The sequence below is a fragment of the Leiobunum rupestre genome, chromosome 6, assembly GCF_980474605.1.
Source record: "Leiobunum rupestre chromosome 6, qqLeiRupe1.1.hap1, whole genome shotgun sequence".
In the NCBI taxonomy this organism is placed as follows: Eukaryota; Metazoa; Arthropoda; class Arachnida; order Opiliones; family Sclerosomatidae; genus Leiobunum; species Leiobunum rupestre.
In genome coordinates, this window is record NC_143389.1 from 39,920,617 (window position 1) to 39,992,705 (window position 72,089).

The 72,089-nt window shown below is 36.4% G+C and overlaps 2 protein-coding genes, 3 long non-coding RNA genes and 1 pseudogene across 31 annotated transcripts; 3 read left to right on the plus strand and 3 right to left on the minus strand.

Moving 5' to 3' along the window:
• Positions 1 to 3,536: 3,536 nt before the first annotated feature.
• LOC149940922 (uncharacterized) lies at positions 3,537 to 33,220 on the minus strand. 15 transcript variants are annotated; one of them, XR_016481135.1, is made up of 14 exons: positions 32,978 to 33,220; positions 32,425 to 32,740; positions 32,146 to 32,339; positions 16,959 to 17,034; positions 8,230 to 8,319; positions 8,124 to 8,160; positions 7,725 to 7,862; positions 7,149 to 7,285; positions 6,922 to 7,092; positions 6,330 to 6,384; positions 5,805 to 6,228; positions 5,553 to 5,722; positions 5,157 to 5,455; positions 3,537 to 5,062 (listed from the first exon to the last, which is right to left on the minus strand). XR_016481135.1 is itself a non-coding variant. In XM_090177323.1 (8 exons), the coding sequence occupies exons 3-8, from the start codon at positions 32,215 to 32,217 to the stop codon at positions 7,280 to 7,282; spliced, it is 351 nt and encodes a 116-aa protein (XP_090033449.1). In that variant the 5' UTR covers positions 32,218 to 32,339; positions 32,425 to 32,740; positions 32,978 to 33,219; the 3' UTR covers positions 7,175 to 7,279. The 15 variants fall into 15 exon arrangements, 8 of the variants coding, with proteins under 8 accessions (XP_090033449.1, XP_090033442.1, XP_090033443.1 ...); XR_016481134.1 differs by having other exon boundaries at positions 3,537 to 5,059; positions 6,298 to 6,384; XR_016481133.1 differs by having other exon boundaries at positions 6,298 to 6,384.
• A 16,657-nt stretch (positions 33,221 to 49,877) lies between these two features.
• LOC149940923 (speckle-type POZ protein pseudogene) lies at positions 49,878 to 50,863 on the plus strand (annotated as a pseudogene).
• Positions 50,864 to 57,491: 6,628 nt separating this feature from the next.
• LOC149940924 (uncharacterized) lies at positions 57,492 to 59,428 on the plus strand. Of its 7 annotated transcripts, XR_016481243.1 has the most exons (8): positions 57,492 to 57,581; positions 57,652 to 57,800; positions 57,867 to 57,970; positions 58,050 to 58,238; positions 58,325 to 58,447; positions 58,553 to 58,756; positions 58,817 to 59,075; positions 59,227 to 59,428. It is a non-coding gene; the product is annotated as an uncharacterized LOC149940924 (long non-coding RNA). The 7 variants fall into 7 exon arrangements; XR_016481244.1 differs by having other exon boundaries at positions 57,652 to 57,804; positions 58,817 to 59,428; XR_016481241.1 differs by having other exon boundaries at positions 58,817 to 59,428.
• A 1,357-nt stretch (positions 59,429 to 60,785) lies between these two features.
• Positions 60,786 to 63,299, plus strand: LOC149940925 (uncharacterized). 4 transcript variants are annotated; one of them, XR_016481327.1, is made up of 8 exons: positions 60,786 to 60,881; positions 60,951 to 61,069; positions 61,200 to 61,795; positions 61,864 to 61,974; positions 62,056 to 62,100; positions 62,169 to 62,228; positions 62,379 to 62,570; positions 62,639 to 63,299. It is a non-coding gene; the product is annotated as an uncharacterized LOC149940925 (long non-coding RNA). The 4 variants fall into 4 exon arrangements; XR_016481328.1 differs by having other exon boundaries at positions 61,697 to 61,795; XR_016481329.1 differs by having other exon boundaries at positions 60,951 to 61,039; positions 61,697 to 61,795.
• On the minus strand, positions 62,825 to 64,685 carry LOC149940926 (uncharacterized). 4 transcript variants are annotated; one of them, XR_016481324.1, is made up of 6 exons: positions 64,443 to 64,685; positions 64,281 to 64,372; positions 64,145 to 64,189; positions 63,845 to 64,033; positions 63,649 to 63,784; positions 62,825 to 63,586 (listed from the first exon to the last, which is right to left on the minus strand). XR_016481324.1 is itself a non-coding variant. In XM_090178832.1 (5 exons), exons 3-5 carry the CDS (start codon positions 64,181 to 64,183, stop codon positions 63,707 to 63,709), a joined length of 306 nt encoding a protein of 101 aa, XP_090034958.1. In that variant the 5' UTR covers positions 64,184 to 64,189; positions 64,285 to 64,372; positions 64,443 to 64,685; the 3' UTR covers positions 62,825 to 63,706. The 4 variants fall into 4 exon arrangements, 2 of the variants coding, with proteins under 2 accessions (XP_090034958.1, XP_090034957.1); XM_090178832.1 differs by having other exon boundaries at positions 62,825 to 63,784; positions 64,285 to 64,372; XM_090178831.1 differs by having other exon boundaries at positions 62,825 to 63,784.
• A 1,061-nt stretch (positions 64,686 to 65,746) lies between these two features.
• Positions 65,747 to 66,884, minus strand: LOC149940927 (uncharacterized). Its single transcript, XR_016481344.1, has 3 exons — positions 66,593 to 66,884; positions 66,351 to 66,521; positions 65,747 to 66,282 (listed from the first exon to the last, which is right to left on the minus strand). It is a non-coding gene; the product is annotated as an uncharacterized LOC149940927 (long non-coding RNA).
• Between the last annotated feature and the right edge of the window lie 5,205 nt (positions 66,885 to 72,089).

A 72,089-nucleotide genomic window follows, 5' to 3' on the forward strand; every position in this document is an offset into this window, starting at 1 on the left:
GCTATTTGCGCGACGGCCACCATAAGCCAGAAACCATTAGTTAAAAAATAATAATAATAATATTAATAATAATAATAATAATAACTTGCAAGGTGACTGGGGAAATGAAACGAAAATTTATAGAGAAAATAGAAAATTTTAACTTGAATTATAAGAAAATATTTAGGATACAGAATGCGTAAAAAAAGGAAGAAAATATAAAAAAAAGGCCAAATAAAGAACCAGTAAAAAAAAAAAGGTGGAAAACGTTAGATTTTAACCTTTTTATTAATCCTAGTAATTTTGGGAGTCACACTATTGGGCTACTAAACGTATGTATTTAAACTATAAGAAACATTTCTTTTACTCCTGAAGTAGAAAAACATATGTATATTCCGTTTATAGAGACGTCGTAAAGCCCATATTCCGAGGGGCTAACCACTCTTAGAACGTCTGTACACCGGATTACACTTACGAGTTAGATTACCACTGCCAAAGATTACGCGTAATCCCATTAGTACAGTCAAAGGTACGGCTCTGTACACCGATTACGCGGAGTGATCAGCCCCTCGCCATATTCTTGCCCATTTTATAGCCAAATAATAAATAAAACAAAAATAGAATAGAAAATCTCGGAATGAGAAAACCAAAAACCCAAAAGTTAAAATTGCGATTATAAAAAGAGTCCCCCCCCCCTCCCTCCCTCCCTCCCTCCTTCTCTTAAGTCCTTACAGACGCAACTTTTAAAGAAAAGAAATACATTTTTTTATGACCACTTCAAGAAAATTAAAAATAATTAGGGAATTATTTTGAATTGAATATGATATGTTTATTTCACTTTTAATACAATTATATTTACAAATATATTTAGGTTTTCATTAAAATACAATTTTTAAGAAAACGAACTAAAGTAATTACGTAATAACATTAACCCAATTATAATAATAACCGCTCACTACGCCTTGGCGGTCAGGGAAGAACTGAACCAGCGATTTCCACGCGGATGGATAAGGAGAGGAGGTTCAGCCTAACGGCCTCCGAGATCACCCGACCTAACTCCGCTGGACCTTTTAGATTCTGACATTGATTTGGTGGCAAGGATCTAAGCCGCTACCGAACAGATTCGGAAGACACCGGGAGTATTTCAACACGCGATTCACTCCTTCGACGCGGTCGTCTTGGTATTAGAGTTGAAGGAAGATAATTCAAACATTTATTGTAAAACTTGTACAAAATACACATTTTCATACTTTGTTCTTACGAGTTTAATAAAAACATTGCACATTTATCATTTAAATATTTCAAATAACTCTAATGATGAGAAGGATAATGAGGTCAACAAGTGTTTTAATTAATAATCATCTAAGCTAATACCCAAGTTACCACTACAGGCGTAAGTCATCTAGCGACTTATAGGGCCTTTTAACCAGTGGCTGAGTTAAATTGCGTAGGAGGTTGGCGGCCAGCCCTTCATGCCACGCGAGCCAACAGTTAGCCAACCATACACTTACTATTACCGCTAACCTCAACAAGTTTTTATGGGGAGGGGAAACCGAAGATCTCTGGGGAAAACCCCTTTTAACCAGTGGGGGAGAGAACTTGCAAACTCTACGTAGATGGAGTGGTTCCGGATTTTTCACCCAATGCCACTAGCTGGGATTAAACCCGGCTCCACCCCATTCAGGCAAATGGAAAATTTTAAAACAATGAAACCTTCAACTTCTTAAACTTAAGAGTTTCCATGACAATAGGAACGAATTGAGTGATTTTTTTTAATCGTGACAATGAGTTTGGCAATAAAGAAGTCATTAATATTGCTTTGCTCCTTCAACATTAAGTTTCATATTAAAATACTTCTATAAAATGAACGGGTTTTAAATATTAGATAATTAAAAAGAGACAATTTCAATATAACCCTACAACATGGGATCTTTGAGTGGGTACTCGGACTCTGACAGTACCCGAGTCCTTCACCAAGGCCTAAATATTACTCGAAATGGACTCGAAACATAAATAAATCCCGACGAGTCCATTATTTATCTCGCTCACAAATTGGCAAAATTAACTGGAAATTCCATTCACTCTGCTCTGACCGACAGATTATTTTTTTAATTTAATCACGTACGTAATTATATAATTCTATAAAATGGAACGGGGTTCGTACAAAATTTCCGGGATTAAATTACCTGACATATCCAGGTCTTCCCCCTGACCAAATTGGCAAATTTTTGTAGAATAAATTAACGGTTTGAGGTGTGAAGATCTTGAAAACTATTTTCTTTCAAAAAAAATTATTTGCCTGATTTTCTTTGGGGGGTCATTTTAAATTTCCGTACTTTTTTGGGGGGGGGGGGGGGGACCTTCTTCAAATGCCTTGGACTTTTCCCTGTCATTTTGGAATGATTTCCAAATTCCCCGACCTTTCGGAAACCTTTTAAAATTCCCTGACCTTTTGGAAACATTTTCGAATTTCCTGACTTTGGCAGGTTTTCCAGGTCGTGTGCGAACCCTGTGCCTGTATTGAGTTTGGCAATAACGAACTCATTAATAGCGTTGTCCATTTGATTGCTCGAGATGTACGGTAAAGTTTGCTTTGGTCTTTCAACATTAAGTTTCATATTAAAATGAAATGGTAAACAATAATATATAATTAAAAAAAAAAGAGACACTTTCAAAATAACCCTACAACATTGGATCTTTGAGTGGGTACTCGGACTCTGACAGTACCCGAGTCCTTCACCAAGGCCTAAATATTACTCGAAATGGACTCGAAACAGAAATAAATCCCGACGAGTCCATTATTAACTCGCTCACAAATTGGCAAAATTAACTGGAAATTCCATTCACTCTGCTCTGACCGACAGATTATTTTTTTAATTTAATCACGTACGTAATTTAGGAAGTATATAATTCTATAAAATGGAACGGGGTTCGTACATAATTTCCGGGATTAAATTACCTGACATATCCAGGTCTCCCCCCCCCCCTGACCAAATTGGCAAATTGTTGTAGAATAAATTAACGGTTTGAGGTGCGAAAATCTTGAAAACTATTTTCTATCAAAAAAAATTATTTGCCTGATTTTTTTTTGGGGGGGGGGGGGGAGGGTCATTTTAAATTTCCGTACTTTTTGGGGGGGGGGGCATCTTCAAATGCCTTGGACTTTTCCCTGTCATTTTGGAATGATTTCCAAATTCCCTGACCTTTTGGAAACATTTTCAAATTTGGTGACTTTGGCAGGTTTTCCAGGTCGTGTACGAACCCTGTATCTGCCTGTATTGAGTTTGGCAATAACGAACTCATTAATAGCGTTTTCCATTTGATTGCTCGAGATGTACGGTAAAGTTTGCTTTGGTCTTTCAACATTAAGTTTCATATTAAAATAAAATGGTTAAAAATAATATATAATTAAAAAAAAAGAGACACTTTCAAAATAACCCCATATAAACCGTACATGGAATCTCCGAATGGGTTCAAGAATCATTTGTAACAATTTTTTATAATTAAAATAAATTTTGAGTGTTCAAAAGTTCAAACCAAAGTAAAATTGGTATTAATTAAATAAATAAATAATAGCTTTATTAGGATCACCACCTCAGTTTCTCACTGATTTACAGTTGGGTCCTCTACTTTAAAGTGAATATAACCTGCAAAGAAATCTTTATGGAAGACCCCTTAAATTTTTCAAATTACCCTGTACAGTGGCGCCAAACATTTAAAAAGGCCAAGTTAAGAGCGGCCGGAGCTGCAAAAGTTGCTGTTCCACACCAAATACCCGAGGTTAAATTCCCCTTTAAGTTAATAATAAAATAAGTAACTGTCTTTTGGCATTTCGGCTGAGAATCCTAGGCCTAGGCTTAGCGGGAGCAAATGTCCACACTTTCCCTTTTTTTTTTAAATTTCAAATTGGGTGTCACTTGCTATTAACTGTAGTTATGCCTACACTTTTTTTTCATAGGTGTGCGTTTAGTTCCCAGGGAGTTACTGAACACTTCAAAATCATTCAATCTATCGAATATGAGATAGGAAATCCCATAAGTTATAAAAAAAAATTAGATTCAATTTTGCCTAATATTACAAATGGTACTATTTTTTTGAGAGCGTACTATAGTTTAATTGTAAACATATTTCTAAGAATCAACTTCGATACTAAACCTAAGCGTACATTACAAAAACTCATTCCTACTGAATTTTTTTTGTGAAATACTGATAACTTTTTTAAATTATATTATACCGATAATTATATTTGAAACTGTGGTTAACATATTTATCGAAAATGGTTTGGAGACACAAGAGGCTGAAGATGCAAAATATCGACTTATTCGAAGTTCAATTCACCACACAAATCACCACACGCCGACATATTTTTTAATTTTCATTCTTCTTGCTCCAAAATCCTTCGAGATATTATTATTTGGGAAATAATGCATGATAAGACTTTGATATCGGAAGAACTTATCTATTTTATGGCGGCAGCGTTGGCATTTCCAGGTACGAATGTGTCGAATGAATCGTTGCGCGCGAAAAAGAGTTTGATCGAGGAGTTCTTTCGAGTCTTCCGCCGAAGGAGACGTCGAACGCTTGGGAAAATTGCTGCAAAAAGCCGGTGATGACGAAACCCGATTTTGGCTCCTTAACAATGTGGACCGTAATAGGGACCATTATTCAGCTCTAGATTTCGCGGTAGTTAACGATAGAGTAACTTCGCTGATATTTCTTTTAGAAAGTGAATCGCTGGTAAATCTACAAGTCAAACACAGGCACTTGCCTCCACTATTGACAGCCATACGAGCCGGCAATTTTGAGTGCTTACACGCGGCCATACACATTGCAACAATCGAAGGAACATCCCACGCAGTCCAGACACTTCTTGACCCCGGTGCTAATTTCAAGTCTCAGATACTCCGACAATCCATTTCGAATAATCACTAATTAATCACTGCCAACGAAACTACCGACATCTTTGACGAATGGTGTCCACACTCGAGCCATTAAATAAGTTTTAAAGAATGCAGCAAGAGAAAGCGGGAAAGTACCACCAGCAAGTTATCGAGAGAGAGAGCCCAAGATGTTCTAAAAGCTACTAAAGAACCGGCAAATACCAGAATAAAAAAAAACAGTTATTAGAAATTTCCTCCGAAGTATTATTATTTTAACACTATACTATGGCTAATTACCATAATCGAAGACGCTCCTGGGAGAAGACGAATTGGTTGCAATGGGGTGAAAATCATTCTTAAGTCCGCTTGTGGTGGTGTTTACCATTGAGGATAAAATTGAACGTCGTTGAAAGGTGGTGCGACGTACCGATTCTGGATCAAGAGCTAGTATTTATTTGCCAGTATCCGATGACAGCGTCAAGCTTTGAAAACATTATGGCATCTTCTAGTTGTCCAAGAGTTTAGTCGACTGCTGGCAACTGGAATAGTTCTCTCTATCTCTCTTGATGTATTTGTTTAGCTCAATCAAGTCAGTTCTGTAGAAGAAAACAATTGGGGTTTTTTTTAATAAAAAAAAAGTCTTATTTTTCATTCGACTACATTTTACTTATTCCCAAATATGTGGATATGCACCTAAGGTATCATTGGTCTGGGGGAGATGGCAAGGAAGCTCGAAAGTGTGAGGTTTTCCCGCAAATAAGGGTAGCAGATCGTCGCACGTTCATAGATGTTGATCGCAGACTAAGAGAAAGCGGGCAAGTAATTGAGAGAGAGAGAGAGAGCCCAAGACGTTCCAGAAGTTACTAAAGAACAGGTACAAACAGATCAAAAAACAGTTATTAGAATTTTCATTTACATTGTTATTTTAACACTATAGCTAATTACCATTATATAGAAGGTGCTCCTTGGTTGCAATGGTGTGTAAATCATTCTTTAGTCTGCTTAAGAATAAAATTTAAATAACTACAGAGTAATGTTTAAGCTTTGAACCAAAACATTATGTAAGGGGATTGGGATTTTATTTTGGTATTCTGGGGGGGGGGGGGGGGGTGAGAATAAGCAGTTTGGGCACAATTAAACGTGACAACTTGAAAAGGTTGAACTGTGGACGAGGTGAACCAGTTGCGTGGTCAGCCAGATCTGTCATTTTTTTTAAACCCCTGCAATTTGTTTCTCTGGGGTCTTTTTACCACCATATTTTAAATACCCATCTTCAATGTAATTAATTTCGTCCGGGGCTTCCCAATAACAAATGTTTTTTCCTGAGTATTGAACATCATCTATATTGCCCTTCTAGGTTAAGCCTTGCCTAAAAAAAAAAAATTACTACCGCCATTATGATTACTGGAAGAAGAATAATTAATTAATAATTTATTACATTTGAGATTAGAAACATTGAAGAAAATTTACTTCAAACGTTATTCAAATCCTCTTATTTACAGCTTTGGAATTTCTTTATGAGATTCTGAAAAAAATGAAGCGAATGAATATCCATACATCAACCCACATTTGCATACGTACAAATATATTCAAGGTATTTCATCGGCCACTGATATAAAAAAAACAATTCATGCATAGGTATTCACATTTACACAAATATCCAAAATAATTTCTCAGGGTTCGCACGAAATTTTTGGATTTAAATCCCTGACTTATCCAGGTTATCCCTGACTCCTTTTTAGCAATATCCCTGATTTCATGGGTAAAAGTACAAAGTGGAACAATTTTTTTTTAATATCATTAACTTAATTATATTTTACAACAAACATGCTGAGAGCATCTCTCTCCTCTCTGGGGAAAAAGTGCCAGACATGACGCCCCAAAAGAGAAGATACCCAATGATATGATGTTATTTAAATTCCTGACTCCCCCCCCCCACCCCTAATTTTAAAAATCCCTGACTTATCCACTCATACATAAACATATTCATAAACGCATACACGCATCCAATCACACTTACGTACGTGCATGCATTAATATATTCGAATTAAGAACTACTTACTCTCTACTCTGGTCAAATTCTTTGTCTCTTTCGGTTTTATTCCCATTCCCCTTCTTGCTGAATGTTAAGCCATCGAATGATATAAAAATGTCATTTCTGGTTTACTACTCTCCATTATACTGCGGAAACAGTAAAACCTTCACCACAGAAACGGCTTTTTCGTCAGAACACCTTAAAAATAATTAAATATATGTAAAACCAATTTGCAAATTTCTACATAAACTCACCTAGTGGTATAGAAACTCGCATTTCAATCATTTAAACGAATCTGATCTATCAAATGCTTATAACCGGTGTTATGATGGATAACGCCCCTTAAGAAATGAAGGTATCTCCAAAACTGCCTACGTTAGTTTTCTCAAACCTTGTTTTCAAGGAAGAAAAAGCTACTGGAAATTAAGAAACTGGCAAAACAATGATGAAAAAAAATTATTTGTCAATTATATAATTAAATAATTTAATTACAAGAACCAACGTGATTAAATTTTAAAAAAATGTGTCAGTCAGATATTTGACTGGAGCAGTGTGAATAGAATTGCCAGTCAAATGGCCAATTTGCGAGCGTACTTAAAAAAATTAAAATGAAATGCAAGTCTTTAAGGGAATGGTAATATGATTGTACCTCTAGCATGATTTTTTTCAATTTAATTAATACCAATTTTACTGTGGTTTGAACTTTTGAACACTCAAATTTATTTTAACTATAAAAAAAATTATTACAAATGATTCTTGAACCATATATTATTGTTAACTAATTTATTATAATATGAAACTTAATGTTGAAAGAACAAAGTACACTTTACCGTGCCTCTCCGTACAATATTAATGAGTTCGCTATTGCCAAACTCAATACAGCTAGGGTTCGCACACGACCTGGAAAACATGCCGAAGTCAGGAAATTCGAAAATGTTTCCAAAAGGTCGGGGAATTTTAAAAGGTTTCTGAAAAGTCAGGGAATTTTAAAAGGTTTCCGAAAGGTCGGGGAATTTGGAAATCATTCCAAAATGACAGGGAAAAGTCCAAGTCATTTTAAAATGGTCCCCAAAAGTAAGGTAATTTAAAATGACCCCCCAAAAAAAATTAGGCAAATAAATTTTTGAAAGAAACTATTTTTCACACCTCAAAACCATTCATTTATTCTACAAAAACGGTCACTATTTCTTTTTTTTAGGGAATCATTAAATATAATACTCTAAGCATACCTTCTGCTTTCCTTTGCAATATTCAGGTATTCCGAGGCTATAATACATAAAAATTAATTCGTTTCCTTAAAAATGCAGCATTTCAAACCTATTTAACCTATAGTACCTTTCATATTTTTCCCGTTATCAGACACCTTGGACGTCATATTAAGTTTTACCGGATACTTCGTTGTTTTATTTTCAGTGCTATTTCTCACTGAAATATAGAAAAATAAAGAACTTTATAAAGATTTATAAGAGTAAAATATCAACTATTTTAATCTCATCGGACTTTTGAGTTAAAATATAGAGTATTATAGGAAATTTCGTGAAATTATAGGAGAAAAAAAAAGGAGAGGAGTTGGCTCTTTAAAAAAATACGGTATAACGATAGGTCCTGATATTTAAAATTAAAGTTTGGTGGTAAATATAGATATATAGAGTTGTTGTAATTCATTATGAATGGAAACAAGAGGCGTAGAAACGCGAAAAACCCCAAAACAGCTATTGTGGAATCAATTTCTGACCCACTTAAACGGAAAAGTAGACCCGAAGATGACCCCACGACCAAATACGTGGACATATTTTCTATCGTAAACGATAAAGGCCAAGACGGCGATGGCCTGGGGAATATTGATTACATCGAGCCTAATTTAAATGGAAAAAACATATCGCCACCGATCGATGTATTAAAATTGGCAGGGGGTACGCTTATAAAACCACAAATTCGAAATAAAGATTTGAACGCTAAATTTGGCGATAACGGCGATGTCCCCAAGCAAATATCGTATAACATACGAGCGTATCTGGACGTGTTATTCGGGTCTTTAATGATAGAAGCTTCCAATTCGAAAAACAGCGTTAGAGCGATCCCTAATGTTGTTTCTAATATTTTAAAATATAATAACATTTATTTTAAAAAGGTTAGTATGTCGAACACATGGATGGAGTTACCAGAACCATTGTGGTACGAACACGATATAGCTAATAGCTGGTTACATATATATCTTAACGAGGCAATGTTCGACAGTTTCTGTTTAAAAAATTTCGAACGACCGGTGGTTATCGCATCGGGAACTGTCCCTATAGAAAATTATAACCCATTCGAACAACATCCGAATATACCACCTATAGATTCGGCCATGATAAATTGCGGTATAATTTGTGACCACGTCGCCCAACATATTATATCGGACGTATTGAGCGACGAAGTTAAACCGGAGGCAGCAGACATACACGAAAAATATACCGAAATTGGAACGACTCTACATTCAATGTTTAACATAACAATCATACAATCGGCGCTTAAGAAAAACGAGTGTTCAAATTATTGTACCATACTAAACAGTGGCAATGGCCAAGGTGGTGGACAAAGCACGTTCAATAACCGATCCCATTCGATAGATCATACTATCGATTTGACAAATTACTCCGTCGCAAACCAAAATAGTACAATGCAATATGGTTTATTAAATTAGTAAAGTTCCCAATTTCATTATATTATACTTGGATGAATCACTAAAAAAATTAACTAGTAGTCGATTTCAAGCTTCGTATATTTTAACTAATTCAACTTCTGTATCAAGTTTACCATATAGCGATAACGAATAATGAAGATTGTCACTGTGTATTATAATTTCAACTGTGATAAAGTGACAAGTTAACTAGAATTAACTTGAGCGTTCCTATTCAAAATTTGAAATATTTGATTACAAAATTAATAAAATACTTTATAAAATATTAAAAGGTTTCGTTATTTAAACAAAAAACACCTAAAAAAACGTTATTTACACTATAAATGAATAGGTTAAAAATAAAATCAATTTAAATAAAAAAAAACATGATTTAAATCGAAAAAATAGATTTATTTGGTTTTTTGAAAAAAAATCAAAAAATTTGGCAACCCTGAGTCTGTTTGACACATTGGTACTATGTCGTTTCTGGTTGAGATGGATATTCAGAGAGGGCAACGTTACTTTCACTAGCATTGCCTTCCAAGTCTGTTACTGATGTCGGAATGTCAACTGTTTTTGACGCGGTGTCCGTCAAATATTGATCGAAATAAGTTGTGTTTACTGCCTGGAATTCTGGTACTGATTCGCTGATTGAAATATTTCTTCACCTTCTGGTTGGTAATCATTCGCGACGGACAACGCGTGTGTTCCAGAATATTGGTCAGCGGGGATGAAATTTCAAAATCAATAAAATTAATCTAGGTCCTACAATAAGCCTCCGAAATTTAAGCTTCACCTTTTTTTTTTCTTAAATACCTCGTAAAATCGAGATACTACAGAATTAAAACGACTTAAAACTGTCTAACGAACTAATAATAAAGACAGACCGAAATAAAATTAAAATGAGAATAAATACGGACCCACGATGTAACTAATTATAAAGACCGGCCGAACTAAAATAAAAATGAGAAATAAAAAACGGGACCCACGATGTAACGTCTTTCCCGCCAGCTAAATCGTCCTAGGAAATATTGGATGAAATTTCAAAATCAATAAAATTAATCTGGGTCCTACAATAAGCCTCCGAAATTTAAGCTTCACCTTTTTTTTTTCTTAAATACCTCGTAAAATCGAGATACTACAGAATTAAAACGACTTAAAACTGTCTAACGAACTAATAATAAAGACAGACCGAAATAAAATTAAAATGAGAATAAATACGGACCCACGATGTAACTAATTATAAAGACCGGCCGAACTAAAATAAAAATGAGAAATAAAAAACGGGACCCACGATGTAACGTCTTTCCCGCCAGCTAAATCGTCCTAGGAAATATTGGATGAAATTTCAAAATCAATAAAATTAATCTGGGTCCTACAATAAGCCTCCGAAATTTAAGCTTCACCTTTTTTTTTTCTTAAATACCTCGTAAAATCGAGATACTACAGAATTAAAACGACTTAAAACTGTCTAACGAACTAATAATAAAGACAGACCGAAATAAAATTAAAATGAGAATAAATACGGACCCACGATGTAACTAATTATAAAGACCGGCCGAACTAAAATAAAAATGAGAAATAAAAAACGGGACCCACGATGTAACGTCTTTCCCGCCAGCTAAATCGTCCTAGGAAATATTGGATGAAATTTCAAAATCAATAAAATTAATCTGGGTCCTACAATAAGCCTCCGAAATTTAAGCTTCACCTTTTTTTTTTCTTAAATACCTCGTAAAATCGAACGAAAGTCGTTTCAACTATCCTTATAAATCCGAGAGGTTGCAAATTTGCAAATTCGAAAATATTTCTAAGTCTCGTTGGAAAGAAATTTCCAAAAGCCGAATATTCGACTATGTCCGGAACGAAAGTCGTTTAAACTATCCTTATAAATCCGAGAGGTTGCAAATTTGCAAATTCGAAAATATTTCTAAGTCTCGTTGGAAAGAAATTTCAAAAAGCCGAATATTCGACTATGTCCGGAACGAAAGTCGTTTAAACTATCCTTATAAATCCGAGAGGTTGCAAATTTGCAAATTCGAAAATATTTCTAAGTCTCGTTGGAAAGAAATTTCAAAAAGCCGAATATTCGACTATGTCCGGAACGAAAGTCGTTTAAACTATCCTTATAAATCCGAGAGGTTACAAATTTGCAAATTCGAAAATATTTCTAAGTCTCGTTGGAAAGAAATTTCAAAAAGCCGAATATTCGACTAATTCCGGAACGAAAGTCGTTTAAACTATCCTTATAAATCCGAGAGGTTGCAAATTTGCAAATTCGAAAATATTTCTAAGTCTCGTTGGAAAGAAATTTCATAAAGCCGAATATTCGACTATGTCCGGAACGAAAGTCGTTTAAACTATCCTTATAAATCCGAGAGGTTGCAAATTTGCAAATTCGAAAATATTTCTAAGTCTCGTTGGAAAGAAATTTCAAAAAGCCGAATATTCGACTATGTCCGGAACGAAAGTCGTTTAAACTATCCTTATAAATCCGAGAGGTTGCAAATTTGCAAATTCGAAAATATTTCTAAGTCTCGTTGGAAAGAAATTTCAAAAAGCCGAATATTCGACTAATTCCGGAACGAAAGTCGTTTAAACTATCCTTATAAATCCGAGAGGTTACAAATTTGCAAATTCGAAAATATTTCTAAGTCTCGTTGGAAAGAAATTTCAAAAAGCCGAATATTCGACTAATTCCGGAACGAAAGTCGTTTAAACTATCCTTATAAATCCGAGAGGTTGCAAATTTGCAAATTCGAAAATATTTCTAAGTCTCGTTGGAAAGAAATTTCATAAAGCCGAATATTCGACTATGTCCGGAACGAAAGTCGTTTAAACTATCCTTATAAATCCGAGAGGTTGCAAATTTGCAAATTCGAAAATATTTCTAAGTCTCGTTGGAAAGAAATTTCATAAAGCCGAATATTCGACTATGTCCGGAACGAAAGTCGTTTAAACTATCCTTATAAATCCGAGAGGTTGCAAATTTGCAAATTCGAAAATATTTCTAAGTCTCGTTGGAAAGAAATTTCAAAAAGCCGAATATTCGACTATGTCCGGAACGAAAGTCGTTTAAACTATCCTTATAAATCTGAGAGGTTACAAATTTGCAAATTCGAAAATATTTCTAAGTCTCGTTGGAAAGAAATTTCAAAAAGCCGAATATTCGACTAATTCCGGAACGAAAGTCGTTTAAACTATCCTTATAAATCCGAGAGGTTGCAAATTTGCAAATTCGAAAATATTTCTAAGTCTCGTTGGAAAGAAATTTCAAAAAGCCGAATATTCGACTATGTCCGGAACGAAAGTCGTTTAAACTATCCTTATAAATCCGAGAGGTTGCAAATTTGCAAATTCGAAAATATTTCTAAGTCTCGTTGGAAAGAAATTTCAAAAAGCCGAATATTCGACTATGTCCGGAACGAAAGTCGTTTAAACTATCCTTATAAATCCGAGAGGTTACAAATTTGCAAATTCGAAAATATTTCTAAGTCTCGTTGGAAAGAAATTTCAAAAAGCCGAATATTCGACTAATTCCGGAACGAAAGTCGTTTAAACTATCCTTATAAATCCGAGAGGTTGCAAATTTGCAAATTCGAAAATATTTCTAAGTCTCGTTGGAAAGAAATTTCAAAAAGCCGAATATTCGACTATGTCCGGAACGAAAGTCGTTTAAACTATCCTTATAAATCCGAGAGGTTGCAAATTTGCAAATTCGAAAATATTTCTAAGTCTCGTTGGAAAGAAATTTCAAAAAGCCGAATATTCGACTAATTCCGGAACGAAAGTCGTTTAAACTATCCTTATAAATCCGAGAGGTTACAAATTTGCAAATTCGAAAATATTTCTAAGTCTCGTTGGAAAGAAATTTCAAAAAGCCGAATATTCGACTAATTCCGGAACGAAAGTCGTTTAAACTATCCTTATAAATCCGAGAGGTTGCAAATTTGCAAATTCGAAAATATTTCTAAGTCTCGTTGGAAAGAAATTTCATAAAGCCGAATATTCGACTATGTCCGGAACGAAAGTCGTTTAAACTATCCTTATAAATCCGAGAGGTTACAAATTTGCAAATTCGAAAATATTTCTAAGTCTCGTTGGAAAGAAATTTCATAAAGCCGAATATTCGACTATGTCCGGAACGAAAGTCGTTTAAACTATCCTTATAAATCCGAGAGGTTACAAATTTGCAAATTCGAAAATATTTCTAAGTCTCGTTGGAAAGAAATTTCATAAAGCCGAATATTCGACTATGTCCGGAACGAAAGTCGTTTAAACTATCCTTATAAATCCGAGAGGTTGCAAATTTGCAAATTCGAAAATATTTCTAAGTCTCGTTGGAAAGAAATTTCAAAAAGCCGAATATTCGACTAATTCCGGAACGAAAGTCGTTTAAACTATCCTTATAAATCCGAGAGGTTGCAAATTTGCAAATTCGAAAATATTTCTAAGTCTCGTTGGAAAGAAATTTCAAAAAGCCGAATATTCGACTATGTCCGGAACGAAAGTCGTTTAAACTATCCTTATAAATCCGAGAGGTTGCAAATTTGCAAATTCGAAAATATTTCTAAGTCTCGTTGGAAAGAAATTTCAAAAAGCCGAATATTCGACTATGTCCGGAACGAAAGTCGTTTAAACTATCCTTATAAATCCGAGAGGTTACAAATTTGCAAATTCGAAAATATTTCTAAGTCTCGTTGGAAAGAAATTTCAAAAAGCCGAATATTCGACTAATTCCGGAACGAAAGTCGTTTAAACTATCCTTATAAATCCGAGAGGTTGCAAATTTGCAAATTCGAAAATATTTCTAAGTCTCGTTGGAAAGAAATTTCAAAAAGCCGAATATTCGACTATGTCCGGAACGAAAGTCGTTTAAACTATCCTTATAAATCCGAGAGGTTGCAAATTTGCAAATTCGAAAATATTTCTAAGTCTCGTTGGAAAGAAATTTCAAAAAGCCGAATATTCGACTAATTCCGGAACGAAAGTCGTTTAAACTATCCTTATAAATCCGAGAGGTTACAAATTTGCAAATTCGAAAATATTTCTAAGTCTCGTTGGAAAGAAATTTCAAAAAGCCGAATATTCGACTAATTCCGGAACGAAAGTCGTTTAAACTATCCTTATAAATCCGAGAGGTTGCAAATTTGCAAATTCGAAAATATTTCTAAGTCTCGTTGGAAAGAAATTTCATAAAGCCGAATATTCGACTATGTCCGGAACGAAAGTCGTTTAAACTATCCTTATAAATCCGAGAGGTTACAAATTTGCAAATTCGAAAATATTTCTAAGTCTCGTTGGAAAGAAATTTCATAAAGCCGAATATTCGACTATGTCCGGAACGAAAGTCGTTTAAACTATCCTTATAAATCCGAGAGGTTACAAATTTGCAAATTCGAAAATATTTCTAAGTCTCGTTGGAAAGAAATTTCATAAAGCCGAATATTCGACTATGTCCGGAACGAAAGTCGTTTAAACTATCCTTATAAATCCGAGAGGTTACAAATTTGCAAATTCGAAAATATTTCTAAGTCTCGTTGGAAAGAAATTTCAAAAAGCCGAATATTCGACTAATTCCGGAACGAAAGTCGTTTAAACTATCCTTATAAATCCGAGAGGTTACAAATTTGCAAATTCGAAAATATTTCTAAGTCTCGTTGGAAAGAAATTTCAAAAAGCCGAATATTCGACTAATTCCGGAACGAAAGTCGTTTAAACTATCCTTATAAATCCGAGAGGTTGCAAATTTGCAAATTCGAAAATATTTCTAAGTCTCGTTGGAAAGAAATTTCAAAAAGCCGAATATTCGACTATGTCCGGAACGAAAGTCGTTTAAACTATCCTTATAAATCCGAGAGGTTGCAAATTTGCAAATTCGAAAATATTTCTAAGTCTCGTTGGAAAGAAATTTCAAAAAGCCGAATATTCGACTATGTCCGGAACGAAAGTCGTTTAAACTATCCTTATAAATCCGAGAGGTTGCAAATTTGCAAATTCGAAAATACCCGGTAAAACACGATAAGCTAAAATCCGTAAATCTAGTTCGTTTCCCAGCTAAGCAACTAAGTTATACTTACATTTTCTAGTTGAATCGCTGTATTGTAGTTCGAAATGAATTGATTGAAATGAAAGCTCTATTCAATGGGAGTATTCTTCGCACTTTCCTAGGAAAGTTGTGACACGCCTTCTTGAGATTTCATTGGGCGCGAAATCACATGTCGCAATACGTCCCTGTTGACGAAATGCGCCATCTGATTTCACGCCCAATGAAGAACGTGGAAAGGAAGAAGGCGTGTCGCAACTTTCCAATGAAAGTCCGCGGAATACCGCCGATCATCATGTCTGATTTCTACCCCCATCACCTTCCCACTCACAATTCCAACCCATGATCATCACCGTGGGAAAAGCTGGCGGATGTTTAACTTTATTAATTTTTCTAGTTCAATAACAACGCTTTTTCGGCTAGACTTTAATAGGCGCTTTAATAAAACATCCTTCCGACAAGTGAGGATTGTTTATAGGATTGGAGGATGTTTGGCTTGGTTTGTGAAATTTTTCCATTTCAGACACAACACCTCGGAATATAAATTCATATGCGAGTCATTCCGTGTGAAATCGACCACACGGAAAAATGCCTAATTTTTAATTTTAATAATATTTTTTCTACAAATACATTAGGTTAAGACAGCGGTTCCCAAAAGGTGTTCCGCGGAATTACCCTGGGGTTCCGAGAATTCGCAGCCCGGCCATCTTTGTTTGCGTCAAGAGTCTTTAAAGATAATTAAAAAAAATTAGTTGGGGCAAAACAAAATTGGGAACCGCTGGGTTAAGAAACTAAGTTTCTCAAACTTTGAGTCTCGACAAAATTTGTTTTTTCGAAATATAATTTTTATCCAAAAATTGAAATTTTTGGCTTTTCAATACGAAATTTTGAATATATTCAAATATATTTTGAACCAATTCACCGAAATTAATGAAACTGCACATTTTTAGGCATAAAAGAAGTGCTGAACCTGAATCTGAAACCTAAATTTAAAATATTTTTGTTTTTAATATTTGAATATTCGGGGGGGGTCATGGTTGGTCGCGATTTGCGACGCGTACTCCACCTTCAAATAATCTGATTTTTTTATATTTTTCTTATAATGGGGTAAGAAGTCTTTTAAAAATATAATTGGAAGGTATTATTTTTTAAACGCGAGAAAAAAATAAAAACGTGTTTTTAAAAAAAAATCAATTTTATCGATATTTGAATATTCGCGGGTCACGGTTGGCCGTGATTTACGACTTGAACACCACCTTCGAAAAAAAATATATTCTGTTTACCTTACCAGTTTATAAAAATAATTTATATTAATATATCAAATTCTTAAAACCTGGTGAATTGACAACGTCATACCGCTGGCCAAGAAGAAAAGACTTATGTTGGATTCCAGATTGCAACATTCTTTGTCACGTAGAATGTCCAACAACTCCTAACAGAAAGAAAATCAAGTTTGAAAAAAAAAGATTTAAATAAAGTGGGAAAGCTATTTTCAAAATACGATCCACATAACGTTGTTTAAAATATAACTATCACTTTCTTACTTAAGTAATTTAACTTTATTTCTTTTTAAAAATTGTCTTAGTGGGCTTTCAATTATTATTAACTTCACATTTACCATAAATTGTTCTAGAGTTTGTTGGCTTACTTTAATATTTTAAAAGGTGTTCATGTTGCAACACGAGGTGAATTATTGAAACCTGTATATTCATAAACCAAAAATGTACTTTTATAAACTGCTTAGGTAAACAGAAAGAGTAAATTTACTTTAAAAAAGGTGTCGACGTAAAATTGAATTTTTGTAATTTTTTTTAAAGGTCCTAACTTTTCCTAGACCTTTTGGGCCTATTTTTTAAATTCCACGACCTTCTCCTGACTTCTTAGCCTTTTTTCTTAAAGTTCTCAACTTTTTCCTGGTTTTTGTTTATCACTCCGACAAAAAAAGATATTTGGGTAGTGCATGCTTGTTTTTTTTTTTCATGGTCTTGCATTGAAAAATATGCCTATTACCAGGATTTTACTCCTGCTATTACTGAACGAATCGACATTATTTGTTTGTTTTTGCGTATGCTGAACAACTGTTCAATTGAAACTTTTTTGCCTTCCGCCTACCGGTTAAATCGTTGCCTACGTTATAATAAAGGCCCGTGCGCGGGTGATATTTTTATTTCTTTTCTGGTATTTTACTTCGCCAAATAAATCCGCTAGGTTTGCTCGTAGCTGGACCGTTGCCTAGGAAACGGATCCCCATAGATTGAATGTAACAAATGTGGCGATGTACCGGGGAGTGGACTGCTCGCTGAGCTAGGATGTAATTAACGTTTCAACATCAATAAAGAAATTTTATTTACCAAGAAATATGAAAAAAAGAAAGGTAATAACTTCTTATATTTCATAAATATAAATTTTTTCAACAACAATAGTTTTACTTATTGGTTATAAATGTATATAAAGTTCAGCCTAACAGTGATCACAGATAAATCTATTCCATATTGACTAGTAGATTTCATTGTCGTGATAACTAACTAATTAATTATTTGTGTTGTAGGTGAAACATAAAAATGGTTGTCTATTCTATACTTAACTGTAATGAAAGTGAAAGGCAAAGAAGCAGGAAACGCAAGAGTCAAGGTGAAACCACTTATTTGTAATTGCGGGGATGTAAACCTACCCAAATTACTGTTAGAAAAGTTTTTAAGGCCTTTACTATATAATTACGCAAGAGATGTGAGTGATACATTGCACATTAAGAAACCTTTGAACTACGTACCATTATCAAGAAAGGTACATAAAGTTTAACCGCTACTAATATTGAATCAACAATGTATTTTCCTATTATTTAACAGTGTACATTAAAAACCCTTCAAAAGTTAAAAAATGTATTATTTATTTACCCTCATACACAATAATTTTATTAATGTCCCCAGTTTCCATACAAAATCCAAAATAAACTTTATGGAAATCCCTAACCACGTCCAACTTTCTGCGCCATCTCTCGTGATAAAGTAGAAAATAAACAAGACGTCGCGTCTTTAAAAAATACCCCCCTTGTTGGGGAGCGCGCACGGGCCTTTGCAACGGTTAAATAAAATATTTTTTTTTCAAAACCGTGAAATCTCATCAGATTGTTCTGAAATTTAAATTTAAAAATTTCTGGATTAAATAGTTTTTCAGAAAATTACCTGGGCCGATCAAATCGGAAAAACCCCCTGTACAATAGAAACATGGCTACACCGGTTAAGAATTTAATTGGTACTTGAAAAAATAGGAATTTATAGGAGTATATTGAAATTATAGGAATTTATAGGAACTCTGGGAGCCCAACCGTTGAGGGCATAGAAATCTCATAGGTAACTAGAATGCTGCCGTGTAACTCGCAAATGGACCAAACGCCGTGGCAGACGATAGCCAGATCTCAGCCAATCAGAGCTCAAAGAGTGGTTCTGCCAAGAATTTTATGTCACCAGAGAGAATGACGTCACCTCGCTCCCGCGATAGTAGCGGAACCAAGGAGGTTAAAATAGGAACAATTTTGAGAAAATAGGAAATTATATGAGCATATTGAAAATATAGGAATTTATAGGAACTCTGGGAGCGCCGCATTTTCGTAGCGCCAGAGAGCTACTAACCCCTGGAAGTAGGCTGCAACCAGCGCAAAACCAAGCAAATCGGCGTTTGACAAGTCGGCGCGTTAGAACGATACATTTAATAACTAAGCGGAAACTATACAATCATGGAAATAATACACCTAGCTTTATTACTTATAGTTGGGCTTATAATATTAATTTTGATCGTTTTGAAAAAGGTCCGAAATATAAAGACGCCCATACCAGATATTAAATTTCCAGGCTCACAAAGCGAAATAATTAAACAAGATTGCAATCTGGCGATGGTATACAGCGTAGAAGACACGCAATGCGACATGATTTGTAAAAATACGAGTCCTTTTATAACTCACAATGGCGCGTGTGTAAATCTATTGGCTTTCAACAGAGAAACAGTTGAAAATAACTGCGACCCTAAAAAAGGCGTTTTGGCGTATTTATTGGGTAACCCGCAATTTGGGAAAACTAAGATGATATGTCTTAGTATAGATTTGGGGATCCAACCGGATAATCCAGATGGGCAAAATAATATTTGTGTCGAGGGATCTATCGATATAGATTATATAAAATCATTTCCTCAAGTCGAAAATTGTACATGCGCAAATAATCAAATACTTTCGATATTACCAAATACAAGCGCGGTACGAAAACGTGGACTATGTGTAAAAAATCAACTGTATGACGTATTTAAGCATAACCATTTAATATTTGATCCAACTGACGTATAATTTGGGTAGTGCAGGCATGTTTTTTTTCCATGAGCTTACATCTTATCGAACAATCCGGCCAAGGCCATCATATTAGTTGCCCATCGATGGGGTTAGAATAATTTTTCTCTAGGCCTTGGCGCGTGCCAAAAGGGTTAAACATATAGCGTCAGACGTAAACTTCTTTATTTGCATTCTAAGTTTGAGCTCCGTATCTCAAATTCCATAGGAACTACGAAGAAAATTCGCGTACGCTCTCTAACCCTTGGCGCGGGTTAAAAGAGTTAAACGTAGGCATTATGTTCCAAAACGCCCAAAAAAAACGGCAAAAATTCCCCATCGAATATCTTAAAAATATTTTTGCATATTATGAATCAGTGTAAAATCAGATTGCACCCACATAAAGTTTCAATTCACCGCGAACCCCCTAAAACCGTTTCTTTCTTTCCCTGTAGTTTCTTTTACAACAAGTCCGAATTGAGGGTTGCCAATTATCTTATTCGGAGTATTTCTCCTTTTTGTGTTATATTTTTAGAAATAGCTTCAAGTTATGTGTGATACATGCCTGGCGTCTCGGTGGCGCCAGGCTTGACATAATTGCATACCTTGATTTTTTGGGGACCAAACCAGGATGTTCGCGGCTTTTGGCCAGATCTGGTTTGGGACCCCCTTTATTCCACAAGGTCGAAGACACTCTCTAAGTTGTCCCGGGTCGGCCTTTAAAAAATGCGAAGTTGCTGTGGTGAGAATCAGTGAAGCCGCGAGATTCTCGACCGCGAAGTGCGGGTACCGTTACGGTCTCGCGGAACTAGAGAAGTTCTCGGTCAGCAATTTTTCCCACGTAGGCACTACAATTTGGTGCCCCTCTTGCCCACCAATTTTTAATATATTTACTTTGACCATAAGTAACATAATCAACATAAGTATGACACTACCTATTTACCTAATGCGTTTTTTAAATAATGGTCTGTTTCGCCATTGTAAATTATTACGCGACTAAAGACTAATAACTCTCGGCTTATTCCTCTTATTCTTTGCAAATCGCCGAGTGATACAGCCAAGGCCCATTCAAAATTGAAATGCTTTCAAAAATGTAAATAATGCTAACTATGTATGAAAATATTTATGCATTATTATATAAGGAGATAAAAATAACTATTATAAACATTAGCTAGTTATTTTCGAATTTCAAACATGCGTTTTCGCTGGTAACCATCTGAAACTACACTACTACTATAACTAACAACGTTACTTTGTCAACAGGGTCAGTACAGAAATTTCTGGTGGTTGTAGGGGATGAGCTGAGAAATAAGCAGGTTTTTGTCGCGTTTCTCTGCGACGAGTTTAAAGAGCGCTTCAAAGTTTAACCTACTACCCCCTGGAAGTAGGCTGCTGTAAGCACGCACCCACGAAGCAGGAAAAAAACTATTTCGGGGCTTATTACCTACCAATTCGAAACTATCACGAGATTAAACGGCATCGCTAGTCATTAGGGTGGACTCAAAATATTGTTTAATAGATCCAGATTGGCTCTTAATTAGAGTATCTTCCATTTTGCTTTTTCTCCGCTTTTGGAAACCAAATGGGGTTTTTCTCAAACTCATTTTAAACTAGGTTGTATCAACCGAGGTCTCAAAATTAATTTAATCTTACACTATTTTGCAATCTTTATATATGATTCAACTATGATCGCGAGTTCTAAATTGCTGCTTTATCGTACGAAAACAGACTGGAAAATGAAGATATATGAAAAATTGAAAATGGTAAAGGATTTTTGAAATAGGCTCTACAAACCTAAAAAACTGACTTAACAAAGAGAAAGTGAGTCACCCTTTTTTTTCTTTGAAATAATACACATCTCTGCCACTGACGGTCATTTCAAAATAGTCGTCAAAATATAGCGAAGAGAACTATATACAAGCCTTAAATCTAGTCACAAGATAGCTTGTTGTTTGTTTATTTTTCTTTCTGTCGCAACTGTGCGATTTCAAGTTTCGTCTAGCCACGCGTGTAACTCCCCCTCAGCCGGAGGAGAAGTGACGGCCGCGTAAGGCACCCGTTGCGTTTTTGCTGACGCGCTTACCCCCTGGTATTATACAATGGGTATTATCCTTTTTAAATGGAGTGCATTTAAATATGGAAAAGCTGAAACTATGATATCAAATACAAATGGCGTTTATCCAAAATATTCCCTATGCACGTGCCAAAGGTTTAATCTTAGTGCTGATGTATTCTGTAACTACCGGAACCCAAAACCACCAAGCAGCCGGTAATGAGAAGTTCGGTAAGGCGCCTTGAACCCAATTGTTTCCAGTTATTTTTCCACTAGTTTTTTTTTAAACGGTGAAGCGATAAACGCAATAACAAATACCAAATGAACAGGCGAAGAAGAAAAGAAAACGAGAAACAGTTACCTAGTAGTGGCGACAAAGGCTCATTTCCTGCTCTTTAGGGTTCAAATCACGCGAAGCAGTATCGGTTAACTTAAATAAGACCGCGCGCAACGAGAGAGTAAAGAGAGAGACCAATCAGAGTACTAGAAAACCTCTTATTTCCGGCACGGAACGAGAGAGAAGAGGCGCTTTCTCATCGAAGCCGTGTATGGACAAAAGTAATAAATAAGTGTGGCGCTTAATTATCGAAGAAGCGGAAAGGCCAGCGCTTTGGTTTAATTGCTCAGACATATTACCATATGTAACATAATTACTCATAAGTATGCCACTGTACCTTTATTTTACTGGGACTCACCTGAAGAGGTGTTCGAAACGATGGAGCTCATTTGCATTTTTTGAATTGGTGGGCAATTATAGACTGATATAGTATGAATAACAAGATATTTATTTATTTATTTATTTATTTTTTAATTTAGAAAGTAAATAAAAAAGTTTAACCATGCATTTTTCATCTTCATTACAAATATTAGGTATATCGTTTACATTAAGCGTATCTACAAGTTAAGACATTTTACACTTTCTATGGGATTTTAACATACACTTCTTAAATGTGGGTGTATGGCCAGAAGTAATAAATAAGTGTGAGCCTAGTGGGTGATGGAGATTATTGAAGCCGTGTATGTCCAGAAGTGATAAACACTAAAAGCACTATGTATGTAGCGCTATAAGCACCATAAATAGAATATAAGCATGACACTCCCTATTATCATAACACTACATTCTTTCAAGATAAGACTGGTTCGACAAAGACCATATAAATAAAAGAACCCAAGAAGTAATTGACTTGAATTTACGATTATATTAGTTATTTCCGTATTTGGTGCTAATAAAAGAACTTTCCACGTAGGATGGTAGTTCCTTCTCAGCATTCTCATTTAAAAGAAAAAGGCGCCCAATATTATTTAAATCACCCGAAAAGTTATTTGTGCTTATTTTTTAAAATTCCTTAACTTTTTCCTGGTTTTTGTTTATCGCTCCGACAAAAAAAAAGATATTTTGGGTAGTGCAGGCTTGTTTTTTTTTCATGGTCTTAAATCTAATTGTAAAATATGCCTATTACTGAACGAATCGACATTATTTGTATGTTTTTGCTTATGCTGAACAACTTTTCAATTGAAACAATTTTTGAAAACCGTGAAATCTCATCGGATTGATCTGAAATTTAAATTTAAACATACCCTACAAAAAATCGTTTTTCAGAAAAATGCCTGGACCGATGAGTAGGGGTGAGTTGAGAAGTATACCTGTTTTTCCCCCATTTTCCAACGATGAGTTAAAAGAGCGCCAGAGAGCTTCCAAGTGTGGCCTACTAGCCCCTGGAAGTAGGCTGCAATCAGCGCAAAACCAAGCAGCCAGGGAAACGCGAACATTAAGGTTTGGGTTCATGTGATATGTAAAAAAGGACTTTGTAAACAAATCGAGCTAACCAGCGTACAAAAGCAAACTTAAACAGTATTTAAAGTCCCCACTGCTTGGTATTGCGTTTGTCGCAGCCTACTTCCAGGGGCTAGTAGGCCACACTTGGAAGCTCTCTGGCGCTCTTTTAACTCACCGTTGGAAAATGGGAAAACAGGCATACCTTCTCCACTCACCCCCGACAACACCCTGTATGCGCTCTCTCGTGGCATATAACTCGCATATAAAGTATAGTGAACGCATTTAAAATCCACGACCTTCTCCTAACTTCTTAGCTTATTTTTAAAAGTCCTTAACTTTTACCCTTATTTTTGTTTATCGCTCGGGCAAAAAAAAAAGATATTTTGGGTAGTGCGGATTTGTTTCTTTTTTCCTGATCTGATATCGAAATAGCGCTCAGAATCGGAGGGCGTTTTCCTTATGAAAATGATGAGAAAATCGAGTCAAATAAAAGCAAATTTCCATCCGCGTGTTTTGACCCGATAAATTGCACTTGGGAGTTGCGAGTATAGCTATTTCTATGTATAAAATATAGTTTCATAAAAACCAAAACGTTTTTTGTTTCGGCCTAGGAGCGTGCAAAATTTCAAATTCGAGGTCAAAATGTGTTTTCATGAGGAAAACGCCTCCAACATGGGGAGTATAGCAGTCTGATAACTTCGGTTCATGGAGTTGTTTATTTAAATGTAGCCGGAATACTCGGAATTCTTCAGTTTAAAATAAAATGGGAAATTACCGAATCAACCCCCCCCCCCCCAGCCCCTACGAGAGCTACGATCAGTAAGTTAATCATAAAAAAAATATTTATATTTGAGGCGCTTTAGCCCTTTCGATATCTTTAAATTGTGTATGATCGGTATACGAATTCCCAAGAGTGTGGTGTCTATACCAATGTTGTACCATTAAAACTATTCGTAGTAAATGTTGAAACCGAATACTTTGTTGAACGGTCAATTTTCCAATAACCGATTCAGGGTTTTTATCACATTGCGCGCTAATTTTTTCAGGTTCCTCAATTACTGATAATACACTTTTAAATATATCGAAATCTTTTACAAATTTAACTTTATTATCTGGTACTTCGATGGGTTGATTAATATATAAAGCCAATAGAGGTATTGATATGAAAATGGCGTCCTTAAAAGTACATATCGGTTCCGGCAGCGTGACATTCGTTTTAACTAGAGTATAAGTTTGAAGACCCGTGATGAGACTGATCATATCGCAAACGATCAAGACGTGGTAATCCGAAAAGTACAGACTCGTATACGGATTATAAAAGCGTTTTGTCATTTCGATGACGCTCTCCCACGAATCTAACGATAAACTCATTTTATAATTAAATGTTTTACGGGTCCTTGTAGCGGAATTTTACGGTCGGTACTATTTTTAAGTATAAATTGGGTAGAACCACTGTAATTAGAAAGAGGGGCGTTGACAAATCTGCATAATTTAATATAATCTGAAGCGCTTGGTACCGTAATAGGATGGCCGAAAGGGAAATAACGCCACTCATTCATGTATTCGCTATAAACGCGAGCTACGGGTCGTTTGGCGATATTACAAAATCCACTTCCCAGCAAGGAATCAACGAGCTCTATAGCCTCATTTAAAGATACGTTACGAATTAACTCTTCTGATAGATCAACAGTGACTAAACCGGTATTAACTATCTCTAAAACCGATTCTTTGGGCGACGTTTTAAATAAATGGGTAAATAAAATGGTCCGAACAACTGATGATACATCCGTTTCGGTGTATCTTAGTTTTTCATCAGACCTAGCTTCTTTGGTAAAATAGAAACCATTTATTAATTGACATAAACAATTGTCGGATTCAATTATGTTTTGATCATTAGTGCACGGTTGAGGAGGCTTAAAATCAGACAACGTGTATATGAATCGGGCGCTATTAGATTGAACGTTAAACATCGCCCAATGTCTGGAATCATTTATATTTCCGATAATTTTCCACTGCCGGAGCCGCGAAAAGAAATATTACCCAATTTGGGGTGTAAAATAAAACGATACGCTAATGGAGGCAAGGTAGACTCTATAAGACGCGAAATTGAATCTATATTTAAGCGCGGATACACTCACGTGGTAAATATGCCGGGACCTTTAGACGAGATAGCCTATAACGCGAGATGCTTCTATATAATACCCGTAGACGAAAGATTTATAAAATATGTCGCCGAAATTTGTAGCAGATCAATCTCTCCAAAAACATTTTGAGAGGGCGAATTAAAAAATTAAACGGAATGACAACTAGCTTATTTTCAACCTTAATTCGACCCAGTCACTTCCCAAATTGTTTTCACCGAATCACCGCTTTTTTTAGACCACTGCTCAAAACACCCTTATGGTGTTGGTTAAAACCACCTCTAAATTATACCATAATAAATAGACTAATAAATTATTAAAAATAAATAACTTACGAGCTTAATTACTCAGTCTATCATTTACACAAGGAATTAAAAGCCTTAATTGTCACGTCCCTGATGTGGAACAACGATCACTACTAAGGGAACCAGAAATACTTATAATAATATAGAAAAATAAAATGAAATCGTTGACACTAAATCTTAAAATTTACAAAAACTAACCCTAAATAAAATACCCTTGTAAGTCTTAGATGGGGAGATTTATTTCTGGGGACTCGAAAGATACATAATTGAGAGTTGCTTTTGAAGTTAAAATAAAAGTAATCGTAAATTTAATGTTAAAATTTCGACTGGATAAAAAAGTAAGTTAGTTATGTTTTGCATTTCCCAGGGCTCCCAGCGATTTTTTTGTAAATATTATAGGAATTATAGGAAATTTCATAGAAAATATAGGAATTTATAGGAACATTATTAGCCAAAAAATAGAAATTTATAGGACCATTGTAGCTAAAAATGGGAATTTATAGGAACATTTTAGCTAAAAATAGGAATTTATACGAACAATTTTGAAAAAAAATAGGAAATTATAGGTGTATATTGAAATTATAGGAATTTCTGGATATAGCTATAGAAAAAACTAGAACATTTCGAGAAAATAGGAATTTATAGGAACAATTTTGAGAAAATAGTGCTGCGAGGACGCAAAAAATAAGACCGCCTCCTTTTTTCCTCCCCCCCCCCCCCCCCCTAGCGTGACGGCGTTAGGGCCTCAACATGTCCGTCGATAGTCTCGACATATTCATTCTTAAAATCTAGGTCGAGCTTAGGCTATAAAATCTCAATGTAGAGAATTTTTACCAGGATAAATCTAAAATCATGGCGAGTGGTGATTTCTATCTAGAACCTGTAGTTCCTTTGCCGCGATCGTTAAAATTTCTCTCTCTTCGAGTAGTAAGAACTTTTAATCTTTTTAAAAAACAAAATATTTGTACAAAATTAGAAGAATATTGTTTACATAGTGTATTTCTAGAGTCAAAAATTTTAATCGAGCCATATGGTTCAATTATTTTTAAATGCCCATTTTTTAAATATTCGTTTAAATTAAACCCCACCTTATTTATTGCGCCCTATGATTCACGAATTGAGCAAACACAAACATTTTGTTCATTTTCTGTTCATGATAAAAGTTTTAAATGTGGCCATCCAGGAATTGTGTATGATGAACTATTATTCCATACTAAATCGATGTTATACGGCTGGTTTAGCTACGAAATTCTACATTTATCAAGCAAATATATGCACATCTTTTGCAATGCTAACCAAATTTCGTGGTGGAATCAACATAATTTAAAACAGTTTCAGTCTGAACTACATTTACTAGACCAAATCCAACATGTTGGCTCTGTCCAACATAAAGTACGATCTGTTTTAATCAATGCGGACATTCTCGAGATGTATTCATCAGAGGCAATTAAGATCAAAAATAGTGTATTTGTTCGCTCAATGATGGAGCAGCAAGAGAAAATCAAAGAATTGTTGTGGTAAATATTTTTCAATACATTTATTTAAATAGATTAATTAATATTTAAAAATTCTAGCCCGAATTTCAAACCAGATACATCGTTTTGTACCGAAGCAGAAAAATATCTTCTACGGATTGATGTAATTATAATTATTTTTAATTATACACTTATAATATTTTTAATTTTGTGTTTTTTATTTTTTAGCCTTTAAATTATTTATATCCTTTTTGTTAATTCTTTATTGTTTGTTAAGTTAATTTGTTAGTTTTATTTAACGTATAATATTTCTTGTATTGTTTATTATTTAAAAAAAATTGTTTGTATAGAATATAACAATTATTAAACAATATAATATCTAATTTATTTACTATTAAATTTTATTATTTTTAATAAACAAGTTTAGCATTGTTTAAGAATAAAAAAAATGTGTAACCAGAAGTAAATGATCAGTAGTAATTGGGGGGAGGGGGTCATACACGAGCGCTGATATCTCGGTCCGAGCTTGCCCGATCGTGTCCAAACTTGTTTGGGTGATAGACCGAGGCTTATTGGGTGTGATCAGGGGTCAAGCATCGAGGTCAAAGGTCATATTCAAGGTCAAATTTGAGATAAAAAACAAAAAATATTTTATTGACTTTTCTTAAGGACAAAACTGGTTTTTAATTTTTTCTTCTTAACTTTTGGTCGTACGTTGTAAGCATCGCGTATTACTCCGACAAGTATCACACTTATTTGTAACTTTTGGTCATACGTTGTAAGCACCGCGTATTACTCCGATAAGTGTCACACTTATTTGTAACTTTTGGTCATACGTTGTAAGCATCGCGTATTACTCCGATAAGTGTCACACTTATTTGTAATATTTGGTCATACGTTGTAAGCATCGCGTATTACTCCGATAAGTGAATATATAAAAATAAAATTAAATCATTGTCAATAAATCTTAAAATTAAAAAAAAACTAACACTAAATAAAATACCCATCCTCACCCCTTCTAACGTGAATAAAGAAAAAAGAACTCAGAATTATAAGATTTTCACCAAGAATTGATCTATTTATATTATAGAGAGGATGTTTATATTCCGTCGATTTTCACCTTGGCTCCCTTGCAGCTCTAGGATAAGATATAAAATGAGCATCAAAAAAGAGGTAAGCTACAATACATGGGATTGTCCAGGCGGTCATTCAAGTTGTCAGAGATGTCAATCAGTTGTCACTCGTCAAAAAATTAAGTACAGGATAAGAGGGGTGGAAATTCGCTCTGGTCTCGGTCTTTAAAATTCAATCAATTCCAGGCGGCGCGTTATTGGCTCCCTAAAAATTACATCCTCTTGATGCAGTTGCGGTAATATACGTATATCCGCGTGAGTGACGCGTTAAATAAGAACGCCTCCTTTTTAATGATGCGACGTGACTTACAGTATATAAACATTATCTCTATACAGGGTGTTAACTGGAAAATGAACCAGTGCGAATATCTCAAAACGTTTTGTAGCTAAGATTTTAACCTGGTCTCTATCGCAATTCATTTTAGGGTTTACTTATCTTTGATCTCGACTTCCTATTTAGAAAATCAGATTCGGTTAAAGCTAGTTAGCCATAAAATGTGACGCGAAACACTTTTCTAATTGGAACCAATTTCGTAAGTCCTATGTTTTTCAAGGTAAGTTTCGAATTACCTCGAAGACATGGTTCAAGGTCATTAAAATTTTCATAGTCGGTTAACCCCCCCCCCCCCCCTCAGCGCTCTATTTCAAAATCTTAGCTAAAACACGTTGTGAGATATACGCTCTGGTTCATTTTTCAGTTAACACCCTGTTTATAAATAGATCAATTCTTGATTTCCCATTTGGATAAAAAGAACTAAACAATAGGAAATCAAACCTTAAACCATCCCACCCTACTAATAAAGAAATGAAATTAGGGCTTAACTCAAACAGGCCTATTCTCAAAACAAACAGATAAACAAGAAAAGAAAATCGTTTATTTAAAACAAAAATTGCTTTTGTAAACAAAAGAATGGAATTTCACCCTACAGCTGAAACTCTGAAAACATGGAGCATGTCTTCAATCCAAAAAAATTGATATTATATATTAACTATTTTCTGCTTTAAATAACTCGACTAAGTACACTAACATTAATAATAATTACATTTTCAAATCACCCAATTACCCTTATCTAATTTTAAGCACAACTAGCCTAGATTTAAAAACGTTTTTTTTTTAAACTAAAATGAGTCTACTTAGATACATTATCATCTTACGTTTTATTAAGGGGTCTATTCATTTTGTTCATATACAGGGTGTTTTAAAGGGTATTGCAAAAATTTGAAGGAGTTGTAGGGTGGTGCGTTGAGAAATATGCCCGTATCAAGAATGTATTTATTTATACTCAGGGAGAATGAATATGTCGAGATTATTTTTAGCGTTTCTCCAATTCCACCCGTTGGGGCCCCCGGTATGCTCCTCCGCTTTAATAAAATCAAATAATACTGCAATCTCATTAGTTGTTAAAAATTACGTTTTTCGACGCGATTAACGCTGCTGCGAGGACGCAAAAAAATAAGACCGCCTCCTTCCCCCCCCCCCCCCCCTTAGCGTGACGGGGTTAGGGGCTCAACGTGTCCGTCGATAGTCTCGACATATTCATTCTCCCCGAGTATAAATAATTACATTCTTGCCTGTATTTTTCCAATTTAAACTCATCTTAGGAGAAAGGGGAAAAATACAAGCATTTGGGACTTTGAGAGTTGATTATGAGTTACAATATTATATTAAAATAAGAGGTATTTAAGACTTCACTTTGGTATCATATGGGGAGACTAATTTTTGGGAACTTGAAAGAGGCTTATTTGAGATTTGATTATGAATTACAATATTATATTAAAATAAGAGTCCTTTAAGCTAGTCTCATATTTGAAGACGTATATTTTGGGAATTAAAAAAAAAAAAAGATTCCACTATGAGTTACAATATTATATTAAAACAAGTCATTTAAGACTTCACTTAAGTCTTATAAGGGAGATTCATTTCTGGGGACTCTAAAGATACATAATTGAGAATTGTTTTTGAAGTTAAAAAAAGTAATCGTAAATTTAATGTTAAACTTTCGACTGGACCCTCTTATCCAGTTCTTTTTGTAGTGTTATCTAAAAATGAGGGGATTTTTTTGACAATAGGTACTTTTGTTTTTTGGTTTGATATTTGTCAAGGATTACAGTAATGCAAAAAGTTTTAACCGCAATTTATTATTTAAAAAGATATGATCAATGTAAAATTGTTACTTGCCAGCAATTTATACAAGGGAACATTCATATTTCGAGATTTGTGTACGTGTTGGATGAGGTAGGACTGATGACGAGGACGATTCTTTAAATTCCTAGATTTTAATACTTTTCTGATAACGTAGGACTGATGACGAAAAAGAAAAAGACTGAAATGCAAAACAGTACTAACTTTTAAGGGTTGGGAATTTTGCCCGCATTTCAACGCAATTTAGGCTTTTTTTTAACCATAATATGTCATATTATATGTCTTCTGTGTGATGTTGACTTATATAACGTCTAATGTATTCTAAGTATTGGCGCGCGGCGCCTCCCCAATCCATACTAAAAAAAGCTAGGGGGCCATCTATAACGCAACCTAGAGGACAGCACCAAGCCTGACACATCAAGTATCGTCAACCCGATATTAATCCAACTAACCTAATAATATAAATAACTTAACCGAACCTATTTTCCCGCCAAAACCCCTAAAATGCGTTGAAATACGGCGAAAATACCTAAAATAAAAAAGGAGGTTAGTAATGTTTTGCATTTCCACATTCTTTCTTTTTCGTCATCGGCCCCACGTTATCCAAATTGCAATAAAATCTAGGAATTTAAAGAATCGTCCTAGGGATAATACTCATTCAAAAAACTCACCCCATTTTAAAAGTTTTAAATTCCAACTTAATCGCTTTACCAACCCCACCCCAACATCCTATAGTTCTCTTATTGATTAAATTTTGGTCTCCTTCTAATCCTCTGCGTAATGTAGCGAATAGATCTCAGTAAAACTTGTGGATGTGAAAAGTAATAAGTGTCACACTTATGTAACAATATCGTACACTAATGGCTATAAACTATATGAGATGTCAACTACGAGCTGACATTTTCGTTTTTCCCATGTTAGTCTATTCTTTGTCTGTTATTTATATACACATCTCTCGAGGAATCTACTATGGTTCTTACAAAAACATTACCACATGAATAACTTATATTTCTCCTATTATTAAAAGCTATAGCCTTAATTAAGTTCTCGTATTTCATCTGAGATATTTTTCAAATATGCACCCATTTATAGGTCCCACGCGTAGTTTACATTTCTGGTAAAAATCTTAGAACTTAGTTGATACTCAGGTCTATGTTTCTAAGAAAATTAACCAGCATAAATATTAAAAATGAAAAACCATTACCTCTGGTATCCAGGACGTCGTTTTGCCTTTCGAATCTCTGCTTGCTTTGGCATTGGGAATCACAACTTTCATCACAGTTAAGTCACTTTGGTTTTGCGGGTATTAGGCTGTCCCCATGACCCCGTCGCAAGAGACACCACCGATTGTTTCCATTGTCTAACCGAACATAATCTTGTATTCATAGCCTTTCATTGCTTGGTTTTGAAATTACGCACATGGAAGATAAAGCTGTTGTTAAAATAAACACTACATTAAGATTGAAGACAACGGTAAACGAACCAATGGAATGTTTCCTCCTTTTGGTGGATTCACACACGCAGCAATCTCTATATGAAATGTCAACGTGCATGATCTTGGGCCAGGATTTCAATCGTCAAACTGAACGTAATCTTGGTATGCATGGCGTTTTATTGCTTGGTTTTGAAAAATTACATAAATGGAAGATAAAACTGTGGTTATAATAAACACTACATTAAGAGTTAAGACAACGATAAACAAAACCAATGGCATGTTTCCTCCTATCGATTAGATGACGCCCACAGCAATCTCTGCCTTATACATAGGGCAGACTAGGCAAAGTGACTAGGTCCTCGGCCTACGAAAATTTTAGGAGACATTAGGGCCTACTATTCCATATGGATGGGCCTACGAAGGTCTGAAAAGTCGCTAAATGAGAGATTATTGCCTAAGGCCTACGGAAAGTTCAATTCCATATTAAAAGGGTCTGCTAAATTCCGGAAAGTCGTTAAATGATAAATTTTTACCTAAGGCCTACTGAAAGACTAAAACGGCCCTGTTTCCAGCCCCAATATTTAAATATGTTTTGGCTTACTTGGTCCTCAATTTCCAATAGGCAGGCTGTTCCTCGACTTGCATCTTATCTCACGTTCGATAGAAATCACTGTAAAATGAAAATTCATAATTATGGATTATGGTTTTTCACCTTTGGAAAGTATTCCGCCTCCAGGCTCCAAACAAATTTGAAATAACGAAGTAAATAGGGCGTTGTCTGCGGAGATTCGGAGAAAGTGTTTAGTTTCACTTTGGCATTGGCAAGTAATGCGACACTCGTCACCACGGCCAACTTTGATCTAGCGCTATACACTCTTTTTTCGCGCTATTTTCCTGGCCGCGTCCATGTTTTGTTTTCCCCTTGCAGCCCCATCCCCCATTACGGGAGCCACAAAGAGTGGATGCTAGCAAGGTGGAATCCCCGCTGAGGGCAGAGGCAATAACCGACGACCGGGAGGCAAGTATAAGAGGGGGTAAAATAATAAAGGCGCGAAAAAGAGTGAATAGCTGCCAACCCAGTCGTTGAAGTTTCTATTTAAACCGCGGAGGATTAAGGGAAGGGGAGTTGTATTGAGGCGCCTCTTATGGCTGCATCCGTAGTCAGTTTTTTCTTTAATTTTTACAAAAATGGTAGGGACGAAAACTATATTTATGTCTGCTCCAATCGGCAAAACTGACAACAGAGAAAGAACCTAAAAGGTTTTCCTCTTACGGCCAACTTAGTTACACTTTGTCAAAAAGGGAAATTATATTTCATGGTAGATTATTTAAAAAAAAATTAAATACCCTTAAATTTCCCATGAAATGTTCGAAATACCCTCATTTTCCCCATTACCCTCAGTCTCGAAAAAAAAATCCCTCTCGAGGTCAATTTTACGCGAAAAAGGGTAAAATACCCTCAAAGTGGAAGCATTGCGCCGAACCTCAGGGCTCAGGCTTCCTATTTCATAATGTAGATGGGGTTCCTTTCTTTCCAAAAAATATTTTGTTTCGTTTTTTTTAGTTCGGGAGAATTTAAAATAAAATAGCAAAGAAATGTGTCCGATAAAAGGGGCGTCCGATAATAGGGGGGACTGACCCCACATATTACTTAAAAATCCTTGATCCTACATTGAGACTCATTGGCGACTATAAAGTAAGACTCCCATTTTTGGTAAGGGACACTTTCCCACCCTCATGCGCGGATATTTATTTAAAAAGAAACAATTGAAAGAAATATCATCATGCAATTATGCATTTTTTTATTACAGAAGTTTTATCCTCTTACAGTTCTTTATTTTGGAATCTGATAAAACGGAATTACGGGCGAACGATACTACTCGTTTGTGATGACATACTTTATGCTTTCTACAATACACTACGCTTCTAGAACAATCGTAACACTGAGAACAAACTAAACATTCTCTGGGTGATTTTAAACACTCCACGCAATTGGTATCTTCATTTCCCATCATCACGTATAAATCCGACCACGGGACGCGTTTAACGCAATAACTTTTGAAAGTGATCGAATCGTTTAAGGTGACGGACCATTTACTACAATGTTCCGAACACGGGCACGCGCTTTCTTTTTTTAAATAAACGTAGAGTTTTCTAGGCCATACGGCCAACATTGATAGACGGCATATTTTATGAGTATCTTTTATAGCTTTTTTGATGGTTGATTAGTCCGCACTACAAAATCTGTACAATTAACATCTTAGGCTTCCCAAATTCACTTAAACCGTCGGATTAATAGCTCTTTTTATTAAGTAGCGGGGCCTTATTGATTAAATGTGACTCTTACGTCACCGTCTCTTACTTTTACAAGCCTACACTCGCCAGAGGATTATACAGGATGTGTCAAAAGACAAAGCTACCTTTTTTTTGTATTTTTTTTCAGTAATTTTCCAACACCCCCCCCCCCCCCTCATTATTTTCATTGAGCTGTGCGCGCTAATTAATGTATTATTTGTTCCGTATTATTCATGTTCGATTATTTAAATTTTATTAATATCAATGTTTCTATCTTAAATGGTTTCATTAAACCCGTTATACTTTGTTAATCCTCTAACTATTGGTTTATTGTAAAATTTAAGTTGACTTCGACTCCATAGAGCACTATTTAAGCCGAAGATTTTCGCTAAAAGACAAGCGACTAGACCTCCTCACTCTGTTACTAAAATAATAGTGAAACCGAAATTCCAAAAAATTGATTGTCATTCCCAGTCTGTGTGTTACGTATGACTTAATGAATACTTATTTACTCTTTATTATAAACCAATCCCAAAAATTAAATTAGGCGAGGAAACCATTTAAACCTTATAGCAACCTTTGAGCGGAAATTGCCAGAAATCGGTTTAATAGGGTGGATGAAAATATCATTTATCCCAAAAAAAAATGTCTAATCTGAAAGTAGTACGTATCACGTACTTTTAATTTCAATAAAAATTTATTTTATATTTTTATATATCGTTTTATAATCTTCGTAAGTAATCGATGAATCTAATTCTCGAACTTGGTGAAAGGAGAGATCTGGTTTGTTAACATATCCAATCGGTTTTTTTTTATAAGAGTCGGTTTGATTTATTTTAATACGAGATAAAACTTCCATTAACGAATCGGTATACACATCGAGGGAATAACCCGTAAGCGGTTTTAAGGGTTCTCCGTCGTTTAAATAAATCCTTTCTGGGTTTATTTCGCGAATAATTTCTTTAAATTGAGACTGATTTACGAAACGACTTTTTATGGGTTGAATAGCTCTTATATCTCTCCAAGCCGTTACTGGTTCGTTTGTTCCGTTTAAACCGAGCATTAAGTATCCGCATAAATGTTTATGTAATAAAATATTTCTCACCTGTCCAGAATTACGAGACATATTAATGAATGAACTCGCAATATTCGTCGTACGGTGGCGTCTCTCTTTAGAAATTTCCACCGTCTGTTTCATGATTTTGGCCGACATCGCGCAATTGTTTTAATATACTAGGTACTTTGCTAATATATCTATATATAAGTACAATGCAATAAAATATATATAATAATTGCAAAATATTTAATTAAATAAAAAAACGTTACCGTTAGAAAAGCCGCGGAAAAGCTGAAATTATGATATCAAATACAAATGGCGTTTATCCAAAATATTCCCGATGCACGTGCCCAAGGTTTAATCTCAGTGTTTATGTATACTGTAACAAAACCACCAAACAACCGGTAATGTGAAGTTCGGTAAGGCGCCTTGAACCCAATTGTTTCCAGTTATTTTTCCACTGTTTTTTTAAACGGTAAAACGATAAGAGCAATAGTAAATTCCAAATGAAAAGACGAAGAGCAAATAAATTGAGAAACAGTTACCTAGTAGTGGCGACAAAACCTCATTTCCTGCTCTTCTATAGGTTGAAATAACGCGGTGCAGTATCAGGTAACTTAACTAAGACCTCTTATTTCCGGCACGGAACGAGAGAGAAGCGGCACTTTCTCATCGAAGCCGTGTATGGCCAAAAGTAATAAATAAGTGTGGCGCTTAATTATCGAAGAAGCGGAAAGGCCAACGCTTTTATTTAATTGCGCGTACATATTACCATATGTAACATAATTACTCATAAGTATGCCACTGTACCTTTATTTCATTCAAAAAAGATTCACTAACAGTTTGTTTCACCACGAACCAGTAAAAAAAAGGTGGACGACCTTAGATTTTAACCTTTTTATTCATCGTTGTAATTTTGGGAGTCTCCCTAGCTATTGGCTACTAAACGTATGGATTTAAGCCAATGGAAAACCTAAAAAAAATGCGAGGGGCTGATCACTCCACGTAATCGGTGTACAGAGCCGTACCTTTGACTGTACTAATGGGATTACGCGTAATCTTTGAAGTCCCTGCCTTTGGCAGTGCTAATCTAAGCGTAATCCGGTGTACAGACTTTCTAAGAGTGGTTAGCCCTCGAAAAAATGAGAAGGAATTTTTTTGCGTCGGAATTTTAGTCAGCCTAATGTAGCTTTATTGAAATTTATAAACTCACTCGGTCTGTGCGGATGAAGTTAAATTTTGAGTAGTTATGAGAAAATTAAAAGGGTGGGGGGAAAAAGACTAATACGGTTCGGTTCAGTCACGGCCAACTTTGATCACGCGCTGTTCGCGCTACAGCGGCCAACACATTCGTCGAAATTAAGTGAGCAAGGATTCCCCCCCCCCCCCCTATAAACTGTACTACAACGTGTTGGAGTTCAGCGCCACGCTCGGTTTTTATATCGACTTCAATGTAAAAACTATTCTAGAAATAAAAATCCGCAAAGGGCGCTCACGTCATACATATCTTTTGCTCATAGGTTAACACAGAAACGTCAACGAATGAGATGGCCGCTGTAGCGCGACAGATCAAAGTTGGCCGTGGTTCAGTGATCGTTTTCCGAAAATGGAACAAGTCGTTTAAGTGGAATATTCCACCAGCGTTATTAAAACCCATCCCAAGCCTCGAAGAGTTAGGACTATAGGCTCGAAAGAATATCTGCAAAGACTCCCATCTTGTAGATGCCCCAGAAAAGCTCAACCTGAATTCCAACTGACTAAACCTATTGAACCAAGAATGAATATCAGTTAAATTAGATGAAATTTTTAAAGAACAAAAACGTTGGATAGGGAATTGTCATTTTAATTTCACAAAGAGCCACAAAAATATACTGGAATTCAATGATGATAAGGAAAACACGTTCGAATCTTTATACAAAGATTTGTGGGGAAAATGCATTCATGATTTTATATAATAAAAGGGCAACATTTTTCACCGGAATGTGACACTACCAATCCGGAAATTTGTCACGCATAAAATCAATAGCCTTAATATTTAATTTAAACATTCACATTAGTTCACTTTTCTCACATCCTTAACTTTACGACTCTGGGTATATGCTTAGAGTCATTTAAAAATTCTCAGGAAAACATCCCCACAACCCTTCCCTGCCTAGACGCTGGCCGTCTAGCTGACAGGTTAATGGGGTTACCCCCTTTCTAGATCCCCTCTCTATAGAAAGTCGTTCTGGGACCTCTGGCCACGGTTCCCCCTTCGCTTTCTTCTTGCCGTCCCGCGGCACCATCTTTATTGGGCTTAGCGACTCTCCCTCTCTTACCTATTGTTATTTTCTTTAAAGTAAGGACCATTCCCCATCAATTTTACCCAAAAGTTGAGGTTTGCAAGTATATAATTTTATCATGCACTTTGAAATAAAACCAACGTTTTTTAATCAACTTCTATAGATAAAATTTTTGGGTGATGAATTTTAAGAGCAAACGACAACAAAACTACAGTTGTAATAACGGGAGGTTGCGCGGGGTTAAAACTGCTAAAGCGGGGAGACGCGCGCGAGGAGGGGAATTCTTTTATCGTATACGAAACCGAAAACGGTCCCCGAGATCTTACCATATAGGGAATACGGTCAGATAACCATTCCAAGTCCGAGGTATGAATTCCTGGTAAGAACCAAATGTTTCTTTTACTCCGGAAGTCGAAATACATAGGAATATTTCGCTTATAGAAGCGCCGTAAAGCCCATATTCTTGCCCATTTTATAGCCAAATGATTGTAAAATAGAAAATCTCGGAATGATGTGCGGCTGCTTTGTGAGAAAACCAAAACCCAAAAGTTCAAATTGCGATTAGAAAAAGAGTCCCCTCCCCCCCCCCCCTACCTCCCTCTCTCTCTCTCTCTCTCTCTCTCTCTCTCTCTCTCTCTCTCTCTCTATCTCTCTATCAACCTCTCCTCATCGAGCCCGCAAGAAACCCCGTTGAAATCGAGTGGATTCCCGCGGCTCCGACCGCTGCTCGGAGGCAACGCTCCAACGTTAAGGCAGTCTTCTAAATCTCTCTCTCCCTCTCGCTCTGCGCTTTTTGAAGGGTTCTGCAAACGGAGCGCTGCTGCCATCTATCTGCAAACCGATGTATCTTCTCTCAACTATTATCCTCCTAGCATAATTAACATAATTACTCATAAGTACGCCACTAGCTCTATTTATTCACTAACGGGTACAGGACGATGAACGGTTTTTGGGTTACACTACACGGAAAAAGTTATTATTCTCGCGTATTATGACAACTATATCGTTTGGTGGAAATTGAAAATTAAATTGGAAATCAAAATAAGTACACCCAGCAAAATGAACGGAAACTGGTGAAATTAAAGGAAAATATAGGAAATAAGATAAAATTCGAGGAATTTATAGGAAGGCATTGAAAAATATAGGAAAAATAGGAAGTCTGGTCACCCTGAAGGCCTGAACTGGGTTTAAACTGCGTTTTTTTTTAACCAGTGGGGTTTTAAGCCAGCCAACACCGCGTAATTTTCGTTTAACGTATTAATGTGGGTAAGTCGTTGATTCCGTTATTTTGCGTTTTTGTAATATTGTCTAGATCACTTTTATCACTAATAGAGCTATACCGCGAATTTTTTTGTCTCGGAAAGTGCTTCGTTAGTCGCGCTTTCAATTCCGAGCGGCTTAATTTGCTCGGTGTTGTCAACCGAATGACCGACGATCTAGCCACTCTGCGGCCGAAAGGAACGTCATTATTCTCCGGCTCATCATTATCTAATATTTCGTTCGAAAAATCCTTGATCCTGCATTGAGATTGGTACGGGAAACCTTCCCACCCTCGTGCGTGGATATATATTAACAAAAAAAAAAGGCAATTTAAGAAATATTATCAATTACACATTTTTTTTATTACAGAAGTTTTATCCTCTTACAGTTCTTTATTTTGGAATCTGATAAAACGGAATTACCGGCGAACGATACTACTCGTTTGTGATGACATACTTTATGCTTTCTACAATACACTACGCTTCTAGAACAATCGTAACACTGAGAACAAACTAAACATTCTCTGGGTGATTTTAAACACTCCACGCAATTGGTATCTTCATTTCCCATCATCACGTATAAATCCGACCACGGGACGCGTTTAACGCAATAACTTTTGAAAGTGATCGAATCGTTTAAGGTGACGGACCATTTACTACAATGTTCCGAACACGGGCACGCGCTTTCTTTTTTTAAATAAACGTAGAGTTTTCTAGGCCATACGGCCAACATTGATAGACGGCATATTTTATGAGTATCTTTTATAGCTTTTTTGATGGTTGGTATAAATCCATAGTAAACGCATTCGTTTCCTTCTATACTGCATTCGGTAAATTTATACGCCAAAATTTCTCCGCCATTTACTCTCGCTTGTAGGACTCCCCGATTTATAGACGGTGCGATCCCGTGAGAGACGTGCATCGCGTGAAGCCAACGATTTTGAAGAGTCTCTTTTAATTTTTGAGGAGCGAAAGAACGACTTTCCGTAAAATCACAGTTGCTCAGTAAGGTGTAATCTTCGAATTCCGTCGCGAATATCGGCTCATTGGATATAAAACGCGTAGCTCCGATTTTTATTTCGTATCCAATGGAAATTGAGGGGGTAGGTTGATTTGCCGTTGACATTGCTATATGTTTTTATTTTATACTTGGCCGTTTATAGCCCCGCGCTTTTAGTCGCGCTAGTCTTATCGGAGACCACGGTTATACTATATAAAATTGAAAAAGTCAATTTTGCTTTTAAAATTCGAGGGAATTGAATCTCGGGCAAAACCTGGATGGTTTTGAATGTATCTATTAAGGAACGCTTGAAATATACGTGATTCCGCCAATTCGGTCGTTACATCTTCGCGGATGATATCTTCGAATCGTACATCTTTTACGTGTTTATAGTTTCTAACGCGCTGGTATTGCTGTTCATTCAGCGGCTGAGTTCTTTTCGCCATAAACGATTTGAAATTTTCAGCGTAGCAATGTACTCTCGCTTGTTGGCTAGTTAATTCGCATTTACACTGCCTAGCATTTAAAAGTTCAGTATTAGACATTGTTTTTTTTACTCAACTCGAATAACAAACTATTTGTAAAATTATATATAGTAACGTGTCGGCTAGCCCGCTTTGCGACTCGAAGACGTACACTCGGAAGAGTAAGCCGATTTTATTCTATTTTGATAGGGGCTAATTAATTAATAAGATTTATACTCTTGTCTTTCTTTAGTGAACGATTTGTCGGCTCTAGAATTGGCAAAGGAAGGACACACCGCGGTGCTACGAACGGGGGTATATTTCTGCATTAACTGCGACGGTCAAGTGTTTCACGTTCCAAGCTACGGAGGTTTAGCCTGGTACTGCGATGGCGAAAAGGACTGCGAAAAATACCGGAAAGCGGTCTATTTCCAGACCAAGAACTGTTTAAGTTTAAAAGTGCCGGCTTGGGTTTTAACGGATTTACCGCGTATTTACATTTGCGTTAATTGTGGCCTGACTGGCACGAAAAGAACCGCCAGCCTGACTGAGTGTGAGGTCACTGGTGGTTGCTGCATATTCCCAAAAATAAATAGGATTGTTTAATTTTTTTTAATTTTCTATTACCGTAAGTTCAAAAAAAACTTTTAAAAGTATGTTTATATATATATAATAAAAATTTTAACGTTTATGATATTTATTTATTTCTTTGATTAATAATCATACTTAACAATGACTATTTGCCTTTTTTGACCCAAAACCACGAAACAGCCGGTAATGTGAAATTCGGTAAGGCGCCTTGAACCCAATTGTTTCCAGTTATTTTTCCATGAAGAGAAAAAGAAATTGGGAAACAGTTACCTAGTAGTGTTGATAGAGGCGCACTCCCTGCTCTTCTATAGGTTCAAATCACGTTGAGCAGTATCAGTTAACTTAAATAACGAGAGAGAAAAGAGAGATCTGCGCGTCGACCAATCAGAGTACTACAAAACCTCTTATTTCCGGCACGGAACGAGAGAGAAGAGGCACTTGTGACTTTCTCATCGAAGCCGTGTATGGCCAAAAGTAATAAATAAGTGTGGTGCTTTATTGCTTTATTATCGAAGAAGCGGTTATAGGCCAGCGCTTTGGTTTAATTGCGCGTACATATTACCATATGTAACATAATTACTCATAAGTATGCCACTTAACCTTTATTCCATTCAAAAAAGCTTCAGTCGTCGAAGTGGGATATTCCGCCAGCGGTATTAAAACCCATCCCAAACCCATAAGAGTTAGGCCTCTAGGCTCAAAAGAATCTGAGAAGATGCCCTGGCCAGAAAAGCTCAACCTGAACTCCAACTATTTAGAATGATAATACATATAGAATGGCGTCATATATAACATAATTACTCATAAGTATGCCTCTATATGACATCTATGTATTAAAAATTTCAATGAGACCTTGTTTCACAGCCACCAAAGAAAATACGGATAACGTCGTGTAAAACTGGTTTTCACTTCCTTCCCTCCCCCGCCAGACCTGGTTTTAATGACGAAAAAGCCGTCATCGATTGGAAAATGACGTCAATCACGTCATACTCCTGCGAACAAAGTCTCATTGAGAAGACGTTCCTTTTGGCACACTTAGGAGTAATTTTGTTACATATGATGGCGCATACTTGGTCTGAATTGGACGAGATTCACTATATATTATAGTATCGGGAAACAGCAGTTCATCAAGGCGATAATATTATTTCGTTCACCCCTTTTTTCAATTTCTAATAACTGACAGCTCCGTAAAATTTTTGGAAAGGTGTTAAGATTTCAACCATACGGTTAAGTAAGAACAGGAATTCACACCTCGAAGGTATGAATTCCTGGTAAGAATCATTTCTTTTACTCCTAAAGTCGAAATGCATATGTATATTTCGCTTAAAGAATGTTAAGAATCGTCGTAAAGCTCATATTCTTGCCCATTTTAGAGAGCAAAATTTCGATTAGTGCCCCCCCCTCCTTAGCGTCGTTCTCCGACCCGAAGCGAGCCCACAAGAAACCCCGTTGAAGTCCCGTGGATTTCCGCAGCTTCGATCGGGGCTCGGAGCTTTGCTCGGAGGCCGCGCTCCGACGTAAAGGTAGTCTTCGAAACCTCTCGCTCTTTCTCTGCGCTTTATGAAGGGTTCTGTAAACGGAGCGCTGTTGCCATCTATCTGCAGACCGATGCATCTTCTCTCAACTATTATCCTCCCAGCATAAGTGCGCAACCAAACAATATAAAGCTCCTTCTTAATAATAATAATAACTTGCAGGGTGACTAGGGAAATGAAACGAAAAATGTATAGGGAAAATAGATAATTTGAACGGGAATTATAAGAAAATATATAGGATACGGAATGCGTAACAAAAAAAAAAGGAAAATGTAGGGAACACCATTAGGCAAAATAGAAGAAAATATAAAAATAGGCCAAATAAGGTATACTATAGGATATATAGGACGAAAGGTTTTTGGGTTACACTACACGGAACAACCAAAGTTATTATTCTCGGGCATTGTTATTGTTTGGTGGAAATTGAAAATTAAATTGGAAATCAAAATAAATACACACAGTAAAATGAACGGAAACTGGTGAAATTATAAGAAAATATGTGAAATAAGGTAAAATTCGAGGAATTGAAAATATAGGAAAAATAGGAAGTCTGGTCACCCTGAACTTGGTTTAAACAGCGTTTTTTTTACCAGTGGGGTTTTAAGCCAGCCAACACCGCGTAATTTTCGTTTAACGTATTAATGTGGGTAAGTCGTTGATTCCGTTATTTTGCGTTTTTGTAATATTGTCTAGATCACTTTTATCACTAATAGAGCTATACCGCGAATTTTTTTGTCTCGGAAAGTGCTTCGTTAGTCGCGCTTTCAATTCCGAGCGGCTTAATTTGCTCGGTGTTGTCAACCGAATGACCGACGATCTAGCCACTCTGCGGCCGAAAGGAACGTCATTATTCTCCGGCTCATAATTCTCTAATATTTCGTTCGACGTAATCCTCGATTTCACTTCGGTATCGAATGTGATCCAATTTTTCACCAAAACGTTCAGAGCCGAAAGAATAGTGAATGTTGGGCCGTTGATTTGGTAAGGTACGTATTTGGCTACGACGTTCACGTAGGAATCTAATATCGACTCGTAGTTGACTTTTAAACAAGTCTCTACGAAATGAAGCGCGAATACGCGTATAGCTGGCGTACTACCGGGACCGCATTTAACCCCACCTTCCGGATTTAATATATATAATTCTCCGCGACACGCCCAGATATACCAGTCGAATGGTGATACTATAATGAGTCTATTACAAACAGTTTCGGACGACTTGTCGTAAATTTTAAATACCGTAGGAGAGTACGTCGCCTTCTCTACAGAATGGTCTATAATACTCTTTATATTTAACTTTTTATTCAACAAATAAATATATACCAAGACGCACGTGGCTATAAATAAAACGAATATCAATAAAAAGGTAGTCCCGGTATCCATCATTCTATAGCGCCTATCGGGGTATATACATGTATACGCCGTAGATATGGAGATACCAATATTGCCTAATAATGGCTGCCAGATTACGAGGGAAAAAGAAGGCGGTTTTCTACAGCGAGCCGATTTGCCGCTCTATAAATATCAGACTGAAGGTAACGGATACGTGCTATTTTCAAGAATATTCGACACCTTTTACGAATGGCCACGTGACAAACCATTATCCAGCAACGATTTGGACTCTTTCGCTAGCACTGGACATACTCTAGGATTGGATTATACCAAGACATATTGTCGTACGTTTTCTTTAGATTTAGATTGTATATGTCGTAAAGATCAGAACGCCACTCGACATTTAAACGACACTTTAGCTGACCAAGTGAGACTTAAAACGTTAGAAGCGTTTAAAAACGTCTTGCATTTAACGGAGACAGATTGCGTGTTGTGGAAAAATCGGTGTGGATACCATCTGTATAGCGACGTCCCGGTATCTTTGCCAATGCACTTATATCTCAAAAAGTTGATTGAGGTCGATTTTGCTCAGGCCGAAGTCTTATTCGAAGTTCCTAGCATCATGCCGTTACCATATTCCGCGAAAGAGAGTGGTCAGCCTTATAGACCGTTATTTACGGGACAAAAAGCCATCACGTTATTACCAAAGAATGGCGAACACTACGAAATCGCCGACTATACGAGACTTCCAACTAGCAACCAAATAGCCAAAATTGAAACGCTACACGGTCCAATCTACGCGAACAAATTACCGACAGCCGTAAAAAAGTATACGTACCCGAGATTATCAAAAGTCTTCGCGGTAACGATAGATTTGGCGTTCGACTACATGGCCCAATTAGAACAATACGTAGCGAACACCGTCATAACCCGAGAAAGAAATAACACTATGATCGAGGATTTGGATTTATCATCAATATCTGACGAAACTGTCAGAACAAAGCTGCAATTATTTATGACTAAATTTAATAAATCGCATTTGAGTGAACAATCGGAATCTCACGTAAAATTTGTGGAGACGTCCGCCGTGTTGAATGGCGGATTATATCTGCAACCTTACGTCGTGGCGTTGCATAAACATCTAGAACCGATTTCTTTCGATAACGTGACCAAATTGTTAACTATATTGTACTCCGATGTTACGCCAAATGATGGCTCTATCGGGATATTTATCGAACGATATGACCAAAACACTTACAAGTGCTATTCGAATAACGGCGATGACATGATGAAGCATTTGTCGTATCTATACACGAATGGAATAACGGCGTGCATGTCTCTGGATGAAACGATCAACGAAGCCATAAGCGTCGCTACGAACGAATCTTCGCCCGAAAATATTTGCAAAATCATTCGAAACTCCTCCAATAAAAATAGCGAACGTGCCGCGCTAATTACGGGTGTCGTTGAAGTTTTCGTGGCGGTACTAATTAAATTAAAAATTATGATGTACAATCCAAGCTCGTCTAATTGGTATATACTCGAAGACGGGGGTTATTACAAAACTTTTAAAAAATTTGAAACAAACAACATTCCGACGGCCATTTACGACTGGGTTGGTAGAGATAGACTCTCTTCGGATATAATCCACGGAAACATCATGATGCAATTGGCCAAATTCAAAGTGACGGAGACCGCCCTCTGGAGTTTGTGTCATTTTATGTTTTCAACGTCAGTTGGCGTTTTTAACAGTATCACCGGATTATATACGGCGAAAACCGCCTTTTTGAGATTTTATAAAATGAGAGATTACGCGATTTGGGAAATGGGCCGACCGTTTGTAATGTACCCGGATCAGAATAGGGATGTCGTTCGTATATATCGTTTAGCGGAAAAATATACTAGTCAAATGTATCACAAAATCACCGAACTGTTTGTTCATTTTATAATGGCTCCGGCCGTATTGCAATTGCAAAAAATTATCAGCGTCGAAGAGTTTAGAATTATAAAATTCTTTCAACGTCTCGGGTCGCACCACGATATTAGCTCGGCCTACTTTTTGACGGAATATTTTCCTATCGATCCTAAATTTATATACCTCATAATGTATATATATATCAAATATGATAAGTTTAATAGTTTAGAAACGTACGTGAAACTTACGGACCATATATTTAATTACGATCAAGTAACCGAAGAAGCGTGGCGTCACAAATTTTCCAAACAGCTGGATTCGGTCAAATATCGATTTCAGAGCCGATACATGGACACGTTATTGACCATAGAAGGTGAAAATGTCAGCGAAGTTTCGGAAGAATTTTGCTTGTATTCGGTATTGATCGCGGTGTGTATAATCAAATGTCGAACATTCGCCCCTTTTGTGAGAGCCTTTGGCGTGGAAAATTTACCGGAGCCAAATGAAATTCACCCGGAATACCGCGATTTCACGTATAATATGAATTTGGATGAATTTAAGTTAAACATGGCCAGAGCGTCAAAAATTGTATTCGGCGAGAACTTAAGCCCCATAGAAATTAACTTTGTATCAATGTGCTTCAGTATAGGAATGTCTACTTGTTTCGATCCAGAAACCACGACGGAAATGCTGGACGCTATTTCGGCGGTATTTGTTCCGTACAACAAAAATAAAAAACTCATAATTTTTTACGGGACTGGTAACGTTGGTAAATCTCACATATGCGATCTCATCCAGCATATGGCATCCCCGCATGTTGGTAGGTTCCGGGATTTGCAAGTGGCGATGGATCGAGCCAATGTGACAACGAAAAACAACGTAACAATTTTAAACGAGGTGTTGTACGTAGACGCGGAAAGTATCAAGTCGGCTACAGGGAACGACGCCGAGTCCGCGAAACAGTTTTTTTCACAAGATTACGAAATGCAGAAAGATCAATCGCTAATATACGGGGCCACGAATTCGATAGTAATTTTTACGACTAAACATGGAAAAAAAGTAGAAGTCGAACGAACTAGTATAAACCGCTTGCACGCGATTTACCTCACTGGTCAACATAACCCGGCTAGTTTCCAAACGTGTAGCATCTTTACAATGTTAACGGACTCGCAATTGTATTGCGGAATTATTGACGTACCAAAAAAAGAAGCCGCGAACGCTTTAAGTTGGTTAACTTTCGTTTCTTACGTTTCCAGACGAGATAAAAATATGTATTCTCCGCTCAACCCAAATAATGCCAAATCTAAGGAATACAGAGACAATGTATATTATAACAATAATTGTTTGTACCGGTTTTTAATTAATGCGGGAATCATGGAAGAAGACGGGTTCTTTATTGGGAAAGACTCGTTGTTGAATATAGTGAAGCGGAATTTATGCGAAAAAGGATCGAAGGGTATAGCGACGTTAAAAGACTTTATAATTAAATTTGAAAGACAATACGGCGTAAAATTAGATTGCACGAGTGTGATTTTAAACATACAGCAAATTGGTTTAATTAATCACGTCACAAATAATATGAGCACTACAAGTTCTCCCGGTGCGGTTATAACCTACGAAGGGTTATTGGACAGAGTTAAAATTTACAGCAAAGAATTAGACAAAGATAACGCTCTGTCCTATTTTAAGAGAACAAATGCCAAATATTACAATTTTGGAACTAAATGCTATAATGGCCTAATATTTGAGACGGAATTACCAATAAGCTACGAAGGTAACGAATCGAATTATTTCACTATAAATACAACAAATGGATTTGTAGTTGATCGTGTATAGATTTTAGTACTTAAAAGAAATTTACACCGCCTACCATGTAAAAAATAAAAACTTTTTTTTCCAAATTAACTTTTTGGTTTATTTAAAAAAAATTAACATTGTTTTAAAGTTCTGAACTCGAACAAATTGTTAATCCTAAATTTAAAAACTAAGACTCGCATTATTATACATTTTCAAAACTAAAAAAAAAATAAAGGTTTCATATACCGGGTGCTGCGCGGCCCCTTAGACCAGCCCTAGGCTTCACAGCGATGCCCGCGTGTATTGTGTGTGGGAGCGATACGGTATACTCGCAGGGGCAAACAACTGTAGTTTTTTTTTGTTTTTCGAAATTTAGAGTTTGAACCCCCTCTAACCATTGATCTCGCTCTGCCGACCTCTCCACGTGGAAGGATTAAGTCCGGCATTGTTAGCGCTGTCAAAATGGTCAGCAGTGACAATGCTCTTGAGAACCGCAAAGTCCGAATTACGAGGTGACCGCGTCGCTATCAATGCGGGGATAGCGAAGGGAAAAGCAAAAAGACTTTTGAACCATTTTTCGACACTGGGAGATGAAATTATTTGAAACTAGACCTTTAAGCCAATGAAAATCGTAAGAGAAAACACGTATACTCTGATGTCAAAATGATGAAAAAAAAAACGGTCCCCTAGATAGAGATGCTGTATGATTTCTGGTGGATTATATTCAGGGTGAAAGGTACTTCGCTCCGTCTCACGTGAGAACCACTTTCTCCTCGGTTAAGACGATTTTGTTGAACTTGGAGAAATCTTGTATTTTAATATATTCCCCGTCCCACGTAGGAGAAGGGTAAGGAGGCAAGTCGGGCAGAGCGAAGTACATTAATTAATGTTAACGCTTGAAATGGTTTGATCCACTGTCCTATATAGATTAGTCGAAAGTAAAGAGCCTGGGGTCCGAACCAAAGGTCGCGATTGGTCAACTAGAATATACTGATGGTGAAAGCGCGGTCACTCGGGTGATTTTCCCAAGAGAAGAAGCGGAGAATTTCACTTTTAACTTAATATTACGAAACCCGATTAATGAAACCAACCATCACTTTAAAAAAAAATCCTATACAGGCGTGACATCATAGACATTCTACATATCACTCGCCTGTTAAGTGTATACGCTTAATAATGCTTGGAACTGTAGTTGAAGCAATTATTGAATCTGTGGATATTTGTGGATGGTGTACGGCGCGAATAGATTCTATGCCCGGATGGAAATGTTTGTTAATATCGAGAAGATCCGTTAAAGTGCCTGGCCAACGCAAACTAGCTAAAATTATCAGATTTGACGTTGAAAAAAAGTATATCGATTTACTTGAAATATATGATGTCGAGTAATCGGTACCTAATAATAAGTTTGGAATGTAATAAATATTAAAATGTGATTTAAGAAATGTTTTCATTTCCATCCATTTGCCGCTTGATTTAGCGCTTGATGCAGCCTACTTCCAGGGGCTAGTAGGCCACACTTTGAAGCTCTCTGGCGCTCCTCTAACTCATCGTAGGGAAATGGGAACAAAAAGACAAACAAGTAGACTTCTCAACTCACCCCCTATAACTCTTTAAAATTTTGGCATAACATTTTGAAACATCCTGAATTTAGTGAACTATCTCTTTGTATCTTTTTGCTCGATGCCCGAGGAAGGGAAGGGGGGGGGGGGGGGCGGTGGAGTGGATCATTGACGCCCACGGGATCCTCGCGTTCCGCAACCCAATAATAGTTTATAATTCGTCACACTGCGGTCGCGATTAGAGGGGAGGGGGGGGGGGGAGAAATGATCACTTAAGAGATTCGAGACGCAACACTACGATTATACTTATAAAGCTATGTTCCGTGAAGTAACAGCAATATTTTAAACCTACATTTTTTGAGTTAAATTTATTGAACAAAACTACATCTATTTTGATTCCCCAACCCTATCAACCGCTATGGGCGAATCGGCGATGCCTTTACCCGTCAGCGAATCTAGCACCCCAACCGCCGACAGTTGGTGCGATACCCGATCAATTCTTATCAAACAGTCTTTTACTTGGACTATAAACAATTTCAGTTTTTGTCGAGAAAAGCCGGGTATTTGGTTGGCGAGTTGTTCATTCTCAGCCAGCCCCAAGGATCAGTCAAAATGGGCTCTACGCGTTTATCCCGAGGGTGTCGACGAAGAAAACAAGGATTTCGTTTCCTTGTATTTATTTCTGGTATCTAGCAATAAGAGTGCCGTTATGGCGTCGTTTAAATTATCAATTTTGAACGCTAAAGGAGAACCAATTTATACCCAGGAAAGTTCTCGAGTTTTTTGGTTTTTCACGGGAAAAGATTGGGGATACCGAAAGTTCGTGCGCCGAGATTTTCTTCTAGATAAATCTAATGGATTACTTAAGGACGATACGTTAACTCTTCATTGCAAACTAGCCACGGCAGGCGATAGCGTCACCACCTCAGGTCGAAACAACGCCACGCGGTTTAAAGTTCCCGAATCGCGCGTCTCCGAGGATATGAGACTTCTTTTAGAAAGTCGCCATTTCAGTGACCTCGTTCTAAACGTGAATGGACGCGAGTTTCACGCTCATAAAGCTATTTTGGCCGCGCATTCCCCGGTGTTCGCTGCCTCGTTTGAACGCGATACGGAACGAAAGAAGGAAATTCGCGTGGAAATTATCGCCGACGTAAATCCTGAAGTTATAAAAGAAATGTTGGAATTTATCTACACGGGAAAAGCTCCCAACTTGGAAAAAATGCCAAATGATTTAGTGATTGTGGCGGACCAATACGGGCTAGAACGTTTGAAAGCTCTATGCGAAAAAGCCATTTCCGCTCATCTATCCATTGAAACTGCGGACTCGTGTTGGCAAATAGGGCAGATCGACTGAAAGCTCGACTCAGAGACTGTACGCAAACGCGCGCGCGTCCGAGGTAATGAGAAAGAGAAACTCTGTCGAGGGTAATAATACATTTTGATGAAATAAAATTTTGTTTCTTTAACGCCTAAAAGCTGTTCAGTGTGGTTTTAATTTAATTTTAAAACGAGTATACTGTTTCAATCCGAGTTAAAATTCGCTTTCCCCCCAAAAATAGAAGCGTTAAAAATTCTTCAGGCAACGAAAAAAAATGCTAGAATTTTCACGATTTATAATTTAATAAATAACGCCAGGCATTCATTTTCTCTCAAGTGTCTCATTGGTGCGCAATGCTGCGCGTGCGCTACGGGAAGTTCATTTTGGGGGTCGTTCGTAAAAAAACGTAAGTAAATGATAGTTTGTTGTTGGGTGATCCGTAAAAAATCTTTTGTATTAAAGTCACTTGTTAAGATTGACAACTATGTTTGAATGAAGAGAAAATTAATTTTCAAGTTTTAATAAATGGTCATATAATATAACAAAAACAGTTCTCCGAACTGGAAAAAACTGGTTTTTTTTTCATCTCCAATCTTTATTATAGCAATATCTTAATTTATCGACTCAAGTTATTTTTGACATTGGCTAATTCGTAGTTAGTAAGTCGATTAAATTCGTTCGTAGTATAAGTAAAATCAGCTTTAACGTATTTTCTGGTTGTTTCTATATTTTTATGCTGTAAAAAGGTTTGAATGGCGCTCAAATTGTCAGAGCATTGAGCCATTAGGCTAGACATCATGTTTCTACAAGAATGGATTCCGAAACCATTGGGTGGTAAATGTCCCGTCGCTCTATAGAACGAGTTTCGCAAGCGATTGACCAACGTCTTTGGCGTGATATAAAACAGCGGAACGTTTGTGGTGGTTTTTTTAAACGAATCGTATTGAGTTTTATACAAATCTAATAAGCGATGCACGAACGAGCATAGTCTGGTATTATAAATTGGTTCCCAAAATGTCGGTTCGCTATCCTCACTCATTAAGGTTTGTTTTCGTTTGACGCTACTAACCGTTATTTGGCGAGTTTTTAGTTGATAAAGCGTATAAGTTGTAAATCTTAGTATCTCCGATGTTCTGAGTCCGGTATAAAAGGCAATTAGAATCGGAGCTGTATATTCGGACCAACGGTCGTGTAAATATTTAGATAGCGTCACGAAATTTCGCATGCTCACTACGCGCGTGTGGGTTTTACCGGAATCTATGAACGCCAATTTATCGGGTTTAATATTAACCGACGGTCCGAAAAGACCCCTTTTTTTAAGCGCGTTAAAATATTTGATCGTAGTATTGTACGAATACTGTTTCAGACGACAGTAACCTATAAATATTTCCGAACGACGCTCCATATTTGGTTCGTCGATTAATTTTATTTCACGAATAGCTTTTTCGATATTTTTCGGAATTTGAACGACCACTTTGCGTCTTATTTTTGATAGTCGGGGTAGCTTCCGACGTACGACCGCTCTAAGGACATCGGTCGGTATCGAGTCGAACAGCGAGTTTAATTTCTTCTCGTCTATTCTACGCAAACTAGAGGTAGAAGCTTTCGATATGTGGTATATCATGGCTGTACTTATATTCTTTGCAGCCATTTTTTGTATGGTGTTCGCTAGAGATAGCTATATTAACACGGAATTACGAGGATACCAAAGATTGATAAACGAACCGTGGCTTAATAGATTAGTCGCTTTAAAATACGATGGACCAGTCTCGTGACAGGCAAACTGACCGCGATGATCGGTATAAAGACATTATCCGAGGGCAAGTGGGTGAAAACGGGATAACTTTAATCGTTAATCAATCATTTATATTTATATTATCTCTTATACTAATAATGCTTATATCGATAGCTTTCGTTATAGCGCAACCCAAAAATGTTCTTTTCAAATATCCAGCGCTAGTAACGTCGTAAAAAAAAAAAAAAAACAATACGGCCAAGGCCGTATTATTAGTTCCGCATCGATGAGGTGAAATTAATTTTTCCCTAATCAGCTTTGGCACGTGTCAAAATGGTTAAGCCTATAGCGTCAGACGAACCGTAAACATCTTTATATGTATTCTAAGTTTGAGCTCCGTATCTCAAACCCCATAGGAACTACGAAGAAAATTTGCATACGCTCAATAAGCCTCGGCGCGTGTTAAAAGAGTTAAGCATAAGGTCAGACTTCAGCCGCTCCTTTATCGGTATTCTAAGTTTGGGTCCCGTTTCTCAAATCCAATAGGAACCTAGTCTATTAATACCGCATTCTCCAGAATTTTTTTTGCGAACTTTCTTTCGTACTCTGCGTAAGGCAAAAACGAACGTCAGCTTTAGAATAGAATAGAATTTATTGAACTGGAATATATACAAGCGTGGACGCTTATTGGGCCAGCATCAGCGACAAAGAAATACATTTAAAACAATGGTTACAATGAGGTACAATGAAAGAAGTACACCGTTTAAGTTCAAACCCAGCCCATAAACATGTTTGTCTAATTTGTTTTTGAAAGCACCGACGGAGGAACGCGTTTTAACCAGAGTAGGGAGGGAGTTCCAGTGGATCACTATCCGATGAGTGATGAAATTTCGCCGAATTGTGGAAGCACAACGAGTCTTGAAAATTTTCGGAGCATTTCGGCCACTCCAAGTTATACGAAAAAAAATGTCCGGGTTTTAATGGGGGGGGGGGGAGGCTGTTGCGCGCCCCCTGTTTATCTGACAGAGCTAAAACGTGCACACAGTGTTAGAACTATAGTAGTAATACACATGCAGATAAAAAATGAAACAGAATTTAAAAGCCAAGCCGCGTGCGAACCGCGCGTGCCAATAAAGTACTAAAAAAAACCAGAGAAAAACATATTACACTTTTAATTTTTTATTGGTTTATTTCGTAGAAACTCCTATTAACGTAACGGAAGTGGGAGGGGGTTTTCCGGCTAATGGTTCTTGGCCTTCGATTGTCCTCCTTCAACTGGATCATGATTCTCTAGCGCATTTTCTCTTTCTTGGCGTGATAACTCATAAGCTATACTTCTTCGGTCCTCTGTATATCGGGAGCATTTTTTTCTTTGGTTCGTTCTTCCCGCGCTCTCCAACGTCCTTCCTTCATACATATAAATGAAGACGGTGGTCGAATAGGTAAAACGGGGTCCCAAAATTCCGGAGGGGACTCGGCTTTTGCCCTTGGGATCCTTATCTTTGGCCTTGCTCCTTGCGCTTCGTATTGTTTCCTTTCCTCATTGGAATGAACACCGTCTTTACTGTAGATTTCCGCTTTTTCTTCCTCCGCCTCTTCCCAAGGCCCTGCAGCCCCACGCATCAGGCGCACATGGAATTGATTCGGCGCTGTCTCTTCGGCGGTGGGCTGTAGGGGTCCTCTGTATATCGGGAGCCTTTTTTCTTTGGTTCGTTCTTCACGCGCTCTCCAACGTCTTTCCTCCATACATATGAATGAAGACGGTGGTGGAATAGGTAAAACGGGGTCCCAAAATTCCGGAGGGGATTCGGCTTTTGCCCTTGGGATCCTTATCTTTGGCCTTGCTCCTTGCGCTTCGTATTGCTTACTTTCCTCATTCGAGTGAAGACCGTCTTCACTGGAGATTTCCGCTTCTTCTTCCTCCGCCTCCTCTTTAGGCCCTGCATCCCCACGCATCAGGCGCACATCGAATTGATCCGGCGCTGTCTTTTGCGAGCACACTGGAAAATGGATCAGATAAAAGTTTAATTCGGGTTTAAAAGTAGGGACGACAATAATAGTTTGACACGCGCGTTCGACGTACTTCTTCGGGGTAGGGGGAATGGTGAGGGAGGGATATTCGAATCTCCAGAAAGGACGCTTTTGTTTTTATTTAAAAAAAAATAGTCACAAAGCACGTATTATTTTAATTAAAATTTAACTTACGATTCTCAATGAGATCAGTCCTGACATCTCTTTTGTCCGACATCCTGGCGAGGGGGAGGGGGGGGGGGGCAAAACTCTGCTCTTAACTTATATCACTAAAGTTAAATAGTTTTGCAATTAAACACCTACTACTATTGTATGGAAACCAAAAACAAAAATGAATAAAAAATACACCAACCACTGCCAAACTTTAATTCGAGTAATAGTAAATTACGAGACCGAATGGGGTTTTTCAGGTGAAGTTGGAAAATTATAAAGAGTGAATTAAGATACGTTCCCTAGCGAAATTGAGGCGACTGGCCTGGCGACAAAGGTTCTCACTTCTACACGCTGACTTATATTTCAAATTCAGGGGGGGGAGGCATTTTTTACAACGACGGAGGCGAAAAAAACATACTCTCGGTTTCGGAGCGGACACCGCTCGGCTGCTCTCCTCGTAATTATCATTGACGGCGCGCCTGGCTCCATCTATACCACGTTAAAATAAATTTGCGTGGTTAATAATTATTTTCTTAGTTTTGGTATATCGAGTTTAAAACGTTAATCTGTAGCTGCTGTCGATTTAAAGAGTTTATTTGGAGCCGCACTCTTTTGTTGTTTCGTTTTCACACCGAGTTTCTGAATAATTATAAATTTTATTCCTTAAAGGGAATATAACCTCAGGTATTTGGTGTGGAACACCAACGCGACGCTTGCAGCTCTGGCCGCTCTCGCCTTTGGCTTTAAAAATGTTTCTCACCACTGTACAGGGACATTTGAAAAACTGAAGGGGTTTTCCATAAAGATTGCTTTGTAGGTTATATTCCCTTTAAACCTCGGCCAACGGCGTTGGATTTGTAATTCGTTTTTTTTTGTGCAATTACTCGGTCTTAAAATTACTCGTAGTTTATTTTTTTCGGGTTATTTTATCTTTATTTCGATTAGAATGGACTCCCAAACTGGAAATAAACGCTCGGAGAGGCTCGGCTACTCGCAAAGAAGTTTAAGAATGAAAATATCGTATTCGCGACCGAAAACTATCGCTACGCCCCCTTTGGTTCGCCATTGAAACCTAGATAGGTAGCGGCTAAAAAAGACGCTATTAGTTTTTCCTCATCGTTATTCGTCAATTTTAGTTCACAAAAAATGATACTTACATTTTAATATAATTTTTTTTTGCATCGTTTGCTTATATTTTTATAAGTTTATTTAAGAAAAAACGTTCTTACGACTTTTTAATTTATCTGTAGCAGACGCTAGATCATAGGCGCTACCTCGGAGAAGCTAATGCCGTTACGCCACCTAGACTCGTTTCGGTCGCGAATAGTTCATTGAAAATAAATATAGTCTATTCTTTTCTTCAACTTGAGTACTTTTTTTTAATACTTTTTTGGACTCTTGTTGCTAAAATAGACGCTTTTAAATATTTGTCTGTAATTAAACGCTTCAACAAATCATTCTCTCGGAAATATTACTTCTGGTTGATTTCCTGGGATAATGAGTTATTTAAGCGCCTATTCTGTATCGTGTAATACTTCTTGTTGATTTCATTTTCGTTTTTCCGGAATTCGAATGTAGACTTAGCTCGTGCGTTTGTATACCTATAGCAGAGAGTGTCTAGATTTGACTTTGATCACGCGCTGTTCGCGCTACAGCCATAGAGATAGAAAATAGGCTACAGCGGCCAACACATTCGTCGAAATTCCGCGAGCAAGGATTCCCCCCCCCCCCCCCCTATAAACTGTACTATAACCTAGGAGCAACAAACACAAGGAGAACGCAGCTAGCCTTTAAACACGCTAACGAAGGGTTGTGTACGAATTTCATTGGACGAGCGTCACGAGCCTAATTTACGCTTAACGTTTTACGAGCGGGAGGGGGGGTGGGGTGGGGTTGGGAGACAATTTCCCACTAGGGTGTTGTGTTTGTTGCTCCTAGCTATAACGTGTAGGAGTGAGTTCAGCGCCACGCTCGGTTTGCATATTGGCTTCAATGTAAAAGCTATTTTAAAAATAATAATCCGCTAGGGGCGTTCACGTCATACACATCTTTTGCCCATAGGTTAACACAGAAACGTCAACGAATGAGATGGCTGCTGAAGCGCGAGAGATCAAAGTTGGCCGTGGCCCATACTGGTGTATTATTGTATAATTAATGCTGAGCTCCCATTGGAGCCGCCCTGTTACGAATAAAAACCTTTGAACCGGTTACGATACTAGCCGACACACGATGTCGCTACTGGACAGCGTTGCCAGACGTACGATAATTATCGCACAGTGCGATAATTTAATCAAAATTTTCAGGGCGTACTATAATTTTCATGGCGTACGATATCGTACCATTATTTCGATAATTCTGCCTCAACGTACTATAATGTACGATAATCTTTAAAAATTTTTAAAAACCTAAGAACGATTTATATTTTATTATTAATTTATATAACTTTTCTACTTAAAAATGAATGATATACATTTTCTGTACGCGTAGTCCTGAGTTTGCGTTTATTACTCCTAGCTATTACCGCATTTTCAATACATTTTTAAACATTAAGTTCAGTTAATAATGATAATAGACATTTTGTTTATTTCCCTGAAATAAAACTCCTGTAGTGCTTTAAATAAATCATCTAAATTCAACGCATTTATGTATGAATTAAAATTTAGCGCTAAAAAGAAATGTACGATAATTTTCCAGGAAAATCGATAATTTTTTGTCCTAGATACGATAATTGTAGATTTTTGATCTGGCACCGCTGCTACTGGAAAATATTTGAATTTTGTAAACATCCGGAAAATATTTTTCATCAGTCATGGCTGTTGAACATAGTTGAATTATGCTAATTTAAAATTAATAAAATTCAATTCCATGAAAAATAAAGAAAAGTAAGTACAAGAAAGCGGACTATTTATATTATTTTAACACGAAAATAATTAATTTGGTTGATTAACCAAGGAAATTCATTGAAAATTTTATGAAATGGCCGAGGCTTAAGGAGGACACGATAAATTAAAAATATGATGTAATCAAAATATTATTAATCCAAGATGTAATTAATATAAATTAGAGAGGAATAAATTAAAAAAATACGAGGAAACATTAAAGTAGGTAAAATGAGATTAATGTTGCATTTTTAACAGGTTCCTATCTAATCTTTTCTGGGTTTTCAGGTATTCATGGTTGAGATCTTGTTTTTTTAAGGGAACTATGTATGCAGAATTATATGAAAAAAGATATCATGTTTTGGTATGCAGTTGTACATGGAGAATCTTCGGTAGCTTTAAACCATTTCTTGTCAATTCTTCGATAAAAGCTTAAAACTGGTGTCAAATACTCATTCCTCTCTTACACAGCGTTTCATTATTAAGGGTCCTACTGTTGAATAAATCAAAAAGATCCTTCATGTGGAGAAGGAACTCAGCGGTGAATGTGCTATTTAATGTCAGGTCTCCTAATCCCAATGAACGCTGTTTGGATACAGCTGGAAACACTTCGGCTGAAAACTTGGGCTGCTAAGCTAACTTTCATGTTGGAAAATGCCAGTATCTTGACATTTTTGTATTTTAACTTATGAGCACCGCGGAACTTTCCAATTTTTTTTTGGTCTAACTCAATAAAAATATTCTAGGTCCTTCCAATAAACTAAGTTGCCTTCCACCATAATTGTATATTTTTGGAAATTGTTTCTAACGCTTTTTAAAAGATGAGGCGGATCAAAGAAGAAATACATTTTCCTGCCATCAATTTCAATGTAAGGCTTTTCCCGTGGTTATTCTGAGATTTTTAAATAGATATTTTGGTTGCCTGTTCCTTGGTCGCAAACTATGGCTTTGACAAGTAGGCCATTATTTTCAAGGTGTTTTATGCATTCTTTAAGGAGCAGTTCCAAAGTCTGCCCAGAGCAAGCATCCTTAGTGAGGAAGTAACCAATTGGTTTTGTTTCCATTTGAGTTTTATGCCTTTAGCCATGAAGACAAGGGCCTGATTTGCGTACTGCTTGGTTCTTCCATGTGGCCCATAATCAACAAAGCCTTCGATAATTTCATTGAATTGGTCAAGGGTGAGTTTTTCTTTTAAGCTCATTTCATTAAAAAGAAACTAAAACCACTTTTTCACTTAGTTTCTTATTCTGGAATTTCATCTTCAAGGCTTCGAATGTTTAATGATTAAAACCAAGAGCAATTTTCATGCGACAAAGCCCTTTCTCCAAGGTCCTTTTCGTTGGACGACGTAACACAGCTTGCCAAATCCTATATGCTTGGGGCTTATAATAGAATAGAGAAAGTGACCATTTCTTAAGCTTTGTGGAATTCCTCCTTCCCTTTTTATTTCTTTGTCAAAGTTTCAAATCTGAATCGAAGAGTTCTTTCGAAAAACCAGTTAAGAATCTCGAATCTTTTCACTGTCTGCCAGTTTTTCTTTTAAGCTTCTTATTTGTTTCTTCATTCTTTGAATTTTGGCATTTTGCTTATTGTATTTTTCTAATAAGTCTTGACTCTCTTTTTGTTTTCAATCCTTTTACTTGGACAGCCTGATTATTGCTTTGCTTCACTGAAACTTCACCTTCGGCTTCTACATTTAGATGTGCTGTAAATAATTTGAAAAGCCCTTAATTAAAAAATAATATTTATCATACCATATTCATTGTGGTTGATTATTACGTAGGTGTTGTTTGGATTGATTATTTTGGTTGGATTGCAAAAGCTATAACTGTGATCTAGTTGTACGCGTTTAGCTGTCTCTATAAAATCCGGGTTTAAATCCAAAATTATTTTTCCATTTTGATTCGCTGTAGGCCTTGTAATGTTTTATCAATTAAAATCCGATAGCTATCAGAGATACAAAGTCTCTTTTGAATTACCATTTTCTGAAATATCCAATGATGTAGTCATTAAGACTGAAAAATGTTGGAACAGCAGATGGTGTGAGCCTATTTTTAGTTCTAATATTCATAAAACTGCTATCGCGCAAATTCTATGGTTAACGTGTAAATAATCCGCAGTTTTATTTGTAGGTCCATCATTATTTAAATTTTTTTTCAGCCACAAAATGGAATTAAAATGTAGATCGAGTTAATATACCAATAAGCCTATCTAATGAAAATGCTAAGTTACCAGTCTATTTCCTTTGGGAACTAAAAAAAAAGATAAACGAGAATTTCTGGTTTTCGATGTTTTACAATTTAAAACGGAACCCAGGCATACTAAACTATATAAAAACCTTGTGAAACTAGCATTAAAAATCTGGAAAGTTTTTGCTTCTCTTTTAAACCTAACATCGAAACGCGCGCGCTGTGAGACCGGAGCCACTGGTAGCGCCATCATAGAGATAAAAAGGAAATATAGGCACTATAATTGTATATACACCAAAAACATTTAAAACTTCATTCTGACCCCCTCTAGCGAAGTTGTCACCGCGAGTGCCAACCCCTCGGCCATGGGCCAACCCACTTTTCGCTAAGGTTGTAGAGAAAAATACTTGGGATCGGCAGATTACGTGGCGCCATCGACGCGCGGTGAAATGAAATACATTACGCATTTTTGAAAATCAACTGTCATTTGATGCAAACAAAGGAAAGACAAGTATTATTAAAGTGACAAGTCGTAATTAAATATTTAATTGAATATAGAAATCTCCGCCTAATACTAGTTATTCTGCCAATCGATAGATGGCGTTGCAAATTCTGCCCATCTCCGCTTTCATATATGCGCGGGGGGGGGGGGGGGGGGGGTTGGAGTGGTGGTCAAAAACAGGGGTGCCTTAAAGCGGGAACCTTTCCCCCTCTATTTCTTTTCTATCTCGATGGGCGCCATCACACCATGGAGAAAGGTGATCACACTTACGACCGTAGTAGTGTATAGTTCCCTTTTTTTTACGTACCTTGGGTAGTAGTTGACATTTTTGCAAAAAAATAAGTTAGTATGCTTTTTTGAAAGAAAGACGCTTCTCATAATCTTTACACTCTCCGTAATTATGTTAGAAATCGATAGGGAAATTTTGAGGGAATTTCTAACATTGGTGGCCTTGGCCGAAATATAGAAAATGGAATTTAAAATTTCCCAAAGTGGAAGCACTGCTCGTAAATATGGCGTCTCCTAAATAAGTTCGTATGTACTGGGAATAAACTTTAAAATTAAATGTTTGCTTATTTTGTTTAATGAAAAAATATACAACGAATAAAAAAGGTAATATTTTATTAAAAAAAAGGAACATAATAAACATTTTACAATTACATATATATCTTTGACATTTAGGAAATCATTAATACTGAAAGGCTTTCAGCAAGACCGAGGTTTAGGAACTGTTAAAACTCGAGCATAGGATTCGTAGGAACTCATTTTGTGTAAAAAATCATTTTACATATCAGTTCTATGTAATAATCTTTTTCATTTTCTTCTTCCCTAATCTGTTTCCTTGTAATTTTGGATTCAAATCTTATTTGCTATTAACATTATATTTAAATATTTTATCTGAATAAACATATGATCCCTTATGTTACACAGGATCATTTATTTCCGCAATTCTGGGATTTTTAAAGGAATCATATTTGAAAGATTCGACACTAATTGGTGGTGTCTTGGGTATTAAGCCTCGCTGATTATTATTATCATTATTCTTTTCTTACGTTATCTCCATGGTAAGCTTTAAACTCACGTACAAAATGAATATGATGGTTTAGTCAAACCACCGAATGAGAGTTGGTTTATGTAAGAAGGAACACAATTTATGTGATCCGTTTGAAACAATTTTTAGGAGCAAATTCAAGGTATTATGAATAAAGGTTTTTAGCAACCCAACCAGGAACACAAACTCTTAATCTATTTTTTTTTTAAATTTCATTCGTTTGGATTTGTGAGTTTTAACTTGAATTTCTCGACTAGTTTCTACCCGTGATTTAAGTAATAATTATTTTAGATGGACTCCCATCATTTTTTGATAGGTGTATATTATTTACTTCTCATGATTTGCCAGTAGTTTCACAATTCAACATTTAATTTAGTGATCCTCGAAGTAATTCAACATTTTATCAATATGATCAGTTCAATAACTCAACTCATGTGTCAATTCCAACTACTCCGGAACTAAATCCTTACTAAATGTATGAACTTGTTAAAAAAATATTTTAAAGTTATAATTTAAAGGATGAACTTTCAACATTTCTTACAGGCGCACCTAATTCGCGTGGTTCTTCTTCAATTTCACAATTCAACACGCCATTTAATGAATCTTGTAGTAATTAACCATTTCCTCAACAATATCCTTCAATATCTATACTGGGTAAGTTCTAATTGCGAATGTAATTACAAAAAATTGTAGAAAAAATATTTCTAATGTATTGTCCTTTTTGGTTTTATATAGATATGACTTCGCCAACAATGTCTCAAGACTGTCCTCCAACACCAAGTAAGTTAAAATTGTACCATCTTCAATAATGTTTAGAAAAATATGTGCTTTCTTTTTGTTATATACAGGTGTAACTCCATCAGACAACACACATTACATTGGGTCATTTTCAATTCAAAGCAGCTCAGGTATGATTTCATCCAATAACTTGTTCATTTTACAGAAATATGAAACTTTTAGTAGTGAAATTAATTTGGGGCTGGAAATAAATTTATTACATGTAATTTGATGGAAGATTTTCTTTATAAAAAAAACAAGATGTTTGGATTTTTTTCTAGACTTAATAAAAAAATGAAGATGAGTTTCCCTTTTTCAAAAAGCCAAAGAAACAAGCTTCATTGATAACACTGAGACTACTACTGCAGGGTTCCTGGCCGAGTTTCCATCGGTCCCTTTGGAAATAGCTGACAATTTAAAAAAAAAGTTAAAAACACTTCCAGATGAAGAAGGAAATAGATCCTTATTCATAGGTTTCTTTATTTTTATTAATAATATGAAAAACAGTTTTAATTTAAACAATGGGTTTCTCATAATGTAGACTTGATATTTAATTGAATGCTGAGGGAAGAAAGTTACTGACGTTGGAAGAAGAATGCTTTTTTCTATGATTTAGCGAAAGTCTGTGAAAAGCAGACGACGTTTCAGACAAAAGAACAAAATTGACATGTAGCGCCATCTATTCTCTATAATAATGGAGTACCCCTTGAAAGGGTTCTTTCCCTCGGATTAAAACAGTGTATGGCATTATTTTGGTTTTGTAATGCCTATGCGCATAGAAATCTCATAGGTAACTAGAATCAGAGAGTGTAAAGATTATGAGAGGCGTCTCTCTTTCAAAAAAGCGTACTAACTTTTTTTTTCCCAATAATGTCCACTACTACCGTAAGAGCGATGGCGCCACCAGTGGCGCCGTTCTCACGGCGCGTGCGTTTCGATGTTAGGTTTAAAAGAGACGCAAAAACTTTCCAGATTTTTAATGCTAGTTTTACAAGGTTTTTAAATAATTTAGTATGTCTGGGGTATATTGTTCCGTTTTAAATTGTAAAATATCGAAAACAAGAAATCCTTGTTTATATTTTTTTTAAGTTTCCAAAGGAAAAAGACTGGTAAATTCGCATTTTCATTAGATAGGCTTATTGGCATATTAACTTAATATAAATTTTAGTTCTATTTTGTGGCTGAAAAATGTAAATAATGATGGGCTTACAAATAAAACTACGGTATATTTACACGTTAACCATAGAATTTGCGCGAATCATTTCATTGATGCCAGTTCCATGAATATTAGAACTAAAAATAGGCTCACACCATCCGCTGTGCCAACAATTTTCAGTTTTAAAGACTCTACACCATTGGAAATTTCAGAAAATGGTAATTTCAATTCAAGCCTTGCTACTCCTCTGGGAAGATCTAAAGGATAATTTTGGTTTTAAGTTTTTATTAACGGACAGGATTAGCCAAGCTTTTGTAGATAATTTTCTTGGATCTATAAGACAGAAAGGAGGCAACCGTGATCATCCGAATCCACAACAATTTCGAGCTGCATACCGGGCTACATCTGTGAATAATCTCTTGAAACCACCGGATTCTAATTGCATTGATGATTTTAAACATTGACACTTTTAAAACTGCAGCTCCAGAACCGGATGAAGATTTCTCCAATTTTGAAAATCGTCCAAACGTGCTAAAACAAAATGTTCTTAGTTACATTTCAGGATATCTAATTCACCGCTGCTACTCAAACCTTCAATGCTCTTCTTGCATAAGTCAACTCAAAAAAGACAATCCAATTGTTGACCCAACAAATCTGCTCTTTTACTTTAAAGCTTTCAAAACAGCAAAGAATTCTTCTTTCGGCAGCCTCATCGTACCAACTGATAGTTTCTTCAAATTTGTAATGGAGACAAATGAAGTATTTGACACCAGTTTTAAGCTTTTATCGCACATGACAAATATTAAAGGACGTTTGGAGAGATTCATCATTCAAAGAATTGACAAGAAATATTTTAAAGCTAATGAAGATTCTCCATGTGCAACTGCATACCAAAACATGATATCTTTTTTCATAGAATTCTGCATACATAGTTCCCTTAAAAAGCAAGATATCAACCATGAATACATGAAAACCCAGAAAAGATAGATAGGAAACTGTTAAAAATACAACATTAATCTCATTTTACCAACTTCAATGTTTCCTCGTATTATTATTTTAATTTATACCGCTCTGTTCTCGTTAAGCCTCGGCCCTTTCATAAAATTTCCAATGAATTTCCTTGGTTAATCAAACAAATTAATTCTTTTAGTATCAAAATATTATAAATAGTCCGCTTTCTTGTACTTACGTTTCTTTATTTTTCATGGAATTGAATTTTATTAATTTTTAATTAAAATTAGCATAATTCAACTATGTTTAACAGTCATGACTGATGAAAAATACTTTCCGGATGTTTACAAAATTAAAAAAAATTCCAGTAGCGACATCGTGTGTCGGATAGTATCGTAACCTCTCCTATGGGCGCGCGCTCTCAAAATCTTGTACGAAATTTTAACGTTACGGGAATAGGAAGAGACGCCTCTCATAATCTTTACACTCTCTGCTAGAATGCTGCCGCCTACGGCCGAGCTTATCGCCAGTTCGTTATGAACCTTCGGCCAATGAGAGACCGTAGAGTGGTTTCGCCAAGGAGGATAATAATCCTCCTTGGTTTCACGTAACTATAGCGGGAGTTAGCGGTTGTTATTCTCTCTGGTGACACTAAATTCTTGGCAGAACCAATCTTTGAGCTCTGATTGGCTGAGATCTGGCTATCGTCTGCCACGGCGTCTGGTTCATTTGCAAGTTACACGACAGCATTCTACTGTTACCTATGAGATTTTTATGCCTATACGTAACTAGTCAAAAATGGCAGATGAATATTATGGCGTAAAAAACATTGAAAGAACTCCGAGAAGAGTTGAAAAAGCGAAGGACCAAAGTTTCAGGTCGAAATAAAGGATCTAGTCGAACGGTAAGTCATATTAAAGGTTTGAAATTTACATCTCAGTTTTAAGCCTTGATTATATAATTCATTTTTACATAGGTTTTTCTTCATAGTGACTTGAAGCTTTATCATTGATTCATTGTACTTCACAATAGTATGCCTTCTACAGTATGTGTAGTGTCGTTGCCCAATGGACGTTGAGGTTTTAAATTTCCCAAAAATGCAAATTGGGAGTAAGCGGGTTCATATTGAATGATTAATAGGTTTAAGCAAAACCCTCAAGATTTTAAGGGCTACAATACATATATCAAACCCAGCTTGGTTCAGAAATATGTTTTGTTTGCTCAATGCTTTGTAATTTCAGAAAATGTAGTATTAGTAAACGCTCCTGTCATTAAGAAAAAGCTTTTCACACTCTTCAGTGGCTTATTTGCGGATAAGTCTTCATGCTTGTATGAAGTCCTTTCCACTTTTAGTAATATTCATATACAACCATGTCTGTTATATTTATAGCATGGAGGAATACATGTTTATAATATCATATTTTAAGTTTTGAATTTTAGTCGTCAAGTTTAAAAATTGTTTTGGTTTTATTTCATTTTCAAGAAAGAAATGTTCCTTATACCCAGCAGTATCGATGGAATTTGTAAAATAAATAAAATTAGTTGGTTTTGAAATTCTTTATTTAATTCACATTTATTTATATATATTAGTGGAAACTTCAGATTTTATTTTATTTAAATATATTTTGAATGTACAGTTCTTTTGTATAAAGTAAATAGCATATTTAAAAAGATTATCTCGGGTAAAAATATTTTTTTTTAAAGGTGGCTTTAAATAATATTCAAAACATTGCACTGATATATCTCACATTTCGCTTATGAATTCCTCATCTCCCTCTACGTTAATGACAGCAAAAGCTTTGAATGTCAATATCACAAACTCATAATAATAATCGGACGTCTGCTTTGGCATCAAAACTTAATCGACAAGTTTCAAATAGGGAACAGTTTGGTCATTTATGACATTTGTTTCATGAAGCATACGAGTATTTTACTTCAATGACTGTATCATCTCCTATTAAATTAATCCATCAGGAGAAGCCCCAACAAAGGCGTAGTTTTCCAATAAAAGTCTACATTTTCCAACAACATTATCAGTTACTTCCATATATCTTTTATTGGCATCATTTTTGTAACGCCTACCATTTAGTAAGACTCTTAGTATTAAATTTTGTGGGGGGGGGGGGGGGTTAATTATGGAATTTACCAATTTTGGTATGTCCCTTCTGTCAGATAATTAGCAGATGGTCCCGAACTTTGATATTCATAAATGGCAGGTTTGTATTTGCGTTAATATCCATAAAATTTGAGGTACCAGGCATATCCATAACATGCTCATCTTTAATATTCTCTTTCTGTCATAACTTAAGAGCCTGTCCTGTAAAAATGCATTATATAAGCAAGGCTTAGAACTGAGATATAAATTTCAAACCTCTAATAACAACTTACCGTTCGACTAGATCAATTTTTTTTCTACTTAAAACTTTTGCCCTTCGCTTTTCCAACTCTTCTCAGAGTTCTTTCAACGTCTTACCGCCATAATATTCATCTGACATCTTTAACTAGTTACGTTACGTTACCAAACCATAATAATGCCCCCGGATTACGCCATTACGGAAAAAACGCGTCGTCTACTTAAAGGACCTCTAGCAGAGAGTGTAAAGCGACTTTACACTCTCTGCCTCTAGCTCGGTCACGCCGCGTGTGGCAAGAACCAAAGATAATATAACTACGTACCCTAGATTCGAAATCCAGCTCCTTTCACGTAACGCAGGCTCTTACTGAGTTCCCGGCGGAAGTCGGAAAAAAACTGCCTACATGGAGCTGGCAGGGCTACCGACATCTAGTTAAAATGTAAAGTTTTAGTGAAAATGGCGCTGTGTGTTTTTGACTCGCGGTTTTCACGATACCAGAAATTTTTGCGTTATATTGTTTTAAAACAATAATGGATCATGCCTGTAGCTCTAAAAATGTTTCTAAACGAAAGAAAACTAAGGGTGAGTAATATAATCTTGAGATATCTATTGAAATTCCTTATTTCTAACCCTGCTATGGAGCCTGATTTTTCCGACTTCCGGCGCGAACTCAGTAAAAGCCTCACGAAAAAACGCGCTATCTAGAAACGCCGTGATTTCGAATCTAGGGTACGCACTACGTAGTTATATTATGTTTGCCAGAACCTAAGCTTAGATCCCCATCAGGCTGAGAAATAAGGATTTTTTTTTTTAAACTGGACCTGTGGCCAGTTACTGTAGAAGGAACAACACAGACTATAAAAGGACTACCAGTTACACTTAAGAATATACTGTAACATCTTCCCGTTTTATAATAAGAGTTTCAAAGAAAGTTTAAACTTTAATGGGTTCTTTGAAACTCTTCCAGATCTAGTCATCTCAGCAGTGTCGGACTCATTAGCTGACTTCTTTTACATTGGCATTTGGCAGAGTTGTTTTATCTGGGAAGTTTCTGATTAGAAATTTCTTGGACCGAACATTCAGGATTTACTTGAGTTTGATCAGTCCCCATTTGGTTTGCGTTTTCGCGTTTTAAAACATGTGTAAATTTGGGTTTCAACAAACGAACTCGATTGCTTTTTCTCTCTGTTTTTCCATAACTACGACGCGATTTTCAGACCTATCTCTGTAGTTAGCAAAGAAGATCAGATACGTCTACCCATCGTGAGTTGAGCTGGTAAAACGCCTAAGTTTGACCAAGTAGCTAGGTGTTTCTGAAATATAAATCGTGCTACGTGGGCATCTTTTTTTATCATGACATGCTTTTTTTTACTTGTTTAATTGTTTACGGCATACATTATCAACTTGTGAGAGTATCGTCGGGATTTGAACCCGAGCCCTTTGCATGACATGTGAGCGTTCTACCACAGAACCACCGATACACATTCCGATTCACTGAAAATTATTAACTCAGCTTACTCGGAAGAGCAGTATATAGTAATAGCATATGTAACATAATTACTCATAAGTATGCCACTAGCTCTATTTCTTCACTAACGGTTTGTTTCACAGATATTGCGTCATCCGTACCCTACGTACTATTTGACGTCATATTTGATGTAATATTTGACGTCATCGAATCTCAAATTCCGATACTGCCGTCGAACAATTAGCTCTACGTCTGATAAACCGACGGCCATTATTTTAGTAAACAAACCGGTTTGAACAACCAAGGCTTAGGAGCTAAAATGTACTACAATATAGTCACGTTCTGTCAATGTAATTAATTTGATGAAGTTATCGGAGACTCACGTTCCATAATAAATTTGCATTGTCAAATAAAAGAAGCAGGTTTATTTTAAAAAAAATAGTTGAAATTCAGTTTTGGCTTTTCGGGCGCATTTACAAGGTTGGAGTTTTTGCAGATTCTTTCGAGCCTAGGCCTAACTCTTCTAGGCTTGATATGGGTTTTAATAACGCTGGTGGAATATTCCACTTCGACCACTTTTTCCATTTTCGGAAAGCGATCACTTATTGATCATTTTCCCCAACCTTTTCTTTTTTCTAAATTACTCATTATTTAACTTTATCCGTACAAACCGAGCGAGTTTATAAATTTCAATAAAGCTACCTTGGGCTGACTAAAATTCCGACGCAAAAAATTCCTTATCAATTTAGAGGTTTTCCATTGGCTTAAATAAATATGTTAGTAGCCAATAGTGTGACTCCCAAAATTACTAAGATGAATAAAAAGGTTAAAATCTAATGTAGTCCACCTTTCTACTGGTTCGTGGTGAAACAAACCGTTAGTGAAGATTTTTGAATGGAATAAAGGTGTAGTGGCATACTTATGAGGAATTATGTTACATATGGTAATAGTTAATAAAGTCTAACATTTTTTTTACGGTTGAAATTATAAAGGTCAAATCTTGTTTTAGCGCAGTCAGCCGAGATAAGAGGGTTAAAGGGTAGAGCCGCCCCCCCCCCTGGGTGGTCCAAATAGTTAGTTTTTTGTCTATCGGTATTTACTTTGGAACAATTAAAGGTCATTTATCAATACAGTTCCAAGTTGTATACATCGCGCACTTTTTGGCCTTTTCGTTGACCTCACAATGCGCGCTGTTCTTTAGTCTTCACTATTCAGTTAAAGAGTTTTTGTGTACGTCGTAAGCCGGGAATTGTTAACGGTAAGGTGTTTTTGGATTTTTCTATTACCGTGCGTGTTAATTGGATTGACTCTTTCAGGACATATTTGAATTGACTTTTTTGCTTGGTAGAGTTATTATTATAAATATTTCTCGTGGCTATTTTTCATGTTTTATTTCGTATATCGAAAGTGTTGATAATGCGACTGAGAATTCATGTCTACGGTTTTTTTTGTTCATTTGCGTTGATTTACACCGGTTCGTTTGTATGTATATGTATATATATATATATATATATATATATATATATATATATATATATATATATATATATGACATTTGTAATTTTTATTTCGATTATAATAAAAAAAATTCCATCGGTTAATTTAATAACGTCATAGGTCTAAAGTTGGTTTATCGCTTTTTTGATATTTTCAATTTGTTTTAGGGTATAACATTTGTAATATTTATGTTGATTATAATAAAAAAATTCCACCGGCTAAAATAAAATAAAATAAAATAAAATAAACGAATTCCACCGGCCAATAAAAGATATTCTACCGGTTAATTTAATAACGTTCTAGGTCTAAAGTTGGTTTATTGATATTTGCGATTTATGTAAGACCATACATAACCTTTGTAATATTTATTTTGAATATAATAAAAACAATATTCTACCGGGCGGGATAGGCTCGGGATTTTCTTTTAAGTACACGTTTTGAATACGGCGGTATATTGTTGATTGTCGTGTCCCGTAGGTAATGTATCGATATTCCTAATATTTGTTTATTTCATAACGTTGGTTTATTGTGTTATTGATGTATGCAATTTATTTAAGGCATGCGTTCAGAAATTAATATACCGGTGCTCCAACATTCTTATACCCCGAAGATTTCTTATCAGAATCCTCTACGCCAACGTCGACGAGCTCGGACAGGTGACAAATCCAGCATGTCCAGTAGGCCCTCCTATACTACCGATGGACGCGCTTTTGACGCACACCACTCAATCCAGCAGAAGATGCTACAATGGAACGACCAGTCTCGACTTCGCACGCATCAGTGGACTATAACGATTCCGAAACCCAGTATGCAGCCCAAACCAGATCAAAGTCGAAGTCGGAGCTGGAGATAGAACTATTTGATCATATCTAACAACTCCCCTTAAGAGTTACAAGAGCCGGATCACGACTTCCCGCCCGGTAAATTCACCAGTTATTCCGCACTCCGACCTCTAATTAAAGGTTATATGTTTAAGGCAATAGCAGCAATAGTTCTTATATTAATTTAAATTATAATAAAAAATTATTCTACCGATCCAGAAAGGATCGGTGGTTTTCATTTTCAGGTGGATATATCGTCGAATACCGTGTCCAGTAGTTAAAACGCCCAAGGTCGAACTGTTTCAGTATTTTCTATTTCTAATTTTTTGTGGCTAGGTTTAAAATTGGTTTATTGTCTTATTAATATACACAGTTTATATAAAGCGTGTGGTTAGAAATTCGGATACCGTTGCTTCAAGCGATGCAACAAACCTTCACTCCGAAGATCTTTTATCAGAATCCTCTTCGCCAGCATCCCTAAGCCAGCATGGCTACCGATGGTCGCACCTTCGACGCAAGGGAACGACCAACCCAGCAGAAGGTGCCACAATGGGACGATTAGCCTCGACTTCTCACGCATCAGCGGTCTCAATTAAGATGGGAAGGATGTTATAGCAATTTCCGAAAGTCAGTTTGCCAGCCCAAACCAGATCGAAGTCTGAGCTAAAGCTACTAGCATCACTCGATTAGACCTAACATCTGTCGGTGCGCTACCCATCCCACCCTTACGGGTTACCAGAGCCGAACCTCGACCTTCCCGGTAAATCCACCAGTTATTACATACTCCAGGGCTATTTGTTTAAGGCAATAACATTTCTAATATTCTACCGGTCAGGATAGGACCGGGATTTTGAATTTTTAGGTACACGCTTGGAAAACGGCGGTAAAGACCGTTGAGTGCCGTGTCCAATCGTTAAAACGCCCAAGGACAAAGTGATCCAGTATATACTATTTATCAATTTTGTTGCTTTGTTAGTTTAATCACGTTCTAGGGCGTAAGTTGGTTTATTGGTTTTATTGATATTTGCAATTTGTTTAAGGAAATAAACTTTGTAATATCTGTTTTGATTAAAATAAAAAAATATATATATATCGGTGGGGGGGGGGGAGGGGAGGGGAGGGGAATTATCAATGGACTAAAGTTTTTATAAATAAATGTACTTAATACGGCGGTATCTCGTTGAGTGCCGTGTCCAATGGTTAATACGCCCAAAGACAAACTGATTCTGTATTTTCAATTTCTCGTTTTTTTCCGCTTTGTTAATTTAATAACGTTCTAGGTCTTAAATTGGCTTATCGTTTTTTTGTGATATTCGTAATTCGTTTAAGGCAAAAAACATGTGTAATATTTTTTTAATTAGAATAAAAGAAATGTTCTACCGGGTGGGCTAGGCTCGGGTTTTAATTTTTAAGCTAAACGTTCCGAATACGGTGATATATCGTTGAGTGCCGTGCCCTGTCCAATAGTTAATTAGCCCAAGTGCTAACTAATTCTGTATTTTCTATTTCTAATTTTTTGGTGCTTTGTTAATTTAATGACGTTCTAGTTCTAAAGTTGAATTCTTGTTTTATTAATATTTACAATTTATTTAAGGCATATGGTCAGAAATTTGTTATAACGATGCTCCATGCGATTCCACAGCAATCCAAAAACTCAAATTCCAGCTCAAACCTATCCGAAGTCGAAGCCGAAAATTTCAGGACCATTTGATCAAAGCTAACATCTCTCAGTTCGACACAGCCTT

Coding starts and splice junctions, on each gene's coding strand:
- LOC149940922 (XM_090177316.1), bottom strand. CDS start 32,217: ATGAAAGTTGTGATTCCCAATGCCAAAGCAAGCAGAGATTCGAAAGGC. Junction 8,320..16,958: donor TCTTTTCTTCTTGGCCAGCG/GTATGACGTTGT, acceptor TCTATATTTCAG/TGAGAAATAGCACTGAAAAT. Junction 7,326..7,724: donor ATATTGTACGGAGAGGCACG/GTAAAGTGTACT, acceptor TTGTTTTGCCAG/TTTCTTAATTTCCAGTAGCT.
- LOC149940926 (XM_090178832.1), bottom strand. CDS start 64,183: ATGTATGCAGAATTCTATGAAAAAAGATATCATGTTTTG. Junction 64,034..64,144: donor AAAAAAGATATCATGTTTTG/GTATGCAGTTGC, acceptor GTGCGATAAAAG/CTTAAAACTGGTGTCAAATA. Junction 63,785..63,844: donor ATGCAAGAAGAGCATTGAAG/GTTTGAGTAGCA, acceptor ATTTTGTTTTAG/CACGTTTGGACGATTTTCAA.